Here is a 72,089-nt window from a genome sequence, read left to right as displayed (position 1 = left end):
CAGAATCAAGTTAAAGATTTACTTCCTCCCTCCTCCTCCAACACAGCCCTACTCTTGTAATACATTTGCTTTGGAGACATGGCTCCATTGTCATACATTCACTCAAGCCAGAAAGTTGGGGATTATTTTAGGCTCATCCACCCTTCTCCTGATCCCATCCATATCCAGGCCCTGCCCTCTCCACTCTCATCAGGCCTGTGTTTGTTCAACTCCTTTATTCGTCCCTCTACCTCTGCACTGGTTTGAACGTCCCAGCCAAAACTCATGTTGAAATTTAACCCCACTATGAGGTGCTAAGGTAGGACCTTTAGGAGGTAATTAAGTCACAAGTTTCTGCCCTTGTGAGTAGATTAATCCAGTCATGGATTAATGAGTTAATGGCTATGTCAAGGGCGGGTCTGTATAAAGCTAGTTTGGCTCTGTCTTTTATGTAGCCCTTTCACCAGGGGATGTCGAGCACCCCTTTGGGGCTCTACAAAGAGACCCCAATCAACCAGAAGGTCCTCACCAGGTGTACCCTTTCAATCTTGGACCTCTCAACCTCCAGAACCATGGGCTGAATAAATCTTTATTATTTATAAATTATCTGGTCTGTGGTATTCAGTTATAGCAGCAGAAACTAGACCAAGACCACCTCCATCTTGTCACCTGAGACCTTTCTACAATGCAAATATTACCATGCCATTCTCAAATTGAAGCCCTCTGTGACTTTTCAATGGACCACTATCACCATGTCTTTGCACTCATTTCTCCCCTGTCAGAAGTGGCTTGCAGTCCCTCTCCACCAGAAAATGGACACTTGTCCCTTACAGACTCTTCAAAAGAAAGAATGAGGCAGGAAGTCTGAACTCCAGACTCATAGATCACACTCCCCCTGCAGCTTCAAGACTCAGATGACTCATGGGTACTTCAGACTGAGCATGTACAAAACCAAACCTTTAATTCCCTCCATCCCTTCTATATGCGGTCCCGAGCCTGCTCCTCCTCTGGGCAAGTAGCATCCCCACCCAGGAAATCAAGCAAGAACCCTGCTTCCTCCCTTCCTCTCTTCACACCCCTGTGTCCAAAGCATCCTTCCCATCTCCTGTTTGCCCAATTTTCTTCATTTCCATTGCCCCTCCAGTGTCCAAGCCAACATCATCTCCAGCCTGGACACTAGGCTGGCTTGACTGTTGCCTGACTTCCATTTTCACTGACCTGGTTAAAGATCCTTTTATTTCCTTGCAGTTTTAATTTTATCTCTCTTTTAAGAAGGCACATCGATTAAAAGGCAAGTGGTTGCAAGGGTCTAGTGTACAAATTATATATATATATATTATATTATATATATATATAGATATATAAAAACTCAGACAAGTCAACAGCAAAAAGACAAACAACCCATTAAAAAATGGGCAAAAGAGTCGAACAGACCTTTCTCCAAAGAAGATACATAAATGTATGAAATGTATAATCATAGGATAAGATGCTCAACACCACAAATCATTACAGAAGTATAAAACAAAACTATAATGAGGTCCCACCTCCCACCCTTTAGGTCGGCTACTATAAAAAAAAAAAAGTAAGTATTGGCATCACTTTGGAAAATAAGTTTTGCATTCCTCAAAAAGTAAAGCATGAAATAATCACATGACCCAGCAACTCTACTCTGAGATTTATGCCCAAAATAATTTAAAATGTTTGAAATGAGTACTCAAACATATATAGAGCAACACTAAACACAACATCCAAAAGGTGGAAATAACCCAAATGCCCATTAACTGGCAAATGAATAAACAAATTGTGGCATATTCATAGAGTAGAATATTATTCAGCTGTAAAAAAGATCAATAAGCAGTACATACTACAACATGGATGAACCTTGAAAGCCTGATGCTAAATGATGCTAAGAAGGTGGACACAGAGGTCATATATTACATGATTCCATTTACAGGAAATATCCAGAATAGGAGGGAGGGCAACTGCAGGGCAATTGTTTAATGGGTACAGGGTTTCTTGTGGGGGTACTGAAAATATTTTGAAACTGGTTAGAGGTGTTGGTTTTGTGACTTTGTGAATGCACTGAATTAGAAGTAAAAATGGCACCAGAGTGTTTGCTAAAAAGTCTGCTTCTAGAAACTAAAGCAGATACCTTAAAAGCAACTGAGGCCAATAGGAGAAGGGGACCAGGAACTAGAGAAAAGGTGAGATCAGAAAGAATTAACCTAGAAGGTAACACACATGCACAGGAAATCAATGTGAGTCAACTCCCTGTATAGCTAACCTTATCTCAACCAGCAAAAACCCTTGTTCCTTCCTATTATTGCTTATACTCTCTCTTCAACAATAAGGGCAAAATAGTTTCTGCTGGGTATTGAGGGGGTGGGGGGAGAAATGACCCAAGCATTGTTGCACATATGAGTAATTAAAAAAATAAATAAATAATAAATAAATAAAACGTCTGCTTCTCACTTCCATGCTGTGCCCACCAAGTTTGTCTCTCCAGTGCCAGTATACAGCGTTGTCCTTGGCCTCCTTCCTGAGGTGTTCCATGCACATCCATCTGTGGCAGCAGCCTTGTGGTTCACAGCTCAGATTGCCTTCAAGAGACAGCCGACTGAGAGGACAGTTCTAGCTGACAGCCCCCCACTGCTGCATGGTAGGAACCTGTGCAGCAGTCACACTGAGGCCATGCTCTCCCCAGGGTGCCCCAAGCCAATGACAGGGCTCACTGGGGGAACCTAAGCAGGGCTGGTTCTGCCTAACACAAGGCTCCAGTCGCAGGTACTCTTGGGGCTGAAATGCTCAGAACTGTTCTGCCATCTAGAGCCCCTCCGCCCAATCCTCCTTCCTTCTCCCTCTGCTTTCCCAAGCTCTTCCTCCTCCCTTCTTCTCCCTCTCCCTTTGGTCCTCTATAATTGGTCCCCCAATAAGTCTTTTGCATTCCTAAACCTTCTTGGAATCTGCTTCCTGGAAGGTGAAAAGTGACATGAAAGAACACACACCCCCAACTTACACAGATAATATGTACGCTACACACATAGTACCTTGCTTTAAAAATTGTGGTATTCCCTACAGCCAGCATTATACTTAATGGAGAAAAACTGAAACCATTCTCTCTAAAATCAGGAATGAGACAAGGATGCCCACTATCTCCACTCCTATTCAACATAGTACTGGAATTCCTAGCCAGAGCAATTAGGCAAGAAGAAGGAATAAAAGGAATACAAATAGGTAGAGAAACTGTCAAAATATCCCTATTTGCAGACGATATGATCCTATACCTTAAAGACCCAAAAAACTCTACTCAGAAGCTTCTAGATACCATCAACAGCTATAGCAAGGTAGCAGGATATAAAATCAACGTAGAAAAATCATTAGCATTTCTATACACTAATAATGAACAAACTGAGAAAGAATATACGAAAACAATACCATTTACAATAGCCTCAAAAAAAAATCAAATACCTAAGTGTAAACTTAACAAAGGATGTGAAAGACCTCTACAAGGAAAACTATAAACTTCTGAAGAAAGAGATTGAGGAAGACTATAGAAAGTGGAGAGATCTTCCATGCTCATGGATTGGTAGACTCAACATAGTAAAAATGTTTATACTCCCAAAAGTAATCTACATGTTTAATGCAATTCCCATCAAAATCCCAATGACATTCATCAAAGAGATTGAAAACTCTTCCGTTAAATTTATATGGAAACATAAGAGGCCACGAATAGCCAAGGCAATACTCAGTCAAAAGAACAATGCAGGAGGTATCACAATACCTGACTTCAAACTATATTACAAAGCAATAGCAATAAAAACAGCATGGTACTGGCACAAAAACAGACATGAAGACCAGTGGAACAGAATAGAGGACCCCAGATATGAAGCCACACAACTATAACCAACTTATCTTTGACAAAGGTGCTAAAAATATACAATGGAGAAAAGACAGCCTCTTCAACAAAAACTGCTAGGAAAACTGGTTAGCAGTCTGCAAAAAACTGAAACTAGATCCATATTTATCACCCTATACCAATATTAACTCAAAATGGATCAAGGATTTTAATATTAGACCCCAAACTCTAAAGTTGGTACAGGAAAGAGTAGGAAATAGTTTGGAACTAATAGGTATAGGCAAAGACTTTCTAAGTGGAACCCCAGCAGCTCAGCAACTAAGAGATAGCATAGATAAATGGGACTTCATAAAACTAAAAAGCTTCTGCTCAACAAAAGAAATGGTCTCTAAACTGAAGAGTACACCCACAGAGTGGGAGAAAATATTTGCCAGCTACACATCAGACAAAGAACTGATAACCAGAATATATAGGGAACTTAAAAAACTAAATTCTCCCAAAATTAATGAACCAATGAAGAAATGGGCAAGTGCAAAAAACCAAAAATCGTATGTTCTCCCTCATATGTGGACATTAGATCAAGGGCAAACACAACAAGGGGATTGGACTTTGAGCACATGATAAAAGCAAGAGCACACAAGGGAGGTATGAGGATGGATAAGACACCTAAAAAATTAGCTAGCATTTGTTGCCCTCAATGCAGAGAAACTAAAGCAGATACCTTAAGAGCAACTGAGGCTAATAGGAGAAGGCGACCAGGAACTAGAGAAAAGGTGAGATCAAAAAGAATTAACCTAGAAGGTAACACACATGCACAGGAAATCAATGTGAGTCAACTCCCTGTATAGCTATCCTTATCTCAACCAGCAAAAACCCTTGTTCCTTCCTATTATTGCTTATACTCTCTCTTCAACAAAATTAGAGATAAGGGCAAAATAGTTTCTGCTGGGTATTGAGGGGGTGGGGAGGAGAGGGAGAGGGTGGAGTGGGTGGTAAGGGAGGAGGTGGGGGCAGGGGAGATAAATGACCCAAGCATTGTGCGCACATATGAATAATAAAAAATAAATAAATAAATAAAAATGGGCAAGTGAACTAAACAGAACTTTCTCAAAAGAAGAAATTCAAATGGCCAAAAAACACATGAAAAAATGCTCACCATCCCTAGCAATAAAGGAAATGCAAATTAAAACCACACTAAGATTCCACCTCACCCCTGTTAGAATAGCCATCATTAGCAACACCAACAACAACAGGTGTTGGCGAGGATGCGGGGAAAAAGGAACCCACTTACACTGCTGGTGGGAATGTAAACTAGTACAACCACTCTGGAAAAAAATTTGGAGGCTTCTTAAAAATCTAAACATAGATCTAGCATATGATCCAGCAATACCACTCTTGGGGATGTACCCAAAAGACTGTGACACAGGTTACTCCAGAGGCACTTGCACACCCATGTTTATTGCGGCACTATTCACAATAGCCAAGCTATGGAAACAGCCAAGATGCCCCACCACTGACGAATGGATTAAGAAAATGTGGTATCTATACACAATGGAATTCTATGCAGCCATGAAGAAGAATGAAATCTTATCATTCACAAGTAAATGGATGGAACTGGAGAACATCATTCTGAGTGAGGTTAGCCTGGCCCAAAAGACCAAAAATCATATGTTCTCCCTCATATTCGGACATTAGATCAAGGGCAAACACAACAATGGGATTGGACTTTGATCACATGATAAAGCAAGAGCACACAAGGGAGGGTTGAGGATAGGTAAGACACCCAAAAAACTAGCTAGCATTTGTTGTCCTCAATGAAGAGAAACTAAAACAGATACTTTAAAGCAACTGAGGCAAATAGGAGAAGGGGACCAGGAACTAGAGAAAAGGTTAGATCAAAAAGAATTAACCTAGAAGGTAACACCCACGCACAGGAAATCAATGTGAGTCAATGCCCTGTATAGCTATCCTTATCTCAACCAGCAAAAACCTTTGTTCCTTCCTATTATGGCTTATACTCTCTCTACAACAAAATTAGAGATAAAGGCAAGATACTTTCTGCTTGGTGGGAGGGGCAGGGGGGAGGGAGGGTGCGGGGGGGGGGGGGAGACCGGGGGGGGGGGGGGGGGGGAGAAATGACCCAAACATTGTATGCACATATGAATAAAAGAAAAAAAATTTGAGGTATCCTACGTAGATCTCAGAGCCTTATCTATGCTCCTGCATAAAGAACTTTCTCAATGGCTATGATTACAGTGTAGTACCTTGTAAGGACAGCCAACATTTACTTATCCAAACCCTTATTTCTTGACACTGTTGCATTTAATCTCTTATTGACATTTGGCTCTTTTTCAATGCTGGACAATGCTTCTATGAATAACTTACATATCAATTTTGAAACATATCTATAGGATAAACTCATGGAAGAAAAAGAAATGGGCCAAAGAGTTTGGGCAATTTTTAATTCTGATAAATATTGTCTCATTTCTCCTCTTCAGATTTTTAGTAATTTGTATTTCCATCGGAAATATGTGAATATTCTGATTCCCACACCTTTGCTAACCTCATGTGTTTTCAAACTTTAATCTTTGCCATGGGGAAGTGTAAGAGAACAATTGTTTTCAAAAAGAAATCAAATCATGTCTCTCTCCTGCTCAAAATTCTGCACTAGCTTTTCAAAGTACCTGTAGACAATCCCCACTGCCCCGTGCTGGCCTGCTGAACACTGGCCAGCACACAGTATCTGACTCATTCGTGATCCTCAGCCTCTTGCCCGGCCTTCCTCACTCAACATTTGCTTTTTTTTTAACCTTAAACATGCTCAGGACCTTTGCACAAGCTGTTCATCCTACCTGAAATGCCCCTGTCTGAATCATTCAGGTCTCAGCTCTACTGTGACCCCATTAGAGTGCTCCTCGACCACCTTTAATGCTACTACCCTTATCGTTCTTAATTATCACAGACTCTTGGATATCTTCAGATCATTGAAGTTAGAAATTGATAGTGTGTCTACTTTTCTTAAGTTTCATAGTGCCTGGTTCCTCTTGGGTGCTCAAAAAGAACTTTCTCAAAGAACGTAAGAATAAATCAATGACTGGAAACTTCTCCCGGGACTTCCAATGACATCAGGCTTTCCCTGTATTCTCTCAAATCCCACTGTCTGTCCATAAATACCTTGTGTTTCTAAAGCTGCAAGGTGCCTTACTCTCCCAGGTGGCTGTATTTTCCAGGTGTTTTGGTATCTTCTGAAGGCAAAAATGTGACTCACAGGTAGGTCACACCTGTTACAGGTGTGTCCAATGGAGCAGATTAGAGGCCCATCAAACGTTTGCTATGTTGCCAGATCAGATCTCTTTCCCTGCTGTCTCAGGGAAAGAGAGAGAGCTCCTCTGTCTTATCTGGGCTGGTAAGATTTTTCAAGCCGATTCATTGCATTTTGCAGAGTGGTAAGCCGAGAGTCAAAGCAAGATGCAAATTGAGGTAGCCCAAGGTAATGGTCCACGTGGGAAACACAAAGCATGAGAGCTCATCCCATCTGAGTTGAGCTCAACACGATTTCTAAGTTGAAGATCTAACTCCCAGTGCCTCAGAATATGACTCTATTTGTCACTGTGCACTACTTGTAGCTCACACCTGTAATCCCAGCTACTTAGGAGGCAGAGATCAGGAGGATCAAAGTTCAAAGCCAACCCAGGCAAATACTTCTCGAGACCCTATCTCAAAAAAAAAAAAAATCAAAAAAGAGGGTTAGGGAAGTGGTTCAAGATATAGGTCCTGAGTTCAAACCCTAGTACCAAAAGAAAAAAAAAAAAGACTCTATTTGGAAATACAATCCTTGCGCTGTAATTAGAAAGAGTGGGCCCTAATTCTAAATGGCTGATATCCTTACAAAAAGAATAATGAATCCAGACATACACAGGGACAGCAGACCATGTGACGATGGAGGCAAAGAGCCAAGGACACCAAAGATTACCAGCAAACACCAGAAGCTCGGAGGGCATGGATTCTGCTTTATCACGAACTTGTGAGACAAAACCTCTGTTGCTTAAGCCAGACAGTTTGTGACACTTTGCTTTGGCCAAAGCAAACAACTGAATTCTGCCTGTTAATGGCAACTTGTCTATTTGACCATCTACTAGCCTCCATGACAATTACTTTCTTGGTGGAGACGTGGAAAGAACGTGGGGCTTGAATTAAAATGCCTTGGATTAGAGTCCTGGCACTTTCCCCTCTCTTGGTCAGCAGGGTATAAAATGGCTTGGACAGATGGTCTCTCAGATCCCTCCCTCATGGACACCACGGCTCTGTGGGCGTGGTTCCCACCGAACAGTCTCTCCAGGGCTTCCCAAAACCAGGGCCAAAGAGGTCTCCCCAGCACTACAGGTTTCAGCAGTAGGACTGCGGAGACAGCTTGCAGTGGAACTTGTTTAATCGTTCATGCTTTCTCTTCCCATACCTTCCTGCTGACAGACCTTCTTTGTCTTCTCCATTTGTATATTTGGAATTCCGTTTTAAACCATCTTAGGGTGACTTTGTCCTACAGATCTCATTTGGGGATATTGTATTTAGGAATCATTTGGAAAAATGTGAGGACATTTTTAGTTAACACGCTGGTGTGGGGGAGGGCTATCAGATTCAGATTTGTAGGCAAGAACCAAGGATGCATAAGGCAGCTCCTGAAAATTAAATCTTCTCCACCCAAATTCTAGTAGTGTGTCCTCTGAGAAATATTTATAGGGTGATAGTGAGGAAAGAATACGGAGCTTGGAGTCGGATGATGTTCTGTTTATTTTTATTTGTTTCTTTTGAGACAGAATCTCACTAAATAACCCAGGCTGGCCTCAAACCCAAGATCCTCCTGCCTCCCCAGTGCTGACATTATAGGTGGCACCACTGTGCCTGACTTGTTCTGTTTATTTATTGCTATATTTAAACAAATCAAACTTAGTGGCTTTAAACAACTTATTATCTCTCACAGCTCTGTGGATTGATGCCTCAGATGGGTAGTTTCACCTGGGGTCTCTTGTGTAGCTGTAGTTGGAGAGTGACCAGGATAAATCAGCCAACAGCTCAACTGGGGCGGCGTCCAAGATGTCAGCTCCCTCATATGATGGTTCAGTTGGAATATTGATAGAAGTGCCTATCAATATAATAATAATAATGGAGTGGGTGGTAAGGGAGGGGGTGGGGGCAGGAGGGAGAAATGACCCAAGCCTTGTATGCACATATGAATAATAAAACAATAAAAAAAAAAGAAGTGCCTTTATGGCCTCTATTTATGGCTTAGTTTTCTTCCAGGATTGCAACTGGTTACCAAAAGAGAGTATTCTAGACAGACCTTTCCACAAGACCAAAGCAAAACCATTGCTAGTTGGTGTTTGTCTATTTCTCCTAAGGCTGTGCACATGGCAGCCACTTCATATTGGATGACATCATGACTGAGGGATTTGAAAAGCATACCATAGGTGTCCACTGGGGAGGTAAAGCCATTATTCAATCAATGCAGGTTCAATGCTCTTACTTTTATTGGATTTTAAATTATATACATATACGTAAATACACAATACATATACATAGAAATATATAAACATATATATATATATATACACACACATGCATTTTTTCATGTATGTGTTGGGGATTAAACTCAGGGCCTTGTGCACACTACGTACACACTCGACCACTCAGCTACACCTTCAGCCTGTTTTTATTTATATTTTTATCAAAATAGATGTAAAATTCCCTGATGACCTTACTACCTCATCTTGCTTTTGTTCCCCAGAAGCAACCTTTACAAATTCATATTTTTTGTATCTGTATTCATATATATACATATATTTTTGAGACAGGGTCCCACTATGTAACCAAGGCTTGTCCAGAACTCAGATCTTGCCTGAGCCTCCTGAGTGCTGGGATTACAAGTGTATACCACCATACCCAGATAGAAATAAATTTATAGTTAATTTTATTTGTTATTTTAATTAATTTGTGTGATGCTGAGGATCCAACCCAGGGTCTTTGTGCCAGGCAATCACTCTACCATTGAGCCACATCTCCAGCGTGTCTTACATTCATGTTTTCAGATAACAGGCATATACTGCTTTTTCTTGACTCATTTCAAATGTTCCACTAAAGTAAATGAATATTTTAGGTCATTCCCTATCCCTTTTCTGTGCTTTCTACCCTTCCAACATAATTATTCATCAATTTTTGGTTAAATCCATATACAGTACTTTCATTATGATTAGGTAAAATAAACATTGTTCACTGCTCAATCAAGAAGTACTAACAGTAGATTTCTTTTTCTCAACATATTCTTCCCAGAGTTGATGATTCTTCCATATTTTGCTTTGTTTTCTCTAAACATCTGAGTCTGTACATACTCCCAATAACTCTGCAAATCAACTTTATGTAAATTTTGACATCTTAGATCTGAGGATAGGTGTGCTGTTGTTTTTCTGGAGAAATACCTCCTGAATTCCCCAGTACTGTTCTACCCCACACAGCCAGAAACTAGGCCCACTCCATGCTGGTCATCCTGGCACTTCCCTCTGCCCTCCCCCTAGTTAGGGCAACAGTCTTTTGGGATGGAGTAAATCAGGGTTGGGGAAAACTGCCTTTTGTGGTCCCCTCAAATCAGCAAATGCTTGTGGATATCTCAGAGGACCCAGAAATCTGTAATGTAACAACTACATCAAGCATTTCTTTGCATACATTATCTTCACCACAACCTGAAAAGTAAGTTTTCTTACCCTCATTTTACAGATGAGCAAATTGAGGCTCAGCAACATTAAATACATAATTTATCCTGCTTTGTCCCTTTGATAAGTGGCAGAGGCAGTATATGAATACAGATCTATGTGACCTCAAGTTACCTGTGACAAACAAGGCCTTACAAGTCTACCTCAAGTCATCCAGTAGGTGGATTTTCCTCAAATCTTGGCTAAACAGTCAGCACACTATTAGTAGTGCTGTTAGAGCAGCCTTTCACAGTGTCAATGAGCCGTTTTGGTGCACCTGTCTTGGCTAGTGGCTGTCCTCTTGTTTGGTGAGGGGGAATGCTCAGGGAAGGGGAGAGGCCTAGAACCTGCAGCCATGAGCTGACTTCCAAAGAACCCAGTTCAATAGGAAAACTAATGAGACCAGCCTCCCTCCCCCTGCTCTGACTCCTGCTGATTATGGAACTTAAGCAGAAGCAGGCGTAGCCATGGTGATGGTGGCAGTCTGCTGACAGCTAGGGAGAGGGAGAGTGGGGGAGAGGGAAAGTGAGCCAGTAGAGGCAGTCTGCAGGGGATGGACAAAGGGATTTCTGTGAAGAAGCTCCTGAAGAGGGGTGTCTGGGGACCGGACTGCTCCCCCAACCCCCAGGAAGCTAGGTGCCCTGTCGTGCCACCCACCTACCTGCCCAGCCTCCTCCCCTGACTCACCACGCAGGTGGGTGACTCACCACACCTGTGGTATAGCAGGGCAGAGGTGGCACAGGGAAGCCTCCTGCTGGGGTGCCCTGCTTTGGCAGGTTCCCGAGGGGACACGGAGCGTCAGGGAGGCAGATGACATCAAGGGCCATCTTTCCTGCCTCTGTCCCTGTCCCGTCATACAGCTATACCATTTCCTTGCCCACATCCCCCCTTGACTGCTGAGCCTAGAGACCCTATCTATGGACACTGCTTGACAGAGAGGGCAGAAAGACCAGGGTCATCATTGTCATTGTGTAGGGTGCCTCATTGTGTATCTGGTGGCCCGGAAGGTCACTTCAGCTGCCATGCCTCCACTCACAACACAGAGAGATGACTGAACATGGCCCTTACTGTCATGTGCTCCTTCTGCCTCCGCTCCAGTTCTGTTTCTGCCTCAGTCTTCTCCCTCTCTACTCCATATGACCTGAGACCAGGATGGTGGTGAAAATACTATGAGGAGAAGGACCTTGGGCTCTTTAAACCAAATGATCATTAATTTATACTCAAAACTGTATTTCTTGAAGATGGAAGCAGCTAATAATTCTAGCATGCAAGTAGGTGTTCCTTGAACCCCTTGCCTTAGCATGGGGACCTGTCCTCTGGCTCATATTTCAGAGCATTTGCTTTCTTTCCTGCAGTCACCAGCACTGGCTCCTGTGTCTCCCCAGGAGTCATGTGCCACTAAAGCCACTATTAGGGAAAGGCCCTTGGATGCAAGTTCCTTTGAAGGCAGGTGGTTGAGCTTCTGGCTGGAGGAGCTGGGTAGAGTAGCCCTAACCCAAACCCTAGCCCACAAGGGGTGGAGAGAAAGTGGTCCTGCTCAGCCCTTGTAGCTACAGTCCTGGTCCTTACAAAGGCCTCTGGGAGTGAGTCACCCCTGATAAACCAGTCAGGATAAGCTAAGAGGAAGTTCGTGTACACACTGGTCTTTCAATACCAGGTGGGGCTCCTGCATGGAGGCCAAAGAACATCACTGGAAATGAGAAATTTTCTGAGAAATCCAGGGCAAGGCAGAGCACCCCAGCTGTCTTAGTTTACATTTCCTTGAGCTGATCTTAAAAGAGCTCCAAATCAATCCTATGAGCCAAATGAGTGAGAGGGTGAACTGTGTCTAAACGCATAATGCAAACCAAATGCATTCACTAGCTGTGGACCTGAGAAAATCATTTTCATTCTCGGCCTGATAAATCACCTAAAAGCAACTCTGATGATCTATTGAGGCCCTTTTAACTCTAATAAGTGTAGGTAGAATTAGTCAATGAGCTATCTTCTGTCCCATGAACTTGGGTCAGAGAGCTGAGTCTTGATTCTTGATTCCAGCACTTTCTGACTTTTCACTTCTGTAAGGTGGAGTCTACACATAGGGTCATGAAGTCATGCCCTATTCCTGGAAGGGGAGGTAGCAGGAAGATGGTCCCTTGTCCCACCCCATTCCCTACCTGCCAGTGGGCACTAGGCAGTTTGTTTGCAGTGCTTAGAGCCCACCTCACCTCACTTCTGATGGGAAACTCCTGGCTTGTTTGGACTCATCAGGGAAGATAGAGGACTTTGCTCCATTACTCAGTTTGGCTGAACCTTGAGTGCATCAGCCTTGAACCCACAGAATACTTCTGTGTGACACCCGGTTCAGATAAACCAGTACTAGTCAAGAAAAGGCAGAGAGATTGGGATCTATGTGAGCACAGGAAAAGGAAGAGAATGGGCCAGCCCTAGGAACAATGACAAAGTCTCAGAGAACTCCAGCATTGAGATTAGAAGGGACCTAGGGGTACTCTGCTCCAGGCTCTGGAGGTCAAGTGAATCTCCCTGGGTCAGGGCTGGGACCAGAGCCCAGATCTCCCTTCACCAGGAAGCTGTTGTCTTTGGACTTGACTCACCCATTGTATGCTCTTTTTGTGTCTTAGGTCACTGTTCCTGCCTGCCAAGGGTTAACAGAGAACCGAGGTGCAAAGGTCATTTCTAACTCTTAAGGTTCTGTTTTATTAGTTTGTTTCTTTGTTTTTCATGTCACCAGAGATAATCATTCATCTTTGAGACTCAGCCAAAGTGCCAAAGGTCTGGATGAGATTGCCAGGAGGTGATGTGATAGGAAGGAATGCCATAGGCCCCCTGGACGGAGCAAGTAGCATCTCACCTGTCTTCCCCACCTGAACCCCACAAAGAACAGAGGAGGGGCCATCTCACAAGACTACAGAGCCATGGCAAGTTTCGATTTCCCAGAAATGACCTGAAACCAAGCACTTCCAGTGAAACTGTGGGGGAAGTTGGGGAAGGCTTGGCAGCCTTTCTACTTTCTTATCAGAGACTGGGGAAGGACCCTAGGGTTAGAGTCCAGGGGATGCTTTTGAGTGGGCTCAGGACCTTCTGGGTTCTCCCAGCATCATGATCCAAGTTAATGGAAAAGATGCAACTTTGGGGTTCTAAACAATATGATATGCTGTCCCAGGAAGCAAGCTCTACAGCCCAGGGTAAGAGAAAGGGTGCCACCAACCCACCAGAGGTCCCAATAACCTCCTCCATGAGGAATATCAAGGGCAAGGTTGGGGGGAAGGAGGCAAGGAATAAGAGGCCTAGGTTCCTGAGGGCTGGGGCCACTGCTATGGGAAGGATGGAGCTACAAGTAGGTGGCACAGCCTGTGAAGCCACTGGGTGTACAGAAACAGACTGTTCACAAATTTTAAGAGGAATTCCCAAGCCTCTTTCCCACTTGGAGAGACCTTGGGGAGATATGACAAAACAGAGGGGCAGCAAGAGTGGACATAACTATAGCCTTCAAGAACTCCTTATATATACAACATCCAAGTTACAAGGACAGGTATGACTGCCTGGGTTTGAATCACAGCTCCTTCACTTACTAGTTATGGAATAGGTGTTAGGCATCTGCCTAATTTTCTCAATTGAAAATATTTGAGCCAGGAATAGTAGCATGCACCTATAATCCCAGTTACTCAGGACATGGACACAGGAAAATCAAGGTTCAAGCCCACTCTGGTCAAAAAAGTAGTGAGATCCCATTTTAACAAAGTCAGGAGTCACGATGCATGCCTGTGGTCTCAGATACCCAGGAGGGTGAAAGTAGGAGGATTTTGATCTGAGATCATCCAGGTTAATAGCACAAGACCTTATCTGAAAAGCAACAAAAATAAAAAGAGCTGTGGGTTTGACTCAGTGGTAGAGTACTTGCCTAGCATTTGAAGGTTCAATCCCCAGCACTGGAAGGGAGAGAAGGAGGGAGGAAGGGGTTACATACAGTGTGAAGACCAGATCATCTTAGCAAATATGCACATTAATTAATGTTGTGGAGAGCAGATTATGAAAAGGTTACGAGAACTGGACGTAAGCAAGATGAGATGCAGCTTAATTGAATTTACCTGTAGACCAAGATAGGCACAGCCCCGGTCACGAAACAGAAAAAGCAGAACAGCTGTGTCTCCTAAGCTTGGGTTCAGAGAAGCAGGAACGCAGGTTTCTCCTGTTACAATGTCACACCCCTCCCCAAGAACCTCTGCTCCACCCTGTTTGCCCCTGTTTCTAAAAGTCCCACTGAAGGAGGGCTTGGGGCTTTTGACTTTCTGCCTTGAGACTTTTTGCTTTGAAGGATTTTTTGGGCTTTGGTTTGGTTCTTTTGCTTTGGGCCTTTGGGTGTGGGAAGCTTTCGGAAGGGAAAAGAATTACTGAAGGGAAAAGAATTGCTAAAGGAAAATCGCTGAAGGGAAAAGTATGGCTAAAGGGGGTTGATAGAAAGTCTGCACCAAGAGTGTTAACATAGGCTTTCGAAGCTAAAGAGAAGCCAGAGAGAACATGGGACAGTGCAAGATAGAGGACTGAGACTTTGCAAGTCTGTGCACCAAGGCTTTAAGAAAGTTATAGAGAGAATGCTAAAGAAAAGCTGCAAGCCTGGGGGCAAAAGACTTTCAGTGCGATTAAGCTAAAGATAGGCTGAGAGCAAACATGGGACAGTGTGAGCCTAAGGAAAGAGGTTTGAAGCAAGGTTTTAAAGAACCTCAAGGAGTAAGGCCTTAAAGAATAAAGACAGAGAAAAGAAGCAATGAGGGTTGGGTGCCTCCACCCAAGCGCCCAACACACCTGACCCCACTTTCTTTCTGTCTATCCTATGTCCTTTCTGAATCTCCAGCCACCCCTAGTTAAGCCCAGTTAGTTTCAGTAATAACCAGGATTGAGTTTTCTCTAGCTCCAACAAGGGAGGGAGCGAAAAAACAGCACCCCCTGCAAATGTTGCCTATTTTTATTCCATTTTTCATAACCTAGCCCCAAATTATCCTTCATTAGTGTCTCTACAAGTTTTGCAGCTGTTGTTCCGGGTATTAATATTTTCCACTCCTAACCACCCTTGAAGGCCATATTCAAATACCACTTCCACAGAACCCTTTGCAAATCACCCCCTTATAGGAAGCAGTCATTTCCTTCTCTGGTATCCAAAGAAGGAAGAGCTGGCAAACAGGCCATTGGCTTTGGGCAATCCCAATCCATGAGACACCAGCTCTCCCATCTCTGATTGTGTTAGGCTGGCAGACCACCTCCCCGTGTGCTAATCCTTACGATGAGACCTCCTTCCCTAGGAAAGGTGGTGTGATCAAAAGTGAGGGCTCTTCTGAAGACTGAGCTCCAACTGCCCTATAAACACAGACAAGAGCTGTTTCCCAACACAGACATAAGCAAATCTAAACGAGTAGTTTGTTATTTTGCGAATTCTCTTGTGGGTTTGAAAATTCCATCTTCCAACAAAGCTCCCGTGGGCTTCAAGAGCATTATCCCACACCAGAATACTGTTCTGTGCTGAGGCTAGTTGTCCCAAAAATGAAGACTTATCATAGGAATCCATGGTATGGGAAACTAGGGATAAGACTAAATCAGACTGGTGGATGTAGATGTTGGGGTCTTGGTTCCAAATGAAGCCAGTTCAGCCACAGTTTTCAGCATAAGGGCATCAAATTAACTTAGGAGGAGGAAAAGCAAGTCAGGTGGGTTCTCCACCCACTGTGCGAGATCCTGAACTGGCCACTGAACATGACCTCATTGATTCTTCAGAAAGGCCCGACGAGGCAGGTGGTGGTGTCTGTATTTTCAGATGAAGAAACAGTCAGAGGGAAGCGGCTGCCCAGGTCATGCCACCGACAGAACCCAGGACTGCTTGGTGTCTGCATTCATTCCATGATCTCTCTCATAGTGACAAAGGGAAATGCAAGTTTTTGAGCTAGAGAAGTCTTCGTGGAGGAGAGGGCATTTGAACTGAGCCCTGAAGCATGGATGGGACACAGTGGGGCAGAGAAGGGGCATTCCAGGCAAATACAGCTGCAGCAGCAAAGACATGTTTTTCAAAAACAAAACAAAAACCCCCAGAAATTTCTCTCTTGCACTGCCAGATCCTTCAAAGAAAAGAAAACATCTTTCCAGAGATCAAACTGCTGGCACCTGGATTTGAGACATTGACATCTCAGCGAGGCAGGGCTCTCCTGACCCTTCCTCTCATCCTGTTCTCTGCACCAGCCTCTTCCTGCCTCTGTTCTCTCTCTCTCTCTCTCTCTCTCTCTCTCTCTCTCTCTCTCTCTAATAACAGCAAACACCCAAGACCCTCGCCTTTATTAACATGCCTTGTTTTGCACTTCTTTCTCCTCCTTGGATACCAGAAGCTTGGGAAGAAATGACCTAATCCTCGCAGCATGCAGGTCCCAATTGTAAAAACAGATACCTCATCACCAATTCTCCCTGCTCCACCAGCACTACAGCTCAGCGTCCAAGCAGGGAGGAAAGGGAGGAGGTTCCAATTTATACTTAATTGGTGGACAGAATCAAGGTAGGGGGAGGTGAGATGAGAAGTTCTTCATCTTTGGAAGGATTTGTGCAGTCAGAACTTAGTAGTCTCCATATTCATCGTGGGACCCCAGGCAAGACTCTTGTTTTTGCTGCTGTGAGCAGCGACCAGGCAAAGTAAAGGCACTAGAGGCTACAGGAGAAGAGCTTTCCAAGCCTGGGGTCCTTGCACACTGGAGAGGCAGGCTGCTCCCCAGCAGGCATGGAGCCAGCACAACAGGCGGGGTAGACAGCATGGAGCTCCTTTGTGGCCCCAGTGCAGACACAGGTGGCAGGAATGCACAGGACGTGCTCACTACAGAAAACTGAGCAACAGAGCAAGTGAAACCTCTGCTTGACTCTGTCAGATCTTTAATTATAAAATCCTTTCTATTCAGTTCTCTGCCTTTCTGTCCTATCTTTAAGTTTCAATCATTACCTTCAGTTCTGAGTGAGGACCTGTACCCTTGTTGGAGAGGCATTGTGCCAAGTTCTGGACACAGTACCAGGAGCATCATGGCAGGTCCTGCCTCCTCTCCATAGCTGTCTCCATGCTGGAGATTTCCTGTGGCCCTTTTGACTCCTCAGCTCACTTGCCAGCTTTCAGGCAATGGGCTGCTAGGAAGATGACCTGGCACAGTGTGAATCGGGGGCCCATCTGACACTTGCTTCACTTGGACTGGTCACTCAGGAGTCAAGGGGATAACACCCAATTTAGGAACCACAATTCTTCCTTGATGTCTATTCAATTATATAAAAAAAATAACAACAAAATCACAGAACCTCAGCCCTGGAAAGAATCTTAGAAGACATCTTGACCAAGCAAGGATTGGTGCAAGAATGATGCAAGAATCCTCATCCTCTATGTGCATCCCAAAATAATCAAATGAGTTCTCTGACAGAAGAACATACTCCTTCTGTGAGTGAAACTAAATACTAGAAAATTCTTTCTGATGGGCTCAGTGGTTCACACCTGTAATCCCAGCTGTGTAGGAGGATCATGATCTGAAGCCAGCCCCAGGAAAAATATGAGAACTGTCTGAAAAAATAACTAAAGCAAAAAGGGCTAGAGGTGTAGCTCAAGTGGCAAATATGGGGTCCTGAATTCAAACCTCAATATTGCAAAAAAAAAAAATTCTTTTTTAGACTAAATAAAAATAAAAACTAACTTACTTAATAACTTCTACCCAAAGATACCAATGCCTGCCATATGTGCCCATATTGTGTATGTTTGCTACCAACCTGGTAGAATGAATGAATAATTAAGCAGAGTAAATTAGTAAGAGACAAAAATGGAAGGAAAGGAAGTAGTTGCCGTGGTGGGAGATAGAGGGTAAGTGGGAAGTAAAAGGGGAAACCCACCATTTTTCTCCGGAGACGTTTTTCTTGTGTTTTGGAAGGGAAAATGAGGAGAGGGGCTGATGGTTCCAGCAAATGTTTTCATTCTTAACATCTCTTAAGCAAATCAACAAACAACAGCAAAAAGCCAATAATCTAATTTATAAGTAAATCAGATTTGACAAATAAAACCATTTGTGGCATGAATTAAATTATTTTTATTAGTATAAAGGCAGCTAAAGGTAAGAATTGCCTGTTTTTCAAGTTGCTTTCTCATTAGTCAGTCCTATTCACACACACACACACACACACACACGCATGCAGCACGTGCACACACACGTACACACTACAGAGCTTACAAACCATAGCCTTCTGAGTGAGTAAGCCAGATGAACCAGCTAACAATCACCCCTGCTTTGAGCTAAGCACCCTTTTGCTCTGCCTGTCACCCCAGCCCCCAGCCCACTAGAACCCAAAAGGTCCTCCCTTCAGCCCTTCCTCCCACTCCTACACACCCATCCACTGCTGCACACTGGCAGGGCTGCTTGGCGGGTGCAGGCACCTCCTCCCAGGCTGCAGACAGGCAGGCAAACATGCATTTCTTGCTGCGTGGGAGGGCTAAGGAGAATTCCCAGGGTGTGAGCAGCAAGCGCTCCCCTAAATCTCAAGATGAGAATGCAGATGATTCATGCCACCTTGAAGGGGCTTCACTTGGATTCCAGTAATCAGAGGTGTCCCTTTCCTCTTCTTCCCACCCCCCATACCCTAGGAATGCTCCCACAAGTAGGGGACCCACTCTGGCTCCTGTCCCAGTCTTCCCTGTGGGAGTCCATCCTCCAACTTGAGCAAAAGGCATAGAGAGTGCCACTAAGAATGTCACCTGTTCTGCGTCCTCCCTGGAGAGGTCAACATTCCTGCTGGCCCCCAACTCCATCTCCTCCCCTTAGGATCTGGGGTTGGGATGCATTGACTACAGCACCAATGAAATGGGTAGTAGGAAACTGTACACTGCTTTCAGACAGCAAGAACCACCAACCAGGACCTGCCAGACTTCACTGTTATAGGCTTTTGCCTTCCATTTTGCAGGTGACAGTAGCCATAACTCATCCAGCATCTATTGCATTTTCTCTGGGCAAAATTCTTAGGGTGAAAGAATGGCTCCTTGCTGCAGGTGGGTTTTAAGTCTGGTGACACACAGAGAGGAGAGACAACATGTGCTAGGTAGCCTCTCCTGGCTCCAAAGCCAGTGCTCTGCATCTTTGGGTCAGTTTCCATAAAATAAGGCTGGACTAGTGTCAGTGGTGAGCTGAAGCTGGATTTTACTTGCAATAGCCCAGAAATTTCCAGTAATTTTGTAAGCCAATTGACACCATGTTCTTAGCCTCAAGTCAGCCATGTTGGGAGTATTTACACCACAGAAATTGGTGAATAATACAAAATCAGGGCCTCTCTCCACCCAGAAAGCCAGTTGTTAAAAATTAAACACATATGTTTTAGAGGTGAACCTCAAAGTTCACCACTGGGTCCGAAGGGGATATCCTCAGTACCACTGTAGAATGAGTACATGTCCAGTGTCCCCCAGATGTCTGAGCCTGGCAATAGATGCCCCTGGAGAGTCGCAGCCTCTGAGGCTCCACATCTCTGCATGGAGCTTCCTACGGAAAAAACAAAGCGCGCTCCACTTTTGATCTTATCCAGGTCAGCAGCTCAAGACACAAGTGTGTGCTCCCCGTTTCACCTGGGAAGATAAAGAGGGGCTTTAGGTGGGCTGGAGCTCCATCACCCTCCATTGACTTATGGAGTCCCCACAAAGAAAGGAAGGTAGGAGTCTATTCCCACCGGATGGGTAGCAAGCCACGTGGTCATACCCATGAGCACATCTCTCTGGGCCTGTCCTCATCGCTTTTGGGCAGAGGCAGCTACAGTCTATAAACATACAATATTTTAGACATCAGATTTTGTGTTACAGTTGGCCAGGACCACTAAAAATAAGTCAAAGAAGGGCTTTCTCTCTCTCTCTCTCTCTCTCTCTCTCTCCTTACTTCTTCCTTCCTTTCTTTTCTTTTTTTTTTTTTTGGTGGTAGTGTTGCTGGGGATCAAATCCAGGGCCACACACTGCACTCTAACCACTGAGCAATCCTCCCAGCCCAGGGGCACGTTTTAAAAAATATTTATTTATTTATTTATTTTTGTTTATTTATTTACATATGCATACATTGTTTGGGTCATTTCTCCACCTGGCTCCCCTCTTCTCCCACCCTTCCCCCCTCCCTTCCTCCCCCACCCTTCCCCCCTCCCCTCCTCAGTTTCAGGCAGGTCCTGTTCTGTCCTTATCACTAATTTTGTTGAAGAAAAGACACAAGCATAATAAGAAAGACAAAGCGTTTTTGCTAGTTGAGCTAAGGATAGCTATACAGAGAGATTCCTAACATTGCTTTCAAGTACGAATGTGTTACAACCCATGTTGATTCATCTCTAACTGATCTTTACCCTGGTTCCTGATCCCCTTCTCATGTTGACCTCTGTTGCTTTGAGGTTTCTGGAGTTCCTCTGGAGTGGGGACATCAAACGCTTTCATGTTTTGGGTTTTCTACCTATTCCTATATCTCCCGTATGTGCTCTCCCCTTGTCATGTGACCCAAGTCCAACCACATTGCTGCATTTGCCCTAGATCTAATGTCCACGTATGAGGGAGAACATATGATTTTTGGTCTTCTGAGCCTGGCTGACCTCGCTCAGAATGATGTTCTCCAGTTCCATCCATTTACCTGCAAATGATAAGATTTCATTTTTCTTCATGGCTGAGTAAAATTCCAGGGGCACATTTTTAAGAAACAGATATTTCTTCACTCAAAGCAGCATAGAATATAGAAATCTAACCCCCACATGTGTGTTTTTGTTTGAGTTTTGTTTGTCATTTTGTTCCAGAATTGGGAGAGTGTTTCAGAAAAGCCAAGATAGAGACTTCTGTGGGCTTCATCCAGAAACCAGGACAAAAATCAAGCACTGAGGTCTTCGGGCCAAAGAGGAACCGAGGACTGAATTAACCTCTCCAGGCCACAGGGATCCTTGCATAAGGAGCAGTCTCCAAAACTGACATTTCCTCCAAGCGCCCGCCTGACAGTGTGGCCCACATCCAACTCAAAGCTGCATCTGAAAATTTTAAGGCAACAACTTAGATCATTTTACCTCAAACTGGAAATAAGTGACCTTGGACTCAACGTGTTCAGCCCATTGGAATGACTGAAGTGCATGTGTTATTGTTGATATTCAAGCTGCTACCAGAACCCAAGGGAGCAAAACAATTCCTCCTTGCAACCTTCCTTAGCCTTCTGCCCTCACAGAACCTTCCAGAGCTGAGCAACTTGAACTAAAAAATGATAATTTCTCTTGCTCACTGTTCCCCAGAAAGTGCTACTTTCCCAAGCCTCCTGCCCTCTGCTCTGTTCGCTGTAAATCACATCAATGTAGCAGGGACTCAGTAAACCTCTCACGTTGTTAGAAAAATTAAAATAAAATGAGCAGGCAACACTCTGCCTTTGACTCAGCTAGGAGAAGGGGAGCCAGGTGGACCCAGGCTGCAAACATCTCTGGGGGGCCAAATTTCCTCTCAAGCCCTGTCGGGTGTGTGAAAAGTCCCTTCAAAGGATGCTGCCTGGTGGTTCTGGGTCACACCTTGGCCACAGCTCCCAGGTTGAGGGGGGGACTCTCAAGACTGGGATTATAGAAGTGCACCAGCATACCTGGCTACTATCACATTTTTTGAGGGATATCATTGAAAACTTTTGGACGTTTGAATCAAAACCTCTTACCAAGATAAATTTTGTGTGAAAAACTACCCTGCTTCTCACTGGCAACTTGAATAAGTTTTTACTATAAGTTTGTACTCTATGCACAGTACATATGTCTTTTACTGTAAATATATGTTTCTAATTTAAGCCTTTAAAAATCAAATCAAGTTGTTTACTGTCTACAATGTGTCTGGGCTACATGCTAGAAGGGATATCAAAGAAAACAGAAACCATGTTATCTGGGCTTAAAGAATCTTGTTGAGAGAATTTTACCAAATAGTGTTGAATACAGTGTTAGATCAGAAAAATCCATATGCCCTCAGCCCAACAACTGGTTCACAACCCTAAGGTCTCCATACCAGCAGATTCCCACCACAGAACTGACCTGACACTGAGGATGGGTGGCACTGGATTCCTAACTAACAACTATTTCATAAGCAGGACTGGAATGACCTCCAGAGGGACAATTAAAAAACCATCTATAAAGAACCTTGTGGACAACGTTAACTGATCCTTTCACCAGGGCCTTTGCAAGGCCCTATTCTGTCTCCTGAATTTCCAGAATAAGGTGGAGGAAAGAGATCCGTCTAACTATGAAAATGCAGAAGTTTCACTCGTCTTGTGATGTGTCAAATTCCATGCCACTAAGGCTCTGGACATCTCTCTCCAGGTCAAAGTTCAGATGACCAAAGTTGGCATAAGTCACAAGAAAGTGTCAACCTCCCCTTCCCATCTCAACCCTGCATCTCCTGGTGGCTGACACACATTATCGAGAAAGGAAGAATAAGCTGATTCAACCTTGAGGGCTGTCTTCCCTAGAGGTCTCAGGACCTTTGCACACATGGTCCATCCAGAGATGTAAAGGTGGATCTGGGCTCACTTGATGTGTCCTTGTGGCTGCGAGAGTCTCCTCCTGTCATCAGATTCAATCAATCAGCTGAATTCCAATTACATAAATCCAGTTTGTACAAACTAGGAGAAAAGAAAAAGCAAAGCATTTTATGATAAAAGTAGGGACATGTTATCATCCCACTTCATAGACAATAAAATTTAAGGTAGCTGATGCTGCGGGAGGGGGAAATATTGACTGAATCTATACCTCCTCTTCTAAGTAACAGTCCAGAGGAAGTTCAAATTTCCAGTTGAAGCCAGCCTCAACTGATTGACTTATTCAATGTCTTGGTTAATTACCTACTCAAGCATCTAGTAGCTCTGCCTGTAAGCTAAGTGATATCTGCCAAATTATATTTCCATATTGCTTCCTTTACCTTTAAAATGAAGCTATGATTTTAAGAGTCTCTTGCAACCATCAAAATACAAAATTCAGAGATTATAATGCACAGAGATAGCTTTGCTCTTAAATAAGTGTTCTTTAGTTAGGAAATCATTTCTGCAGGTATTAACCTTCAGTGTCCCAAGAAATGCACACAATCACACACAGCAGGCTGGGACAGAATTCTTCTCTGGGAAACCCAAAGGGAATCAGCTCCTACAAGCCTTTTGGGTCACACTTGACAGAGATGACCTTTGCAGAGATGAATAGTTCTGAAAAACAGGGCAATGGAAACCACAGGACTTTTAGACACCGTTGGTTGGGATTTCAAGAAACAGACTGGAATGACAAGCGACACTATACATCCATGCTGTCTGCACGTTATTCTGGCAGTGATTGGGTACCTGGACTCCAGCGTTTGTTCAAACCTAGACTTGCCCCTGTTCCAGTTGAAGATATGGTTAGGAGAAAAGTCAGCATGAGGGCAAGGTGAGGTGCATCAGAGTTGAGCAAGTGACAAGCCACCTCTGCACTTCCCTAAGCCCCTGCAGGAGGCATTGTTTGTACAACTGGTAATTGGAGGTTCTCTCATGTGTCATGTAGAGTATCTCCCTCGCCCTGCCTGCTGGGCCTTGGGGTGTGTTGGATGTGTTGAGACAACTCTAGGCTCCAGAAAATGGCTCACTATCAACAGTAGTGACTCACTGCCCTGGGCCTCCAGCACTTTGTGAGCTCTGCTGCGTCAGGACCCAGCCCTGCCCTCTTTTTCTTTTCCAAATGAGAAGTGGCAAGCAGTTTGGGCGACTCCAGAGGAGTATGGACTGGGGAATGGTAGGCGGCATGTGTTTTTGTCCGTATCCCTGACAGATGAGAGCAAAGGATTCTGGCAAGTCGGTGAGCTCTGCCTTAGTGACCTGGTGTCACAGGGCCTGTCATCATTTGCTCTGGGTACATTTTCTGTTGCAGAAAGCAATTCATTCCCCTTTGTATGAACACTGCACACCTTTGTGGCGATTCTGTCCCGTGCCGTACAGTACAGGACCGTGCACCTAGGGGATCTCACACATGTAGGTAGAAACACACGTGTGCATTTCCAACCAACCTTAATTGTGACTGTGGAGCCCCAGGCACCTGCGTGAAAAAGATCTCTGCTCCCTCTTTGCCAGCGGCAAAGATGGGTGGAACCAGATGGATGAACTGCCGGAGCCAGGTGGCTGTATGGTATTGAATTTGCTGCTGGTAGACATTCAGGGAAATGCTACCCTGGGATTTAATTCCTAGCAAGGTCTCTGGAACTGGGTCCCCAGTAACTCTGCACCTCACACATTCCTGAAGGGGAACAAACCTCATGCCTGTCCCTGGGCTGCAGTCAGCCCTGCACCTAAGACGGGCTGGGTAGGGCACCATCCCCAAGTCTCACCAAAGAACACCTGTTCTGAGAAATGTGCTAGTGACTCACACATGCCACTCAGCCCTGACTCTGTGCCCGCCTGCTGGCGGGGGCTCAGAGCACTTGCAGGGGTGGCTCCTGGGTGAGTCATAAATAAAGAGGCTGACTATTTGCACTCCTGGGAGACTCAAGGCTTTCTCAGAAAAAAAAAAGCAGGTGGAACCAGCTTCTATTCACTCTCCTTCCTTTTGGCCTCCACTTGCCTGTGGTGATCATGGAAAGTGCTAATATGTGTTTTCACTGCTTCTAAAACTGCTGCTGGAAGATTCTGGGTTCTTTGGGGCGGGGGGTGTTAGGAACTGAACCCAGGGCCTCACATATGGTAGGCAAGTGCTCCACCACTTGAGCCAAGCCCCTAGCCCAGTATCTGTGCCTTCTGAAATAAGAACTAGCTTAAGAACATTACAAAATTTATCAATGTAGATAATCAAATTATAAAGCCACTACTCTCAATCTACACCACTCAATATCATAGTCACATAGGATCATTTAACAAAATGAAAATAAAAAATGTCATTCAGTTCCACTAGCCACATTTCAAGTGCGCAGGAGTCCCATGTACCCAGCGGCTGCCACACTGGACAGCTGCAGTATTAAACAGCACAACTACACCTCCATCATCACAGGCATTTCCATAGGACAGGGGTGATCTCATTTTTACATAAGTGTTAGAGTTTATTCCACCATTCATTCCATAAGTAAAGGGTCAGCTGTGTGTTAGTGACTGTGGGACTAGAGGTCCCTGCACTCTCTAGGAGTTTATTGCTGGTTGAGAGGACATGTGTGTGATCACAGATAAAGACCTCTTTCATCCTGAGAATGAAGCATGCTACACCCAAATGAACAGAACTCTCCAAAAGATCAGCTTTAAGGAAGAGGACAGGTAGGAGTGCGACAATCTAGTTGGAGCTTAACAACCTCCATCTGAGATGAAGTGTAAGCAGTAAATGAGCTTACCTGAGGCACAGGTGTCTCCCACAGAGCAATGAAGCCCAAATTAGGTAATCCTGAACCCAAAGGCCTCCTGGGTCTTCGGGTGTCTTCTAAAGAAGGCTATTTAGGAGCCCAGATGATAGAGGACAGGGCCGCTGTCTGAGGCCAAAGAGCTTGTGGAGGTGAAGGCTGCTATTGGCCTCCTGGAACTCTCACTCTTCCCACCATACTCCTGAGAAAGCGGTGAGCAATGGACTGGTGTGCTCTCCAGCACAGCTGCTCCTTGTTTGAAGGATTTCCACTGAGTAATTTGAAATGTTTTTACAAGGTGTTCAAATTGGGCAACCACATTTGTTATGCATAATGTACAGAGCCTGGAGAAGTGGCTATGAAGTATAAGGGAAAGATGGGATCTCACAGAACTTCTTGGCCAGGCCATCTTGGGGAGCCAAAGGAAGAAAGATGCCAGAATAAAGGGAAGGTGCTGACTTTTTTTAACAGAGACACCACCTGAAAATGACAACTGTTGTGGGAAAGAAGCACATGGTAAAAGGCAGAAACCTAAATCAGAGTCCCCAAAGCATGAGGAGGTCTTTTCAATCTTGCAGGAGTTGTAATGACTTACAGTTGGGTGATAGATCGCCACCACCCTCCAAAGACATTCATGAGTTTGTTTAGGTGCAATATTTTTTTTAACACTCAAGGATCACTGGAGTTGGTTTGTGAGTCATAAAACCTGATGCTGGGCTCCTCTGGACAGTCGGGCAATAGAAGAACTATTCTGAAAATGACTACAGGAATGAGAGTTCGTTTTTTAATTCATGTTTAGAATATGGTACACATAGCCACATGATCACAGTCTAAGGAAATAAGCAGGGCGTAGTGACACACAGCTGTAATCTCAGCACTTGAGGGGCAGAGGCAGGAGGATTGAGGGCTTGGGGCCATTCTGAGCAACTTAGGAAGATCCTATCTCAAAAAAAAATCTAAGGAAATATGAAAAGGTTCACAATGGAACATCTCCTCCCTACTGTATGACTGGTTCCCACTCTCCTCTCACTTTCACCTGTGCAAACACTCAGGCTCTTCCATGCCCAACCCTTTGTACTTTTACAAGAAAATTCATGTACTTATTCTTATTTCTTCCACCTTGCTTTGGACAAAATGGAGCATACCATACACCTGTTCTTCATGTTGTTGAATCATTTAATGATAAGTCAAGGGAAGCCTGGAACTCTTTGTCAATACATCTTCATTCTTTTTCACAGTTGCATGGTATTCCATTGCATAGTTGATCTATTTAATGGTACCCTATAGAGGGACACTTAGCTGCTGCCTCTGTGCACCATGATATCAATGCTATAATTAATAGCCCTGGATATACATTATTTAACATGTGCACAGTTAAATCTCAGAAGCAAAACAGTATGATTGTTGTTCAAAGGGTAAAAGCCTTTATACTTTGGGCTTTACAATTTGGCAATATTGCCAAATTGCTCTCCAGTGGAGTTGTGCTAATTTTCACGTCTAATGTTTGAGAGTGCCAACAGAATGTGCTATTGAATTCTTGGAATTTTGCCAATTTAAGAGGTGAAAATGACAGCTCCAATAGAGAATTAATTTGCATTTCTCTTATTGAGGGAAGTCAGACATTTTGTACATATGTCAGAGTCCTTGTATTTCCTCTCCTAGGAGCTGCTGATCATAATATCGCTTGCTCATTTTCCTATAGAGTTATTGGCTATTTTAAAGAATCAGTTTCTTATTCATTTTTCTCCAACTTTCTTATCCATTTCAAGATTAGCCCTTTGTAAGGTCTGAGAAGTAACTGATCTAAATTCAGCACTAATGAGTAACTCTTCCACCTCATTTTGATGATTTGCTTCACAATTCTTTTCAAGGCAAGCCCCACCCTCCATGTCCTCACCCCATCCCTGACCCAGGTTGTGCTCAGGTTTCTGGCTGTCTCTTTGTGTTAGTTGCTTCCTCTTCCTGGAATAAGATTTTCCCTTTGTCTTCCTCCTAAGTGCTTGGTTTCTGAAGGCCCAGGATACCTTCTCATTAGAAAGATCTAGTGGGGAAAAAGAAAAGTTGGAACCATGAGACCCTTCCTCCAAGTCACAGTGAACTGAAGGAGACCCAGGCTGGGCAAATGATAGAGAAGCAGCACTTGTTCAGGGGAGTTTCGGTTGAAGGCAGAGCTTATGTAAGGCCCAGGTGAGGGTGTGGCTAGTGAGGAGGAAGAGCCCCCTGCAGGGCAGGGATTGTGGAGGGTGGGAGCTATGAGGCCCGGACACATGTGCTCATTGGGTAGAGATTCCAGAGAACAGGAAGCTGGGGAAGACTCAGAGCCTGAATACTAGATGCCTGGGACAGGACCACACAAAATGAGGAATTTCAACTGCAAAGCCAGAGCCTTGGCCAAAAAGTGCCCTGCTCTCCTAAGAAGCCAGAAAGGAGAGCAGGAGTGAGAGATGTCTCAGTCTTCAGCAAAGAAAATAAGTCTAAGAAAGTATGAAGAAAGACAAAAAACCAAAAATAACCCAAAAACTTGGGCTTAGAGTAATCCAAGACAGTGAGAGAAATTGAAAAGGTAGAGAAGAGGGCTGGCAGAGTGGCTCAGGTGGTAGAGCACCTGCTTAGAAAGCGTGAGGCCCAGCGTTCAAACCCCAGTACCACAAAAAAAGAAAGAAAAGTTAGAGAAGAGACTCATGAAATGCTTTCACCTTAAACCACACAGCAGAAATCACAGTCAGCTGTGTGCCTACCACTCACTTCAAAAGACTGTGTAGCAGATTTTACCACACTGTGAGGAACAGTTTCATGTCTTTGAAGCTGGCCTCCTGTATGTGCTGTGCTCCAGGGCAGACAAGTTGGAGGATTGCTGGGCATCACTAAGAAAGAAAAGGGGGACAGGGATAAGAAAACCCAGGGCTTCACCTTCCTTTGCAAGAGGAGCACCCAATCTAAGCAAATAGCATGGAGAAGTCAGTACAAGAGCTCAGAGGACAGCGGACATGTCTCAGAGGATAGGGGTTGGAGCTCAGCAGCACACAAGGCCCTGTGTTCCATCCCCAGTTCTCTCCACCCCCCCAAAAAAAAGAACTCAGAGGAAACTTCTGGTCAGAAGGATGCCCCAGGAGCAACTGTTCACCATGGCCCACTCCAAGGATCCCTGTACATTTCTTCATGTGTTCATTCAATACATGCTTTCTACATACTTATCTCATCCTGCGCAATGTACAAAGGACTGAAGATAGGTAGGAAAGGGACTAAGCCTGTCCTACCCACTTTAGTTCAGTGCGAGAGATGGATGCATCCAAGACAGTGCTATATGTGCTGGGATGGAGGTAGACATGGGGTCTGTGGGGGTGTAGAGAGAGGGTTCTGGCTCAGATTTGGGGTGCCAGGGAAGGCTTTCTAGTAAAAAAAAAAAAATGATTCCTACTGGGAAGAAGCCCACGGGGTCCATTGGAAAATGGCCTACCTCTGAAAGGCCCTGCTAGCATTTGCCCAAGGATTGGGACGGAGAACCCTCCCACAGCGTTGAGGCTGAGGCACAATCCCAGGGCTCAGGTTCACATGCTGTGCTTTGAGATAAACAAGAAAGTCAAATCAGGAGATGAGTGCTTTCTTCCTGCTAGAGGATCTGAGCCAATCAAATTCTTCCTCAACATATATCTTTCGATCAATGCCTGTGCAAATTCCAAGCCACGAATAAAAGCCGTGCCTGATAGGATCCATGCTCATTCTTTTGTGGCTGACTTTCATCTGAGCTCTTAGCTGAGGGTCAGCATTTTCTGGTACCATCTTCTGCATGGAGCTCCTCCTCTCCACAACTTCTTTAAGAGTTTCTAATCTTCCCAGCAGCCCGATTCAATATTTATGTGATGTGGACACGGCCAGCCTGCTTTGATCAGCAATAAAAGCTAGAGATCATAAGAGATGGGCTCCAGCAACTGTCTCTGCACTCCTGTTCCCCAAGTGGGCCCACTGCCAGGGCCCTTAGGAGCCTGAAGGGTGAAGGCCCACCTCTTTGTGCAGAGACTTTGTTTCCACTGGGCATGGTAGAGACCTGCCACCTCCCCACCCCCAATCTCTGGGCAAGGGGAAGAACTCTGCTGCATACTTTAGCAAATTCTTTTTCAAATCCCACAGATTCTGCCTGGCTTTTTTCTTGTGACCAGTTAGCAGAAGCAAGATGTCAGCAATCCCTCATTGGAAAGCCTGCCCTAGCAGGGCCAGCACAGGGAACAGGAAAGTGAATATGAGTTGAGACTGCTCTTTTTCCGTTTGCAATTTTAAGTTCCCAAGGCCAGGCCGCCTGTCTCCTTTCATCAGAGAAGCAATAAGATGGCAGGACATGTGTGGCTCATTCTTTCCACAAGTGCACACCTCAATCAGGATGCTAAATAATGAAGACAACCTTGGACTTGCTGCCAAGACTGTCAATGAGAAGTGAAGGCCAGTTCAGACACCTGTATTGATTAGCCTCCAGCACTAAGGGGCTGCAGGACTACTGGGCCAATTTCTATGCTGTGCTCTATCTTCTCAGCCCAGCTGCTAGAAGAATGCCACCATCATGCTGCATCCAGGTGGAATCTCACGAGGTCAGCTAGCTGCGGCACACAAGCAGAAACTGGGCCTCCTAAGAGGGCAGGAAGACTTTTTGCCACACAAGGACTTGCTTCTGTAACATATTGGAGAAGTAATATGATAGCATCAAAGGCATAGGTCAAGTTTGTAAATACACAGGATTATATTTACTCTCAGGCTCTTTATCCATCCTTCATACAAATATCGCTAATCAATCATAATCCTTTTTTTTCTGCTGAAAATATGTACCATCCCAGGAACCATGGCAACAAGGGTCCCTGGGCTGCTGAGGAAGTATATTTCCTTTGTGACAAGCTAAGTCTTACGGTTGACAGAGTTTAAAAGAGTCCTTTACTTAGCAGTCTAAGTGAATTCACTTCTTCATGGGAAAAAATGCAATAAGCTGCTAGATTATTGGATGAATGATTGCAGACCAGGGCGGGGATGGGCCTGGACAGAGAAACTTTCACAATCTAGGAAGGGCCTATGAGACTGCATTGAGCAACAGTGGAGGTGGGAATGCAAGTTGCCTTCCTTGCCCCGGGGCTCACATCTATCTCTTTCTCCCCCAGCAACTGGAGACCAAAGGAACAGGAAAAACACCGATGAGCAGTTGGCCAGGTATTCATTCATGGCTCCAAGTAGAGAGTGACATCACTGAAAGGAAGTCATAATACTCCTGATTCCAAAGCCAGGCTGCTCATTCTATTTGCTAAAGCCTAGTGTATGAATATCAAAAATCGAGGACCTAGGAGTGACTTTTTGGGTTGACGGAACAGTTCTACATCTTCATTGTGTTTTGCTGTATGTATTTTATTACCTCAAATTGAGGAAAATAAACATAATATGGGGTGGGAAAAAGTGACAACTCAGTATGTACAATATGATACAATTATGTAAAACTTTTAAAATATATATAACAATAGAATGTGTCTTTTTTAAATGCATAAACAATTAACAACAGAACAAGGAACACCAGCTTCCACACATTCATTATTTCCAGGGAGCCAAAGAGAGGGAAGTATTTGGCACCATCTATAGTAATTAATTTTATTTTTTAAAAGACAGGGTTCTAGAGAAAATATGGCAAAATGTCAACATTGCTTCCTCTTGAGAGTGGGTACAAAAAAAATTTTTTTTCTGTATGTTAAAATATTGTATAATTCTGAATTGGGCAAGGTGGTGAAAGTGTATGATTCCAGCATGTAAGAGGCTGAGGCAGGAAGCTCATGAGTTGAAGCCAACCTGAATTACATAGCAAAAACCTGTCTCAAACAACCACAAAAAGTTTTATAATCAAAAAGTAGTTTACACACACACACACACACACACACATACACACACTCCTCAGGGCCCCAAATGTCTCTGCTTCTAAACCAGATATGTTAGAGGCAAACAACTAGTAAGGTGAAAATAAGAGTGTGGGCCACTGGGGTAAGCCCAAAGGTTGCTGGGTTGAAGGTGATTTGAGTGCTCTTTCCAGGGAAGAGGGTTGGATGTGGTAAGCCTTATAGAGTCCCAGCAGGTCTGGGAATGCCTGCTAGAATTAATCCACATCCCCTTGCATGCAGAGGCAACTAAATGTTTCCCTTGGCCCAAGGCATGGAAGAAGCTGAGAGAAACAGGATCTAAGAGGTAAAAGGCCCCAGAATTGACTACTTCTGCCACCCTCAGAGATACCCCAAATAGGACTCAAGTAGTAGAGTGCCTGCCTAGCAAATGCAAAGCCCTGAGTTCAAACCCTAGTATCAGTACCACCAAATTATTTATACACACACACACACACACACACACACACACACATACACATATCCTTAGAACTTGAATAAACTATGAGTAAGTCACAACTCGTGTTCTCAGGGACCATGTGATTACCTAGGAAGCAGAGAAATAAGCCATTAGAATGTAATACCTCTGAAGAAAGGGGTACTAAATGACGTGAAAGCTCCTTGTACAGAAAACCATTTTGTGAGACCATCTTACCTTAGGTAGTTTTTTCTTCACTGTGATAAAAAATACCTGAAAAAAAACCTTAAGGGAGGAAGGATGTGTTTTGGCTCAGCATTTCAGAGGTTTCAATCCATGTTCAGCTGGCTCTGTTGCTTCTGGGCCACGGTGAGGTAGAACACAGCAGAAGGACATGGAGGGTGAAAGGTGTTTACTTCATGGTAACCAGAAAACAAGGAGTAGTGATAGGAAGGGGCCAGGAACAAGATACACCCTTCAAAAACCCACCCCCAGTGACCTACTTCCCCCAATGAGGCCCCCCTTTTCACAGTTCCATCAACTCCCAATAGTCTATTCAAATTTTGAGTCCACCAATGGATTAAACCATTGGTTAGTTCAGAGCCTTTATAATCTCAGGAAACACCTTCACTAACACACCAGAGATGGGCTTTACTAATATCCTAGTTGTCTCCCAATCCAATCAAGTTGACAATCAAAATTAACCATTACAGGGCTGATGGTGTGCTCAAATGGTAGAGTGACTGCCTAGTATGCACAAGGCCCCAAATTCAAATCCCAGTACCACCAAAAAGAAGAAAAAAATAGTACCATCCCTCTCTAGGCTCTTATCTTTGGGATGTATATTATTTATCTGTTGCTGTATAACAAATGACCTTATAAAACTTAGTAGCTTAAAACAATACCCATTTATTATCTTATGAAGTTGGAGTTTGGAAAGCAGCTTGGCTGGGTGGCTCTGGCTCAGGGTGCCTCATCAGGAGTACTCAAAATGTTGGCTGGGGCTCCAGTCATCTGGAGGATTGACAGGTGTGAGGTATTGCTCTAAGGCAATTCACTCATATGTCTGCCCAGGCCCAGCTACTGGCAGGAAGCCTTAATTCCTCACCACAAAGACCTCTTGAGTATCTTCACAGGATGGCAACTGGTTTCCTCACAGTCAATAATCCAAGAGAAGGCAAGAAACAACACCCAACCTGTTCATAAGAAGTGTCTCACTAAGCCAGATGTAGTGGTACACATCTGTAACCCTAGCTATTTAGGAGGCTGAGGCAACCTGGGCTACATAGCAAGACACTGTCTTGGAAAAAACTCCACTGAAGAAACAACTTACTAAATCCCCCATACTTTAGGGAAGGAGAATTAAGTTCCATCTCTTAAAAGGAGGAGTATCAAATAATGTGTGGACTTCTTTTAAAACCGCCAAAAGGCATGAAGGAAGCCAGATTTCCTGAGCTTCCTCCACTGCCTGACCTTCCAAAGGTGATGGATTGTTATGAATCCGGTTACAATAGCATGAGGGGGCCCATTTGGCAAGACTAGAATTGGGATTCAAACACAGTCAGGAAAGATTAAACACAAAACAGGCAAAACAGCATCACTTCTGGGATGAGGTGCTTAAGTGAAGCCAGAAAGTTCCACCAAATTCAGGGAACCAGTGTGGCAGAGAAAGTAGAAGCCAGTCAAGCTCTGAAAGCCAAGGTGTAAATAGTGCCCTCAAGCAGTATGACACAATGGAGGTGGAATGCGCAGAGCTAGGAGGCAGACAGTAACAGGGAGACTTAGCCACAGATGCTTACAGGTGCAGGAAGCAGCCATGGACCCTCCGTGCAAAGTTGGACTGCCCAATGGGTACCCAAATACTGGTTTAGAGACCCAACTAAGCAGGTGCCTGCCACAAAACTAAAAACTGTCCAACTCCAGTAAGAATTGCACCAAAAAATGCAATCTAAACATCTCAAGTAAAATTGTTTTAATTTCAGCATTTGTATAAGTTTTGTGTTTTAAGAGTCACTATCACCAGTCATGGTAGCACACGACTGTAATCCCAGCACTCAGGAGGAGGAGGCAGAAGGATGAAGAGTTTAAGATATCGAGACCTTGTCTCAAAGAAGAAAAAAAAAAAAGAGTTAATATCATTTTTATTTTGAGTAACATAATGGCAGGGTGGGGAAGATTGCAAAAGAGTCTCTAAAGCCTAACTTACCAACTGATATATCACACCACACTGGTGGACTGTTCAGGGCAGGGCCTCCAACTTCAGCTGAGCCACTGGTGCCTAGAACAAAGAAGCCAGGAAAAGGGACAGGTGGGAGATGAAATCCAGTCTGTGTCCTGCCCACAAAGCCTGGCATCTGATGCAGGGCTGCCCCCTGCCCAGCATAAGAGGACCCATTTGTTATCTTGATTTCTGCTAACTGGTGCCTCTGCTGATGGGTCAGAGAAGAGTTGGGCTGTGGAGCCTTTTGGTCCTGGGGGAGGCCAGGCAGCTGGAGCACCCAAGCCAGACTCCTCTGCTGGGAGCAACCTTGCCCAGTATCCCACTCTACACAGGCCTGAATTCAGCCCTAACCAAGCAGTTGGCCATTCCACGAACATCATTACGCAACCTCAGCAGGGTAGACTGGGTTGTAGGTGCCTGATCAAGGTCCCTTACAGGTTTTCTGCTTATTAATTGACCTCAAGTCTGAATAGGATGGGCTCCAAGGAGGCAAAAGGCAGGGCCGAGGGCAACAAGGAGACAAACAGCCTACACATAGGAATGGTCTTCCAGGCTGGTTGGAAAATGTGACTTCACTGGTCGATCCAGAGCCCAGGGCTTTGACAGTTGGCTGCTAGCAGAGCCCCAGCAACTCCTTTACCCCCACCTGGCAGCTCCACCCCAGCCCCCCAGCCTCAGCTATCCTTGTGGTCCTCCTCTGAAACACCTCTCCTGAAAGGAGCTCCATCTTCCCTCACAAATACAGCCTGGATCCAGTAGTAGCAGCTTGTGCTGGACAGCTTTATTTGCCCACAGGATTTGTAGTTAAGAGACCCAGGGACTGGATTACTCAGAAGGAAGTGACATATGCAAATGAGTCACATGCCTGCCTGCAGAGACCAGACTGACAGCTTTATTGTGTGGTCCTCGTGTGTCTCAGGACCAGTTTGCAAAGAGGTCTGGAGTCTTCTCTTGTCTTTTGGCAAAGCTCCAGCTTGCCCAGGCATGACTTAAAACCGAAATGGGGTTTGACTTTTAGAATGCTCCTTGTGACTGTAACTCTGCAGCCAAGACAGAGCTCCACGCTGGGTTACTGAACGGCAAGATGCCTCCCTCGGTCACAGTCTTTCCTCTCCGTAGCTCCTTCCCCTGGCAGTCATCTTAAATATGCAGCAGCGCCAGGCTCTGCTCACCCGACCTCATGCTGAGCCAGATTCCAGTCATGCTTGAACAGCGGCCAAGGCACCGGGGCACTGGGCCTGGCTCCAGGGTCATGGGGAGCGCATATTCGGGCACATGGATAGTTTGATGACCTCCCAGATATTGGTCTGAAGATATCAAACCTTAAGGCCTACAACTAAAATCTTTAATTAATTCCCAGCAGCTTCTTCACGTTTTCTTAATTTTTACTGCTGTTGCTGCCAGAGCGCCCTGCCTTGGTTACCCTTAACTCTCAGTGTGAGCAGTCCCCAGGGTTTGTCCACTGTGCTTCTGAAATAGTTCTCAAATACATTCAGCCCTCCCTACCTATTCTCACTACTCCTGACTCACTGGGGACTGTTATCCACTAGATTTCCTTTTCCGGTGCTGGGGACTGGAGCCAATACCTCATGTATGTGAAGACAGACCACTACCACTGAGCGACACCCTCAGCAAGTTACTCATTTTCAAATTTTACCCTCCCTAGCATGACTTTAGTGGTCCCATCTTGGCATTTTCTCTTGTTTTGGCAGTACAGGGACTTGTGCTTGCTAGGCAGGCATGTTACCACTTGAGCCACGCTGCCAGCCCTTTTTGCTTTGTTTTGTTTTTGTTTTTTTGTCATACTGGGGTTTGAACTGGGGGCCTCACACTTGCTAGGCAGGCACTCTACCACTTGAGCCACTCCACCAGCCCTGCTTTGGTTATTTTTAAGATAAGGTCTTAGCTGGGTGCAGGCAGCTCATGCCTATAATCCTAGCTACGCAGGAGGCAGAGGTCAGGAGGATCGTGGTTCGAAGTCAGCCAAGGTAAATAGTTCTATGAGACCCTATCTAGAAAAAACTCACCACACACACACACACACACACACACACACACACACATACACACACAAAAGCTGGTGTAGTGGCACAAGGTGTAAGTCCTGAGTTCAAACCCCAGTACCATAAAAGAAAAAAGATATTACGTTTATGCACAGGCCAGTCTAGACTGAAATCCTCCTATTTATGTTTCCCAGTTAGGTGGGATGATAGGTACATACCACCACACACACATTTTATTGATTGAGATGGGTTCTTGTGAACTTTTGAGGCTGGCCTCAAATCTGGACCCTCCTAATCTTAGCCTCCAAAGTAACTAGGATTACAAGCATGAGTCACCATGCCTTGCTCCATCTTTGCATTCATATTCTTTGTATATAACTCTGTCATAACTGTTTCTTTGAAATATTTATTCTCATGTGTACTGCCTTATCATACAGTGAGCACCCCAAGAGCAGAAAAAGTATATCCATTCAAAAAATCATTTAGCAAACAAGCATGTGGTAACTATTATGACTTAGACTTTGTGCTGGGCACTGCGAACACCAGTGAGCTAGGCACCGTCAGTTAATCAGGGTGCTTAGCTGCAGACAATAGCTTCTCCATAACCAGTTTCAACAAGGTTTGGTTTGGTTTGGTTTATGGTGAGGAGAATCAAACCCAGGGCTTTGTGAATGCTACGTAAGCACTCAACCATTAAACTACATCCCCAGCCCAAAGAATTTTATTTTTTAAAAAATGTGTAGCTCACAGAATCTTGGGAAGTGTCTACACAGGCAACAACAATGCAGCTGATACCTATATGAACTAAGAAAAATGACCATCCACACCAAGAAGATGTTCTAGTGGACACACCATTGCCTGTGGTAGAGATAAGTCATTCTGAGCTGTATGCTGGACCCTAGACTCTCCATTGTACCTGCCCCCAGAAGAACCAATTATTAACATCAATCTCGCCAGAAGATTCTGTCTTCATGGTTAGCATTCATTTGAAGTCTCATACAGGCATATTTGCTTGAAGGAACCTATATCACAATCCTACATCCCAGCCACAAGGAAGTCTCATAAATGCAATTTTAGCTTTTCAGCTCACACAGAAGAGCAAGCTATGCAGGGTTGGGAATGAAACTCCAGCTCATGGACAGAGCTAGGCACATGAACAAACCTTCCAGTGTTATCAGAGTAGGCCGGGCGAAATGTGAAAACCAGAGGAACAATCCCCAAGTCAGGTGAGGGGACTTCATAAAAAAGAAAAACCTCCATATGCCAAGTTTGAAAAGCTTTCACTTTATCCAGAAGGCACTGGGTAGTCATTAAATGGTCATATTTTAGTAATAGAAAGATGAACCTGGATTTGAGAAGGGGGATAAGACAGCTGGCAGACCATCGTGGTTTTCTTGGAAGAGATACCCATGATCTAAACCAAGAAGGTAGCAGTAAGGTGAGAGAAGAAGAACAGAGATAAGTAATGTTTCAGATTGATGACAGGTTGACCATGGAAGAGAAAAGATTTGAGGACTCCAAGTCATTGAGTGGTCAGGGATTATGGTATGCTTTACCAAGGTGATATATGTGGAACAATGTGAATGTGTGTGGGAGGTGGGGTCCAGATTTCAACATGGTAACTTGGAAAGTCATGTGGGGCATCCAAGCAGGGTGTTGAGTGAGCAACTAGATAATCCAGGTCTAGAACACATGAGGGACGTCTGGGTTGTATCCTAGCCACCTGCTGCCTTATTTTTTCCCCATTCTATCTATCTTGTTTTAAGGGCACACTACCCTTTTGGGAAAACATGTAGTTATGAGAAACCAACCCTGGATCCTCTACGAATAGGCATGTAACCAAGGCACGTTCATGGAGATCACCAACCCCCAGCTGTAGAGATAGAATCAAGAATGCTCCCATGACCCAAATGGCACAGCCAAGCTTTTTCTAGACCCATTAGAGAGAAGGTAGTCTGACTCCTTGAGACTGACAAGTGACAAATGAAAGCCTAGTGTCCAGTGGCCATGCTTCCATCAGGTGACTCTGGTCCAATATCAAGGCGCAAGCGTGAGCAGAGTCTGAATGGCTTAAGCTGAGAAGTGAGTCTCTCAGAAGGAAGTAACTTCGCATCTCCTGTCACAACAGGCATTCATTGTATGTGAAGTGAGCAAGTGAGTGATGGCTTTAAAGTGCAATGTGATGTGGTACTGTAACTAATCACATCACCAAGAAAGTCATACTTTTAGATTTAAAACAAAGACCATCAGAATGGGGCTAGTGGATATTCAGAAATTTCAAAAGAGGCAGATTCCAGATTATCTCGAGGTGAAGGGTGTGAGGGATACCACACTGGGCACACTGTGCTGCTTTGCGTGGCCATTTCTCTCGAATGTTAGAAGACATTAGATGAGTGATATTAAGGGCATCACACTACCAAACCAAATACTGTACCTGACTAGATCACCAATTCCTTTCCTTTGAATGGTTGATGCCATAGAAATAACCTCGGTGTAGGACTCACTTCCATATCTCAGAAGTTTGTTTTCAAGTGGCTGGTGGAACAAGGCAGCCAGGCCGATTAAGTTACAAAAACAACAAAGGCAGCAAAAATCTCGCCTCTTCAATCAAGTAAGGATTCAAATATAAAAAGATATGTACTCCATTTTGCTTAATAGAGTGCACTGAGGGAATCCACAACTTTTGCATGCATGCTGCTGAGTGGAGCTAATCACCCAGCCCGGACTCTCCATCTCACTCCTTTCTTTGACTAACAAAGGATTCATGGAATCAGGAGAGCTTTCGGATCTGGCCATGGGTAATTCCTTCACCTGACCTCTCATTTTCTTCCCACTTCTCCATCTATACCAGGAGCTAACATATGTCCTGAGTTTTAATTAAACAGATTACCCAGAGGGTATTAGCAATGCTCTTCTCTCATGCTGAGAATAAAAGGGTACTGCTGGTAGTTGAAGTTTGTCTTGGATTGTTAGGGGATTAAAGGTGAGGAAAGCTGAAGAAAAAGGGAAAATTGAGCAGACCTGGTTTCTGCCATCACAGAATGCTTTGTACATTGTTCCTTCCTAAGTTTTAAAAAATAAACAAGCCAGGCAGGAAGGCACCAGCAACTCTCTCCTCCTATTTGCCCTTTCCCAGCGCCTCCCAGATACTGCCCTGGACTCTACGATTATGCCCTTTGTGACAGTGCTACATCTCTCCAGAGTCCCCTGAGCCCAGGCTAGGAATTGTTTGTAGAAAGGGAGTCTGAGAGTAGGCAGGCTAAATGGATGCATTTCTTCTATGAAAGAAACATTGCAATCTCTCTCTCTCTCTCTCTCTCTCTCTCTCTCTCTCTCTCTCTCTCTCACACACACACACACACACACATATACCCCAAGCGAGTTTCTAACCCATTGGAAAATAATTCTGGCTAGGGTTACTCAGCTATACTCCCACCTTAGACTCCCACCAGCAGCATTTTTGCTCAACAGACACCAGCCCTCTCTATTTTCACATCTTCTTTCTGAACCTCTTAGCAAACTTCTTTGTTCACACTACCCTCTAGGTACCCCACACGGCCCTCCCTCATCTTAGGGAAAATAGTGTATCACATCACAGTGACCCTCCTACAGCAGAGGCAGAAAGGAAGCAGGCATATCTATGAAAGGAAGGCCTGAAAAGTCACAGAGCAGTGCATGGTTGACATCTGTTGAGTGACTGATAGACAGAAAAGTATCCAGTTCACTCACATAGAATCAAAAGAGCTCTGAATACAATATAGAAAAAAAAACTAGATTGTTCTCTCCCCGATTCTGCATTCTACCCTCTCTCTGGCTTCTCTGTACACTGCCTTCCCCTAAGGAATTATGGATCTAAAAACACTGCTGTAATTTGGTTAAGTCTCAAAATGATTAAACAGCCTACATACCTGGTGAGACGAAGGCTTGTTTTGTAGGTGAGAACCCCAGACAAGGAGCAAATTGAGGTCTGAAAAGCTCTGTGAAGTCTGCTATCACCAAAGCCATACCTTCTAAAACTAAAAATGAAATTCCACAATTGCCTGACCCTCTTTGGCCAAACTCAAGCTGAAGACAGCTATTCATACTAAATTAAAAAATATCCTGCCATCTTGGAGCACGTGTTAGGCCCTCCTGTAAAATACCTCATGTGATTGTCCAATAGCTCTGATTCTGTCACCATCCTCCATAGCTGGGCACCCCGAAGCTCAGGGAGCACAGAGGACATATCCAGCAGAGCCAGGATTTGAACCCAGATCTGTCTAGTTCCCAACTGGAGGCTGGGTACCTTGGAGGAAGAAAAAAGTGGCTTCATTTGTATTTGCTTTTAACAAAGGGTACAAACTACTCAACGAGCACATCTTAGAACTCGAGTCTGAACATTTTTCCGCAGGCCAGCTTTTCTCTTAAGAAAGTCCTATTTGCCTGTTACAGAGACAACCATCCCCACAGAAAACCCTGGTGACCCATTAAAATGTTCTTATGTAAACTGCCTCTGGCCAGACCAATAGGAACAAAGTTGAGGATACAAGCTACAGCCTCTGATGATTTGGCTTTGTAGCCTAGCAGTGTTGGGACAGGTACAAATGTTATTAGGCAAAGCCACAGAATAACAAGCTGAATTAAACTTTAATTTCCAAAGCATTGTGAAGATAATGAGTGTACTTTATAATAATTGCCAGAAGTGAGAGCCGGGGAGAAACACTGGAAAAGGCCTGGGCTTTGGTACCTTCATTTGCAAACCAGGGATTATAGTGCCAGTCAAGCCCACAGAGGGCTGGAATAAAAATGTTTCACAATTAATGAGCTGAGAACAGATTTAGAAATAGGCCTGCTTTGCAGTGGGCCTGCCAGCCTTGGACTCATTACTGGCAGTGACCAGAATGGCCTCAAGAACCACACCCCACCCCAAGGCAGGTGCTCAGGCACACTTTTGCCTGAGGCTAGAAAGCCAGCTGGCTTATATAGCAAGCTTCTAGGCACAGCAATAGAATCAGAGCTATTGTATGATCGCATGAAATATTTTATGGCAGGGCCTAACACATGCTCAAAGATGGGGGTGGTATTTTTTACCTAATATGAATAGCTGTCTTCAGTCTGAGTTTGACCAAAGAGGATCAGGCAATTGTAGGATTTTATTTTTAGCTTTAGAAGATGTGGTATTTGTGACATCAGATCTAAGCTGAGGGACTCTGGTCCAGTCCCATGTCATTGGCTTCCATAGCGGGTACACCCAGCTTCCTGTGAATTCTGTGAATCCTTTCAAGGTGCCCCAAGATGTGGGTATATTTGGGTCATTGTCATCAATACCCCCTGTGGAAAGTGGTCACCCATTACAGGATTTGTTGCCATCAGTGAGAATAAGTCCAGTGAGGGCTACTGGGCACTTCTCCTGTCTTCCTGCTGTCCCCGTCTTTGCTTTGGCTGAAGGAAGATCAGTCTGTAGAAGGAAGCATACAGACGGACAAGACCCGGGAACACTTAATAGCTATGGCTGCTGTGAACATTGATGTACAAGTATCAGTTTGAATACCCGGTTTTAATTCTTGTGGGAGGGGAATTGCTAGATCATTCGATATGATTCCATTGACATGAACTATCCAGAATAGGTAAATAAGCACACAAAGACAGCAGGTTGGTGGGCTACAGGGGAGGGTGGAATGGGGAGTGACTGCTTCATGGGTCTTCCTTTGGGGGCAATGAAAAAATTTTGGAGCTCGGTAGAGACAGTGGTCACACAATATTGGGAATGTAGTAAACACTGCTAAATTAGTACATTTCTAAGTGACTAATTTTATGCTGTGTGAATTTCACCTTAACAATAGCTCAAAAAAAAAAAAAAAGTAAGGCCTCAGTCTCCTGAGACCTGCCTTCCCAGGGAAAGTTAATGTGAATTAAAATACCTGACAGCATAAGAAGTCCAGGTCCTTGTCCCTGAGCGCCTTTAGAGTGCCGGCAGGTTGGGAGGGGAAGTGACCTGGTGGTTTCAGAATGATGGAAGGCAAAAATCTTTATATAGTCAGCATTACCAAAGTCCTTTCTTAAAATACTGTAAGTCCTTTAAATCACTTTCATGAGCCGCGTTCACAACCTTCATATGCAATACTTTTTACCACTGAGATGGACTGAATGAAGGGGAAAGCGAGTTTCTGTGCATGAGTTTGGATCTTCTCAAAATTCTGCCTCTAAGATAAAGGAAGGGAAGAAATTATGAAAATATTTCTAACAGTTTGCCAGGTCTATTCCCATTCTGTGCACATATTAAACCTCAGCTGTATAATTTTAATACGTGTTCACGTATTTGTTGTGGATGAAATGAAATGAGATGAATTCCTCTCATTTTTAAAGTTTTTGGGCTCAAAAGATATTTTTTTTTCTTTTTTGGCAGTACTGGTGTTTGAACTCAGGGCCTCATGCTTGCTAGGCAGGCTCTCCACCTTGAGTCACTCCACCAGCTCTAAAAAGATAATTTCCCAAAATAAGGTAAAATTGGGCTGGGAGTGTGGTTTAAGTGGTAGTGTACTTGCCTGCTAAGTGCAAGGCCCTGAGTTCAAACCCCAGTAACACAAAATAAACACAGAAATGAATAAATAAGGTAAGAGCATTACTCTCAAGTCACATTTTGAAGACTTTTATTTAGCTCATTAGTTAATAAGAGTTCAAAAGAGAACTCGAGCTGGCAGAGTGGCTCATGCAGTAAGAGCACCTGCCTAAGTAAGCACATGCCCTGAGTTCAAACCCCAGCGCTTCCAAAAAAGAAACATCCAAAAGAGAAGTCAAAATTACACACAGTTATAAGCAGGTTTAGGAATGCTGCTGTGAACAGATGCTAAACTGGAAAGGCCACAGGGTGATGATGATCTCTGCGTTCCATAGGACACAGTTCACGTTCCTATGGACAGGCACTGTTCTCCAGAGTTTCCTATAAGCAAACATCTTTCTCTCCAGACTCATAAAATAGCCTAGTCAGAGATAAAGGCAGATGGTTGAGCCAGCCAAGACACCCACTGAATTTCAAAATCGGTCATATTTTCTTCCTCCATTTCTGAAGTCTGGGTGAGCTCTAAATACCAGACGTGTGCCTCTGCGGACCGCAGCGTCTCCTTCTAGTCGTGCAGGATGCTGCAATGTTCCTCCAGGATCATAGATCATAGATGGACAATTCTTGGCCATCCTGCAGCCTAGAAAGACAGTCTTCCCATTTTGTGCTGGGTCCTCAAAGGGCTTTCCTCCCAGCCCTGATGACAGTTTCCTGCCACCATAGGAACTCAAGGGTTTGGACTGAGCTTCTACACTAGGCCAGCAGACCAAACTAAAATGGAATCACTCATGGTAAAGTTCCATGTCACTAAGTCGAAACCAAGTTGCTTATCTGACTGTCCAAGAAATAAGAAGAGAGAGAGAGAAAATAGCCAAGTTTCCCAAGCCAGAATGATACTGGAGTTCTCTTGGCTTTAACCATTGCAAGGAAAAGTATAGGGACTTTGAACAACCAGCCTGCCTTTTCTTCTTTATTTCCAATTTCCTTGGGTCCTGTTCTGTCAATGAAGTCAGCTTCCTCTGCTGAGCTCACCAAACAGGTTCATTTCACAGAATGAGGTGTTGCCTGATTCTAGAATTACAAATGAAAGCCCATTATAGTCTTTTGTTGTAATTTTTGTCTTTTGACACTTCACTGTGACAAACTTTACTTTATCAGATGGCAAGAACAGGATTCAAAGGCAGCTGAAATAATTCCCCATGCCAGTAAAATTGGTCAGGCCTACTCCTCTCTCTTCATACCTATGGTTCATGACTTCTTCCTGGTTATTGCCAGTCTGGTCTTTACCCACATGAACCTGCATTCCTGGGCCCCTCTGCCCCTGCCTCAGTGGAGAGTGTGATTAGCTGTGGCCCTCAGCTTTAGTCTCTGCATTCACTCATACTGGTGCTGTCTTCTGCCTGTCTCAGCCTGCTGACCCCTGGGGACCCCAGTTGGGCCCATATGTGACTCAGTCCCCCTGACATTTCTTCTCTGTCAAATGTTTCCTCTCCATGAATCCTATTGATCTGGTGGTGTGTCTCCTGGCTGGGGGGAAACTGTTAACAGCTGTTTGAAACAGAACAGTATACTATAGGGCCCAAGTGTCTTCCTTATCCATGTTCAAAGATAGCTAGAATAGATAGATAGAGCTAGAAACTATGGGGTTTGAAAGGAGACCAGAGGGAGAGAGGGCTGAATACAGAGCTAGGAAGAGGCCATGTCCCCTTCTTGAGAAGGTTGCTGCCGATGCTAGGAAGGCAGACTCTGAGAGTGTCAAAGTTATCCAGAGAAAGAGGGCCAATAGCAAGTGGACATAGAGAAAAATATCTAGCTTAAGGAACTAGCTCACAAGATTACAAATTCCTGCAGGATGGACCAGCAGGCTGGAGACAAGAGAGAGAGAAAGAGATGATGATGACAATGATGTTGCAGTTAAGTCAACTCCTTCTCCCTCTGGGAGAACCAGCCTTTTGTTCTCTTCAAGACTTCAACCAGTTGGAAGGCCCACTCATAATTAGGAGGACAATCTGCTTTTCTCAAAGTCCACAGATTTGAATGTAAAACTCATCCTAAAATATCCCTATAGGAACGTCCAGAATAATGTTCCAACTGGTCATGTTTCCCCAGTCAAGGTAACATAAAAAATTAATCATTACACGTTCCCAGGACCAGGCCTGAGTCCTATGCTGAAGTCTCCCAATTCGAAAGGTCAGTGGATCAGATGTCCAGAGCCTTCAGCTGAAAACTTCTGAAGAACAAAGCTGGTGCTGGGAGAAGCCCAGTGGCCAAACAGAAAGGCATCCAAGCCTAGCCTGTTGCTCCCCTGTCCAGCTCTTCTAACTTCCCTACCCCACTGTCTAGAGAAGACTGGTTACCTGTCCTACCTCCTATCTTACAAGAAGTTTTTAGTGGGTTCCTAAAATGAGCCAAGACAGTTCAGTCTGACCATGTGGACAGATTGCCTTCAAAGTGACCCAGTCATCAGCTCAGAGAGCCTGGACCTCCTTCTTTTGATTTCTAGGTACACATCTCTATGAAGTTGCAGGGGAAGTACTGGAACCAAGCAGCCCCTCTGTGGAGACAATGAGTGACGAGCCTGTTATGAGGCTGTTGGGAGGCATTGAACGAAGGGGGACTTCAGCCATGAATTACAACTCATGGCTCCTCTTCACCTCTGTGGAGGCTTCAAGCCCTGTGTAGGAGGCTGAACAGTGTCCCAAAAACAACAACAATAAAAAAAGCACACATCCACATCCAATCCCTGGAACTTGTGAATATGACCTTGTGTGGAAAAAGGAGGTGCAATGAAATTGAAGATGTCAAGCTGAGATGATCCAGATGATCTGAGTGGGCCCAAATCCAGCCACAAGCTTCCTCAGCAGAGACAGCAGAGGACACTGAGGAAGAGAAGGAGCACGTGAAGAGGGAGGTAGACGTGGAGTTCTGTACTACACACCCAGGAACACTGGAACCAGAAAAGGTGGAAGAAGCAAGGGAAGACTCTTTCAGAGACTTGGCACCTTTGATGTCAGACTTCTGATCTGCAGAACTGGGAGAGAGTAGATTTCTATGGTTTTGAACCACCACATTTGTGGTAATTTGTTGTCACAGCCTCAAAACTCTAATACCCACTGTTGGTGGCACTTCAAAGTTCACAGAGGTACCACAAATCCAGGCTCTCAAGAGTAACAAGATAAACACAAACAACCTGAGCCTGAGGGGTGGTGAGGTAATGTTCTTGTCATATAGAAACTCTATGCAGAGAGCGCTATGAATTTAAAGCTGTGTGTGTTTATTCTTCCCATGGACAAGTCTTAACTGAAGGCCAACCATGTGCCGTGTTGGCGCATACTGGGTGCTGCTTATACAATGATGATCCAAACATCAAAGCCCATGTCCCTGGCATCCCTTGATCCAGGCCATTCCTTATCATCAAATGAACCATCCAGTGGTGAGATGTGCCACGCACAGTGCTCCATGCTTAAAAGACCAAGACTATTCGTTCCTGAATCCCTGACAGGCCTGGTTCAGCATTGTGTTCCAGGTCACGCTGTTCAGATCCAGGCTGCACCTCGCTCTCCTGGCTCCCTGAATCCTCCTCCAGCATCATCCATCCGGTCCCCAGAACCTATCCCCAGCCAAAACCCTTTTTTCCCTGGCCCAGCTTGTGGTGGATCCCTTCTGGGAGCTGGGACTGAGTGCCCCGGATAAAGTCACACAGCCTGAGTTTAATCCCTGACCTCACCATTTACTGGCTCAGTAAACTTAAGAAAATATCTACTGTTTCTTAGCCTCAATTTCCTTAGCTATCAAAGGGAGACAATAGTGCCTGCCTCATAGGGTTGATCAACAGATTAAAGGCGAGTATCTTATTTCCAGTCAGTGCTCAATAAATGGCTGTTCTTACATTTTTTCAGAACTGTTGCTATTCTTAGTTGTCCTCTGTCTCCCATCAGGAAACCTGGGGAGACTTCTACTCTACCTGAGAAGTTATGTTTTTCCAGTATGAGCCAGGGAGGCTTCTTGGAGCATGTGTAGGTACAATTGACCTTGAACCAACTGATAGAGCAGCACCAAAAAGAACAACGAGATAGAGAGGGCACAACAGAGAGAGGGGGGCTCCTGGCCTGGCTCAACAGCAGGTTTGCCTGGATTTTCAGAGCAAGGAAATGGCAACAGCAAGGAGGGAATTAGGACCTATGACTCTGCTACCCCAGTGCTCAGAAATACTGTCATACAACTGTGGTGGACCACGAGAGCTGGTCACATGCAATATGTGCCCTTTGGGTGGCCTGCTTCTCCTGCATACTGGAAGACAATGAGAACTGGGGCTTTTAGATGTTCCTGATTCTCCCCTCCCTGACTCCTGAGTTGAAAATTAACAAAAATGACACTCAAATACTTTGCATGTTCATAGCAACACTACTCACGATAGCCACAAAAAGGGACAAGTACCTATCGACTTATGGGTGAATAAATGAAATGTGATACATACAGAAAATGGAATATTATCCAGCAATAAAAAGAAATGAAGTAAACCCAGAGCAGTAGCTCAAGCCTGTAATCCAAGCTATTTGGGAGTCAAAGATTGGGAAGATTGTAGTTCAGGGACAACCCCAGCAAAAAAGTTCACAGGACCCCATCTCAACCAATGACTGGCATGGTGGCATACACCTGTCATCCCAGCTCTGAGGGAAGTACAAAGAGAAGCATCATGGTCCTGGCCAGCCTGGGCATCAAGTGAGCTCCTACTTCAAAAATAACCAATGCAAAAAGTGCTGGAGGAGCGACTCAAGTAGTAGAGCGCCTGCCTGGCAAGTGCGAGACCCTGAGTTCAAATCCCAGTGCCACCCAGACAAACAGGAATGAAGTATCAACACTGCTACAACTTCAATGAACCTCAAAAGCATTATGTGAAGAGAAAGAAGCCACACATCTAAGGTCATAACTTGCGTGATTCCATTTCTATGAAAATAAGTAAATCCACAGTGATGAAAAGCAGGTTGGCAGTTGCGGAAGGATGCAGGGAGGGACTAAGAGGGGTGACTGCCTAATGGATACAGGGTTTCCTTTTGGGGTGATGGAATAGTTTAGAACTAGAGAGAGGTTGTAGTTACATTTAGACTACTAAATACCACTGGGTTGTTTAGCTTAAAATGATTAATTTTACCTGATTTTCACCTTAAAGTTTTTTGTTTTTTTTTTTAAATGACACTTACAACCCTACCAATTAAAGAACCCAGATCTTGAAAGCCATCAATTTTACTTTCATCTCTCCAGGCCTGTTTCTATGATTTTTGCTTATTGCCCAGGGAAAAGATAAAACTGCAAATTTAGAGCCAGTGCAATGATTCATTCCTTAATAAGGATTATTTTGAAAACAGCCAACCAAAAGCCAGGTCACGCCATCTGCAAAAGATGTATTTGGTTTCTGAAGCAATTTGTTCTAAGTTATGGTATCTTTCTTGCATTCAATTCAAGCCTCCATTCCAGAAATATTAGTGTTTTTAATACCTCCCCCACACCAACTGTAAGAGCTCACAGCAGCTTTCTGGGTTTGCAGCAAGTCCCTGATTCCTTCAGAACATGGTTGGCCAAAATCTTGAGTATCTCTGCCTGACATATGGAGAAAAAATTGCTCCTCCCACTGCTGTACCCATTCTCTAAAAGGTCTTCCCAAATGACACTCCTTGTTGCAATTATGCAAATATGTGGATAAGGTAAGGTTACATTTGAAGGATCTGTTTCTATGGAACAAATGCCAGACTCCTTAGTCATCTGCCTGAGAACAAATGACTCCCCTGTGCTCTCAGATGGAACCTTCCTTGCACTTCTCTCTCAGTGTAGCAGTCCAGAGCTGACAGGGCAGTTTGTCAGTGTTGGAATCCAGGTTTCTAGATTGTTTCTCTGCTCACCCTGGAATGCTGTCCTTATCCACACAGCCTAAGATGGCTCAACCACACACTGATACACAGGCTTGCAGAAAAAGGGAAAGAGAAGCAGCTAAGGAAAAATTTACTTCCTTTTAAATTATGTGGACATGGAGATTTCACACATCACTTTTGCTGATAACCCATTAACCAGAATAGTTACACTGTCACAACTAGCTGCAAGGGAGTCTGGCTGTGTGCCCAGTTTAAACTTCTATGACTATGAAACTGCGAAGAATGGATACTAAAAAACACAACTGGTACTCTTAGCCCCACTAACCAACTTAATATTACTTGTCTCACCACTGCTCCCATTTCCTTAGCGTCATTCAAAGCTGGCAGGTGAATACCTCACTCTGAGCCTTTACTCAATGATTAATATGTTGATATTAAGGAAAGCACCATGAAAAATTAGCTTTCCAACACCAAAGCTTACACCACCAAGGGAAAATTCAAGTCTCGTAATGTGGGCAACAAAGGGAAAACAAAAAGGAAACACCAACATCTGTCACAGCATCTGTTCTTTTGCCTACTCTTACCTCTTCCCGTCCATTGTTCAGTGTAGACTGACCTAATTTGAAGAAAACCTCAGACCATGGACTGCTTCAGCCCATGCCTCTCTCATTCATTCCCCATAACAATGTTTCAAGATCCAAATCAGAAGCCTACAAGGAATCCATAAACATTGAAAGAGTCTTTGTTTTCCCAAGAGAACCAAGGTACTAGGTTATCATGAAATCCTGCCCTCTACAATGATCATTTTACCACATAATACATAGTCTAATGGGCTTCTGAATCCCATCTCAACTGAGAAACCCATGATGGCCAGTAAAGTACAAGGAAAAAGGCAGAACCTGGGAGGAGTTAGGATAACATGCTAGGTGACTGAAAAACAACAATATCGACTTTATTATTTGAACAAGTAAATCAGAGTTTATACATCCAAAGGTACTCCTTTTTTTTTAAACCATGCTACCATGGCTCACATCACTGAAAAATCATCCCCAGAGCACATGTCACAGATTTTTAAAAAATTCTCCATGACCTTAAATCTTCCTCTATGAATGTATTTGATTATTTGGAAATAGGGAAAATCATTTGAAGATAAATCTGATGGCCAAGTATGTGATAAAACTGAGAAACACCATTATTTGGCAAAGTTGGGGTAGAACCAGGAATAAACTAGCTGTTAACTCAGTTTTCAAAGAAGAATTACAAACATTTAGGTAATGTTTGGAATAAGGGATAGTCTTCCAAAACGACTATTTTAAAGGAAAGCTTTCATTCTGCATGAATAGATCAAATATATGTGTTTTAAAAATCAGTGTAACTTTTATGTTATATTCACAGAAATTATTATTTCTGTACATATGAACCCACTTATCCAGAGTATTTTTCTTTGCCTTTTCATGTCTGAAAAAGCATGAATTAAAAAAAAAAATTGGTAGGTGACTCTGTGCCTCATCTACTTATTTGCTCTCCAATGTTGAGCAAGTTGCTTTAGCTCACTGTACTTTGCTTTTTTAGTACAATGAGCACATAATACAGTCATACATCTCTTAATAATGGGGAGACACTATGAGAAATGCATTACTTGGTGATTTCATTGTTGCATGAATGGCATTGGAGGATAGAGTTTCTGCATTTCAGGTAACAGAAGTTATCCTTTCAAGAACTTTTCCCCAAAACTATAATCATGGGGGGAAAGGGGAAGTCACTCTAAAACAAACATTCACCTCTCTACTTTTTAAAGTGATAGATATGGTTAAGCTTTTTCATCGTAAGCCAAGACTGTCCTTATGAGCAGCTAGTGCAGCACAGAAAGGTGGCCAGACTGGACTCAGCTTTTGGGTTTTCTGTCTTCTCATTTCTTGAGATGCAATGTGTTCCATTCAACCTTGGAAACAACTAGACATTCAAAACCCACCAATGTTCATGACAGTGATCATATTCTAGTTAGGAATACAGACTCTTTAGTGGGCAGCCCTGGAATAAGACTCTACTTCTGTCATGTAACTGTACTGAACGTCAGTCTCCTTGTCAGTTGAGTGGGGATAAACATAATAACTACCTTGCAAGGAAGTCCTGAGTCTCAACTGGCAAAATAGATGTCAAGTTCTCAGCCTGACTCTGGCAAAAGAGTAAATGCTCAATAAACATCTGATGTTATTGTTATTGTCACTAGCAAGCAAAGTCTCCAAGATATTTTGACTTCATCACAATACCATAGACACCCCCTCTTAGTGGGTCATTTACTTCTATCTGCTAAATAGGCTGATAGAAAGTCTTCTATTGTTTCCCCCAGCATCTGGAGTCTCAGATAAAAGAGAATTTGAGCCAAAGGAGAATTTGTAATGTCCTGCCAAAAGCCAAGTCAATCACTTTCATGAAGGTCCAGTTTCTTATACAACCCAAATGGCCACCCAGACTGGCGACATCTGCACCTCTGTGAGTGGGGCAAGTAGAGACACCGAGAGCAGGTGTGGTGATGCAAGCCTGTAATTCCAGCTGCTCAGGAGCCAGAGAGAAGAGGATCATGGTCTGAGGCTGGCCCAGGCAAATGAGACCCTATCTACAAAGCAAAAGCACTAGGGGAAAGGCTTCCCCAGTAGAGACCTGAGTTCAATCCCCAGTATTGCCCCCCCAAAAAAGGAGAAAGCATTCCAGAGATCAAGTGTCTCTGTGAGATCTTGTTGTCAGGCCCTGACTTGTGATCCTTGGTGGCTGGTCCTGAAAGCCCCCAGAGCCTCTCGTCTGGCACCATTCATGGCAGTAAATAGAAACATGCTGCAGAAGATGGTGAATCGGATGGGAATACCAAAGCCTGTGCAGCTTTTGAAGTGGTTATCTTCTGTGTATCCTGTAGGGGGTTAATTAACATCCTCAATGGTATACTATTCTGGCTGTGTCACCGTTAGGGGATATAATTTAAGGTCACTCTGAAATTAAGTGAAGACAACAACAATAGCTGCAGTCTTTGTTGCATCCAGATTGGGAGCCGAGAGCAGGTCCGGTCCTGCCCTTCACTGTGTGCAAGCACCATTAATAGACAGCAACAGCCCCTTGAATCAGTAGACAAGTGTATCCACTGAACATGTGCTGCTGAGTTACGGCTCACGTCTTTGTGTCATCTTCATGGCTAACACATGCTTCTGCCAAGGACTCACTGCATCCAAAATGGAATTTCCAAGTCCCAAGACGAGTGACAGGCAGGGTTATGACAATTCTTTTTTTTGGTGGTACTGGGTTTTGAACTCAGGACCTCACGCTTGCTAAGCAGGCATTCTACCACTTGAGCCACTCCACCAGCCCTGTGTGTGCTGTGTGTATGTTGGGTATTTTTGAGATAGGGTCTCACTTTTTGCCTGGGCTGACCTCCAACCACAATCCTCCTGATCCCTGCCTTGTAAGTAGTTAGGTTATAGGTGAGAGCCACTGGCACCAGGCAACTATGACAATTTTTAATTGTTTGTGTCTCTAGACCAGTTCTCCCTACACCAAATTTTCATTTACAATCAGAAGTTGTAATCCACTTTATTCTGTGGTGCTTTCCCATAAAGCTGGGAATGTATCAAATCTTTGTAAATCATGTCATACTTTAAAATTATAATTTGAGAGACTACCGCCCTGTCCTCTGCGTCACGTGAAGGTTGTAATCTCTCCTCATTGCATCTTTAGCATTCAAATAGCGTGGACTCTAGGTTTCTCTGTAGTTTAAAGGAAACCAGGCCTAAATTTTTAGGTTCCCTTATTTCACCACCATTTATTGGAGTTTGGAGTTTTAGGGTTTTTCAGAACTACATTTTTTTTTTCTGGCCTGTTCTGGAGTAATTTTTCCTCAGCACACCACCAATGGAGCCCTCGCAAACGTTTAACCCAACCTTGACAGCAGAATCTTTTCAGATGGCCTACGAAGAAAATTCCCCAAGAGATTCAGCAGGCTCTCATCCAGAAACCTTGATAAGGGACCTTCACAACTTGACCCTCAACCCTCCTCCCAGGTTCCCTTCCCCTCTCCCAGAAGGTCCAGCCCAAGTGTCAGACAGAAGCGAAAGGGTCCTACAGGAGACCAGAGGTGATACTCCCTATAGGCAGAGAGGAGTCCGGACCTTGTTATCCGCAAGGAGAGAACGCCTGGCCAAGATGAGAGCTCTCCTAAGCAACAGATACTCCCGGGCTCGAAGAGAAAAGCTAAGAGATGGGATTAAAGGAGTTCAGAGTGAACCATTCAGTGTGCCGTTCCAATGCACCTGCAGTTACTGCCTGTACCATAGCTGGGATCCTTCTGAGAATGCTAGACTAGGGAGTGATTATGACAGAGTAGAATCAATTTAGGCTTAAATCTCTCTCTCTCTCTCTGTCTCGGTGGGACTTGGGAGTTTGAATTTAGGCATAAATCTAAATTTATCAGTTTTCCTGCTGGTAATTTAGTGAGCATGTTGAGAGCTACATACCACTAATTTTGAATAACTGATGTATATGATATGACCTTCTTATCTTGTATTTTCACTCCCTCTATGATTAATTTATGAGGGAATTGTGTAATTTGTATATGAATGACTTTAAAATACTTTAGTTCTACATTTTGATTTGAACCAAGAAACACCAATAGGTCTCAAGTTTTTGTTTTAGAAGCCTAAAGTCTGTGAAATGAAATATAACCCGAAGGGGTGTGAGGAGAACATGGGGTGGTCTGGTTAGAGTGTAATAATTTGGGTAGGTAACTATATTTTCTCATTTTCCAATATTCGGGTTGCCATAAAAGGAATTCTGATGTTATTTTAATTTCCAGTACCAAATAAATGTGTATATAAAGGAACTTGTTAAAATTGAAAAAAAAAATAAATAAAATAAAATAAAATAAAATTATAATTTGAATTGTATTAGTTTCTATAGCTATCGTAGACTAGCACAGTGCTAAATATTTATTGTTCTCACAGTGTCTATGGGTCAGGAATCAGGAGTGTCATAGATGGCCAGTGCTGGTTTGGGGAACTTTAATGAGGTTACAGTCAAGATGTCAACTAGGGCTGTCATTTGGAAGAACTTCTTCCAAAATGGCTCACCCATGTGGTAGGCAGGTAATGCATCCCCTGTGGTTCTGTTGGGCCACGTGAATGCCTTATAGCCAAACCAAGGTGGTTGATATCCTCCCAGGGTGAACAATCCATGAGAAAGCAAGGTAAAAGCTGTTCCTTTTATGACCAGAAGTCACATAGGGTCACTTCTGCCATACTCTATTCACTAGAAGGGAATCAGCCATTCAATTCAGCTCACACTGAGGAGGGGGGAGGAAATTAGCTCATGTGCATGTGTGTGAATGCATGTGTGCGCATGCATGCATGCATGCGTGTGTGTGTGTGTGTATGTAGTGCTGAGGACTGAACCCAAGTCTCACTCATGCTAGGCAAGTGCTCTACTGCTGAGCTACATTCCCAGCTCAATTACCTCAACTTTAAAAGAAAGCAGTGTCTCACAGCTTGTAACCATATCTCAAAACCACAACAGACAAATATTTGCTAAGTACCTACCATGTGCCTATACTGTTCTAGATTCTTGGAATACATCCTAGACCAGGCAGACAAAATTTCCTGCCTGTTCCCGTGGAGTTAAATTCTAGTAGAGAGAGACAGAAAATAAACAATAAGCATAATAAATACATTTTACAATGAGTTGTAGGTTTAGGTGCTCTGGGGAAGGGAGGATCAGGAAAGGAGGCTCAGGAGCCCTAGAGTCAGGTGACATTTAAATAGATAAGGCCATCAGACTTGTCCTCCCTAAAGGAGGTGTGAGAGCAGGAGAAGCAGCAATGGAGCCATGCTGTATACTGCCTGCTCTCATAGGACATTGAATGGCCTCTGAACGTGAAAAGAATAACCAGGGAGCCCAGTGTTTCCTGCTGAATGCAGATGGGGAGAAAAATTTCTCTACTTTCATTGAGAACCGCCAGCATGCTCCACCTAGATGAACCTGAGGAAAAGGTACCCTGTGGCCACCCCAGCTGCAATGGTCTGATGACTGGGTGGCATAAGGTCTGCTAAGAGGTCACTGCTGTGCACACTCCAGATGGGCCTACCCCAAGGCAGAAGGCCAAGCAATTCATTTACCCTTAAAGAGATCACATTTGGAGGAACAGCATTTTTGTAATGTTGGATATATAATCTAGTATTTAAAGTTGAGCATGCTGTTTATACAACTGGAGGTGAGTTCCAGACCACACTCCAGCAGGAGATGCCCAGTCTAGAGAATGGCAGAATTTAAAGATCTCTGAATCAGGAAAGGGAGGAAGGTGGAAGAAGAAGGCCCAGGCTTGGGCATGACCCACAAGAGTCAGCACATTGCAGGATGTGTAGAATGTTTCAGGAACCCCTTGATGACGCTGATGGGTAAACCAGGGATAAAGCAGTGTAATGTAGAGTGGGTTCCGGAGTAAGGATTAGAAATGGCACCTAGTTCTAATTCAGGCACCTGGGCACAGCTGGAGAAGCCCAAGGAATATGCATATGTGAACAAAGGGGCAGAACTGACCTAGAGAAGATGCTCCCTGAGACTTCCAGGGCAAAGGCCATCTTCAGTCTCCAATGTGGTGCACCTGATGGTAAGGAGCCCATGACAAGGCACAAGAGAGTAGAGGTGCACAGGATGTCCAGGCACTGGCTGAGTGTCTGAAGGAGGTCTGTGTATCTAGCAAGAGACAGTGCCCGGCTGTGGTCATCCTGCCAAGGCCAGAGGCTCTTTGCCAAAAGATGGCAGAAGTGAAAGAATGAATGAGAAGACTTTACCCTGTGAGGTGCTATGGACACCATGGGCTGCCATCAGAGTGAGCAAAACTCATCAGACTGACTGACGGGGAAGAGAAGAAGCACCCTGGATGCCAAAGCCAGCATTCAGCTGTGTGTTAAGTCAGAGGAGAATGAAGCGCTCAGAAACTCAGTTTCCTCTTTAGAGGTCAACACCACCTGATGGTTACCAGATGGTGGCAAGGTTGAGGGGACACATCCAGGCCTATATCCTCTGATGCCACTGACTAGTTGTGTCTCAAAGAAGTCTCTTGTCTTCTCTTCAGCCTCAGTTTCTTCACCTGTCAGAGAGAAGACCAACACCCACCTCACAGAGCTGGTAAGAAGGTAACCGAAATGAAATACTTAACAGTCCCTGGCCTCTAGGAAATAGTTGCTATTTTTATTGTTACTATTTTTACAAATGTTGTAGACAGCTGCTGCCAGGTTTTGTTTGGTTTTGTTGCCCAGCATTTCTTCCTTGGAGAAATTAGACCCCCCCCACACACCCCCGTCTACATGGTTCTGGTGTTCAGCTAATCCAAGGACCTGGACAGCTGCTGACAGGGAACAGGCAAGTGACCAAGTCAGGCCAATCAACTTCTCTCCCAGGGATTGGAAACCTAAACACAGACACACAGGAAGTTAGTTCAAGCTGAGTCATCCTGTGACAGGGAATTCCACACTGAGTTCCCAGAGCTGCTCCTGCTGTCACCCCTCCCAGGGTCTGGTATCTAACTCACCTCTCCAGTCACTGAGTGGGACCAGTGTCCCCTGACTGAGACCCTCATAAGCTTCAGTCAGTCAAGTCATTTCTTCATTGCTTGCAGTCAAGTATCCCTGCCTGACAAAATAGGCCATGACACCTCTAAAGGGAAGGCCATCTAAGTGGTAGCCTGGGGACACAGAGGCTGGGAAGAAGCATGTGACCTTCCCACTTCCTTCCTTCTCCCATTACCTCAGGCCATCGGGAGGGCTTCCCTGACACATTTTTTATTTAATTTTTTTTATCATAGTAATGTATGTATTGTGTCAAATAGTGAATAAATTAAGCTGGGACAAATGAGTAGTCATCTGGAAAAGATGAAACTGGGCCAATATATGAGGATCTATTCTCAATTGATCAAAGATTTAAATACAGAAAATGGGGGCTGGGGATGTAGCTAGTGGTAGAGCACTTGCTTAGCATGCAGGACGCCCTGGATTCTAGTCCCAGCACCATAAAAATGAATAAATACATAAAAGTAGAAAATGAAATCTTAAAGTTACTAGAAGAAAGTATGAAAACATAGATGAATTACTTTATAAACTTTGAATAGAAGGATCTTCCTAATTATGGCCCAGAATTAATAAGAGAAAATATTTATAAATATCAGTACATATGATCAAAAACATAGCAGAAAATAATAGCAAAGACAAATGACAAACTGAAAACAATTACAACACAAAGAACTAATTTTCCTAAAATATAAAGAGCTTCTAAAAATCAACAAGAAAAAGCTAAAAAATCATTAACAATGTGGGCAAAGGACAGAAAAATACAGAGAAAAGAAATATACATGGCTCCTAAGGGCTAGAGGAGTGGCTCAAGTGATAGAGCACCTGCCTGGCAAGCATGAGATCCTGAGTTCAAACCCCAGTATTGCCACATTAAAAAATAACTAAATAAAAAATAAATGACTCTTAAACATGTAAGAGATTTTTGACCTCATAATAAGAACAGAAAGATACCTTTATTTCCCCATCAGCTTGACAAAAACTAAAAATTGTGACAATACATTCTTTTGATGGCTGTGGGAAAATAATCACTCTCACACAATTCTGGTGGGAGAATAATATGGTTTAATGCTGATGGAGAACAGTGAAGCAATGTCTATCAAAAGTACAAATGCATCTGCCCTGTGACCTCCGGAAATTTGTTATTACTGTATCCGCACACAAATGAAATAACCTGTGTAGAAACAAGGGTATTCACATCAGGATCGTTGGTGTTAGTAAAACATTGGAAACACCCCCAAGAGACTGGTTTTCTTTCAAAAAATTTCTATTCTCAAGAATTCTTGATTTCTGGTAGTCTCAAATTTCATTATAATGCCCTTTTTATTTTCGCTAACCCCTAGCCCTAACCCTAACCCTATTTATTGTGTTTCAGAAGTCCATAGGATCTTTTCATGTTGACCTTTATACCCTTCAATTTTGGAACTATTTCTTGAATTATTTATTGGGTAATTTCTTGCCCTCGGTTTTCTTTATTCTTTACTGCTGAATATCCTATGAGTTGAATGTGGAATTCCTGAGTCAATCCTCTCAATTCCACATTGTTTCACTCCTATTTTCCAAACATTTGTCTTTATTCACTTTTTTTTTCAGTATTGGGGTTTGAACTCAAGAACTCACACTTGCTAGGCAAGTGCTCTATCACTTGAGTCATGCCCACAACCCTATTTACTACTTTCTATGAGATTTCACCAACTTGAACAACCAACCTTTCAATGCTATTGTTTCTATTATTGTACTTTTAATTTATCTCTTTCTTGTTCCCTGATTTTCATAGGATTCTGTTCATATTTCATAAATTAATAGTCCTCTTGAACTTTTTCTGCCTCCTCCAAGTTCTTTTTCTCCTTTCTCTGTCTTCTTTTTATCTTCTGTCTTGCATGGAATCAATTTGTCAACCTCCAACCATCCTCAAATGTTGGAGTCTTCCAATTACTAAATCCAGTCTCTTTTGGGTTTTTAGACTGCTGATTTTCTAAAATTACTACAAAAGTGATACAGAAATGTGTTCTCATTGCCAAAGATTTAGACAATAGAAAAGTATACTGAGAAAAATGTACAAGTCCCCACTCACTCCCACTCCTGTTCCCAGAAGTAACCACTGACATCAATTTGGTGTGCCCAGACAACTCTTTACCACACAGACCAACCCCTCCTGAGTTAATGCAGATGTACAGCACTGCTTTTCACATGTGCATATGAGTCTGTGTGTGAGTTTTAACTTGCTTATTTGACATCTAAGAGGTATTCAATGCTTGAATTGATTGCCCAATATTTGACTATTAGGAGATCACATTCAAATTCAGACTCCCAAACTCTTTTTTAAAAAAGGGGGAAATGTGGCACTATGATAGGATCTATATACACATATTATGAAAAGACATCTTTTCTCCAGCTCTCCTGGTCCCCACTTGGCCTGTGCTTACTTACATTAATTGTCTGTCTCCTGAAAGCACTGGAGTGGGTGGCCTCTAAATTGGTGGTATGTTCTCTGGAAATCATAACACATCCATCACCAATAACAGACTTGTCTATGAGATCTAGGCAGCCTTCACAGAGGGAAGCCCCCTTTCAGAACAACATAGAAAAATCTGGGTCAGTTAGATGGCTGAATCTAGAAGATTGGATCAGAATGAAACTGATCCCTGTCTTTCCAGGGAAACACTTCTAGTGATCTTTCACTGGTTCATTCCTTATGAATCTTATAGATTTCATAACGTCAAAGCACACTTTTTTGACTTCTGAGAGGAAGACTAAGTCAAAGGACAGGTGAAATAGGAAGCAGCAAAGATGCTGACTCGCTGCAGGGAGAGGACACTCAGTGTGAGCAGTCTGTCACCATGGCCACACATCGTATATGGCTGCTGTTGGCTCTCACATAACTAACTACCAAGGCTGACTCATCATCATTTTCTCCAGTCAGGGACAGGACCCAGCGTGGCCATTTGTGTCTAACCAGCATCCCTTTGTGCACCAAACACAAATGGGTTTTTGGTAAATGTCACTTTTATCTCTCCATTCAAGTGTTCTATCTTTTTAACCTGGTAAATGGCCACAAACACACTCATCCAAGGCACATCGTGATTTAATCACAGACGAATACTCAAAAATACAGATTTTATGAACTTTAATAACATTTCTGGCTTATTTTAATCCATTAATATACAGATAAATTTTAGTGTTCCTTTAAAAAAAAAAATCTTCCTTCTAGTGCAAAGAGAGAAAGCAGTCAGCCGCAACTCACCATTTATTCAAGTAGAGCCCAGAGCAAAGGGCCTGCATCCCTGCCAGCCTTTAGTCACACGAAACTCTCCTGGGACACTTTTCACAGAAGAGCAGTGTGACTCCTGTTTGAACCACTGTCTTCTCCTTACCCCACTTCCAACCTTTCTCTCCCTTTCCTGCCAGACTGACTCCCAAGGGTCCCATAGCTAGTGCCCAGTTGGCCCTCAGCTTTGGAAGTTGTACAGGGATCATAGAAATAATACTGTGGTCACTGTTAATGTTTATTTTGCTCCCAACAACACAACAGCCTTCCCCCCACTAAATTGCTTCACTAAAAGTGAGAAGGTTGTCTTTGGTCACACTTTCATCCCGAGCAGAAATAAGTGAGTATTTAGTGAGGAACACAGGGAAGGATGCAAGCTCCCTCCATGGATGCTATTTTAGGAGGTAGCCAAGGAGAAAAGAAAGGAGGGGAGTAAGGAAGTGCACTGTATGATGCTTCTCTTTCTTCTAAGATTTATGCTTGCCTTTATTTTTATCTAGCATTGCTATCATAACTTCTCATGTTTACTTCCAATCATTGCATAGAAAAATGGAATTCTGCACCATGATTGAATCTAAATCCTAAAATCATTTAAGATATACTACTCCTGGGACAGCCAGCAAAATGTAATAAGTTTCTCCAAATGTGACCTAATTATAACTGTCCTTTTAAGTTGTATTTCTCACTGGGACCAAATGTCTGAAGTTAAAAATAATTCTTGAAACAGGTCCATGTTACCACAAAACTTTTCAGAGCCACTTAAATGTTATCCATCTTCCCAATGTATTTTCCTCTTCTGTTCCTGTGTGATAAAAGCCAGAGAGCCAGGAGAAACAGGAAGCCAAGCCACACTTCAGCAGGAGGAGGCCAGCCAGGATTCTCACTCTAGGCCACACCTCCCATCTAAATAGGCAAAGGGTTAGGTTACCACTTGTTCCCTGAAGTTTGGCACCAATGATCCCAGTATAATCCTTCAGACTCTAGTTAAACTTTGGATGCTCCAAATGTGCCCTGCAATCCTTCACACCCCTCAAGAACACCAGGCTCCAGTGGTTAGGCTGGATGCCATGAAAACCTTGGTGCTGCCCCAAATGGGTTGACATGGTGAGACTCCAATCCCATGGTTCAGAGTGTCCGCTCTCTCTTCTAATGGCCCTTGCTGTAAATCTCCTTTTAAAGGCACTCCTGGTTTTCTGAACAGAAAAGGCCCACTCAATGGCCAGCCAGCAGCCCTTGTTTAAACTGCACTAACTTAGCCGGACCTGCCTCCTAACTTTGTGACTCTCTAAGGACACTTTCGACTTCTCCATTTAACTCTTGCTTTAAAAGAGCAAAAGACAAGGGTCCTTCTGATCTAAAGCCACATGCCCTGAAGGTTACAGAATGCCTGCATGTGTTAGCAAGTCAAACGACCTAGGTTTGAATCCCAGCTCCACACATGTATCTCTACCAAGTGCTTCTCAAATCTCCCCATCTGTAAAAAATGGAACCATAAAGGAATAACTTTATGAGGTCATCATAAAGATAAAAATGGAGATAAAGAGTGCCAGGCACTTAGTGCAGAGCCTGGTGTGAGGAAAGCACTCAATAGCAGTGAACTATTATTATTAGAGAATTTAAAGAAAGGACTTCTTCCAGCTAAGATAGTGCCATTAGTACAGATAGAGGATGCTATTTATGCCTGTCCAGGGATGCCAGAAGGATTCAAGCCAAAAATGGCTGGAAACTAAATTACCTTAGTCCTCTGGATGCTCTTCCCTCCTGGTTCCAACTCATAAGAGAAGAAAACAGCTAAGAAAAGAGGGAGGCTATTGTCAGCATCATACCCAGGAGGCCCTGACGGGAACCTGCAAGCAGAAACATGTCATTTCTAGGACTTTTTCCAACCTAGAGAGCCGAAGCTGAGTTTTAAAATGAACAGATATATTTTAAATTTAGTTCCACATCTGCACATTTGTTCAGTGCTCAATGGTACCAGTAAGCCCACACGGAGGGTGGGTATGAACCAGTTAACCTGTGTTCAAAAATGGATTGGAAATGCTGAGTCTGATTTGAGAGCTTTGTAAAATGATATAGACAGTCGCTGAGAGCTCCCTACCCAGCCATGCCAAAAAGCACTGCGGGCTTCTGCCCAAAGAGACCAGAAGAAGGGAGACAAGAAAAGAACGTTGCTAGCTGGGAGCAACAAAGAACAGACTAGCAAAAACGAAAGCTGCAGGGGCCCTGCTTGGCAATGACCATGATGGAGACTGGGGGCTGGAAGGAGAGGCCAGGAAGGGGAGGGATAAACCTAGCAGCACATCTTTATTCTGCACCTGCTGTTTTCTTACCTTGTGCTAGATGCTGCGAGGTCCAGAGTCGGAGGCAATCCAGTCTCCACACAGAGCATCTGGCAGCATTTCTAGCATATTCTACAAGAAGATGGTTGATTTAATGCATCATTATACTGCTTGGGTTTAAGCTGAATATAACAGGAATGTAAGAAACTCCCACTAACATTAAACAGAAAGTCAGCAAATACATTCTCAAAGAACCCCTGGAAAAATTATATTCCAACTGATAATATCCCAAAGAAAGAAGGTTAATATTTCTTTTATTTTTGCCTCTACTTCTCCTAATAGTTCCATGTTGTGCAGAAGAAGAGGAGTCACCTGTCACACTCCTGCCAAGGGCAAGACTTATATCTGAGTCAATCAAATCTTGGAATTGGACAGTCTAACCAGAGTCCACTGGTTTAGTCATTTGCTTTGGACGTCAAAGTGGGTTAGTCTCTGTCCTCATTTTTCTTCTCATATCTATGAAGCCAAGGAACAAGAGAGTACATGCAGTCCACTCTGCCCTGTCCAGAGCCCCTCCACCCACCCCAGATCTCTCCTACAGCTTCCTCTACCTCTGCAGCATGCTCTGCAGGGGGCCCCTGGCCATTTATGGCACAGGAGTGATCCTCAACCAGTGAGGATGGAGCTGGGGGACACCCCTGCTTTCTTGCCCCTTCCTCAGTCTCTCAGAAGGTCCCCATGGCAGACACTACTCCTTTACCTTTTTTCACTGGTTTGCCTCCCTCTGAATCTTGCTTGCTCCCTCGCCATGCCTCCTGGGGTTCCCTGCTGCATTCTTCTCCTAGTGTCACCAGAACAAACAACTTGGCAACTTAAACCAATAGAAATTCATTTTCTCCCAATTCTATAGAGCAGAAGTTCATAATCACAGTGTCAGCAAGCCTGTGCTCGCTCTGCAGGCTCCAGGGAGCAACCTTTCCTTTCCTCTGCCAGCTTCTAGTAGCTCCAGCTGTCCCTTGGCTTGTGGTTGCCTCCTTCTAGGCTCTGCTTCTAGGTTCACACAGTCTTCTCTGATTCATGTCTCCTCCTCTTCTGTCTCTCCTAGGTCACTTGTCATTGGATTTAGGGTCCACATGTGTAATTCTTGAGGATCTCATCTGGAGAGCTTTAGCTTAATTATGTCTGAAGAGACTATTTTTCCAAATAATGTAACATTCACAGGTTGTGGGGGTTAGGACCACAGACATTTTTTTTTGGTGGGGGGACACCATCCAACCCTCTACACCTGCCAAATAACAACTTCTTCCCAAATTTAGGTCCCAGGATGTGCTGTTAGTAGAACCTATACAGAGCTGGTGGCCCATGCAATTCAGGTTACGCAGTATATGCCTTACCACCCACCTCTCACTCCTAGAACACATCAAACTCCAGTGCCTGTGTGATTCAGCACTGTGTCCCGAGGAGTGAGCACACAGTGACCGGGACACCGTAAAAGCTCAAAAAAAAATTGTTGAATGAAGCTTCACTATCAGATTCCTAAGTGGAGGAATAAACCTTAATTTTTTTTTCTTTCTCAGCTATTCTTCCCTCTTTCTTCCTCCTGCCCTCCACCCCCTCCATGGGAATTGAACCCAGGGCCTTGTGCACACCAGGCAAGTGCTCCACCACTTGAGCCACAACCTCAGTCCTTTTGTTTTGTGTTTTGTTTGTGAGATGGGGCTCACTGACTTTGCTCAGGCTGGCCTTAAACTTGAGATCCTCCAGCTTTTCCCTCTTCAGTAGCTGGGATTATAGATGTGCACCACCATACCTGGATTTTTTTTTTTTTGCAGGTTTATTGAGCCTTAACCTGCATATAATAAAATTCACCCATCATAAGTGTTGAATGCAATGATTTTTAGTAAATTTACAGAGTTGTGTAGTCATCATCATAATTTAGTTTAGAATATTATTTTCATATGCCAAAAAGTTCTTTTATACCCATTTGCAAATTCCTACTTTCACCCAGCCCTGGGGCAACCACTGATCTGATTTCTGTTCCTATAGATTTTCCCTTTCTAGGCCTTTCACATAAATGAAATCATGTAGCACGTAATCCTTGCTTCTCATTCTTTTCATGTAGCACATTGCACAGATGTTCCTTTTTGTGGGGTTATGTTCTATTGTATGCACACGCTGCGTTTTGCTTATCCATGAACAATCTATGGGTATCTGGATTGATCCCATGTAGGAGCTACTGGAAATAAAGGTGCTAGAAACATTCACTCACACAGTCGTCTAGTTTCATTACTCTTGAGTACATACTCAAGAGTAGAATCCAACTTTTTACCTTGAAGAATTTTAAATCTATAGAAAAACCGAAGTAACAATACACTATAAATCCTGACCTCCATTCCTCAATTGGTAACATACTGCTATATTTGTTTCATTTCTCTGTATCAATAAAATAATTTTCTGAACTATTTAAAAGAAGGGCTAGGGCCTTGACTCAAGTGGTAGAGCACCTGCGGAGCAAGCATAATGCCCTGAAGTCAATTCCCAGTACCATTAAAAAAAAAAAAAAAAAAAAAGCCAAGTAAGAACTATTTTAAAAAAAAGTTGCAAGCTGGGAGCTGGTGGCTCATGCCTGTAATCCTAGCTACTCAGGAGGCAGAGATCAGGAGATTGCAGTTTGAAGTCAACCCCAGGCAAATAGTTCTCAAGATCCTATCTCAAAAAACTTATCACAAAAAAAGCCTGGTAGAGTGGCTTGAGTGGTAAGATTGCCTGCCTAGCAAGTGTGAGGCCCTGAGTTCAAGCCCCAGTGCCACCAAAAAAGAAAATTGCAGCACATATTATCCCCAAATGTTTCATCTCTTAGGAAGAAGGCTATTCTCCTTCATACCACAACACCATTGTCATAACAAAGAGTCTTTTTCTGATTTTATTCTGAAATGTTTCAAATCTACACAGAAGTTGAAAGCATAATACACTGAAATGAACCTTGATTTGCCATGGTTTCTCATATTGCTGACCACCCTTTCTCAGATCCTCCCACCACCACTGCTCCTAGAACATTTGTGTTGGGTGGATAGCCATGGGAGATTCCTGCTTGTCCTGCTCTCACTCCTCCATGGTTTATTCCAGAAGTTTCAGCACTGGTTTTGCAGGACTGCAAGGAGCCTCTAGAGTCTTTTTTTCTTTTTTTTTTTTGGTGGTGGTACTGGGGTTTGAACTCAGGGCCTCACACTTGCTAGGCAGGCGCTATACTGCTTGAGCCACTCCACCAGCCCCGCCTCTACAGTCTTGTCCTGAGGGTTATTACAAAATTCTCAGAACTTCCCTCCCCTCCATCAGGGTTGGACTCAGATGTCAATTTCTCAATAATACTTGCCCTCTCCATACTATTAAAACTGTATGCACCTCCTTTTCCTCACCCATATTTCCTACCCCTCATTCTGTTGTGTTATCTCTCCCAAAGCACTCACCATCATTTAATGTAAGGTATAATTTACATATTTGTTGTATTTGTCAGTGCCTCCCTCCAATACATCAGCTTTAACATTCTGAACACCAAGTGAAAAATTGGAAAACCACTGACTCTTTAAAAACTGAAAAATAACCCCTCCTCCACTTCAGTAAAACGGACCAGAAATTTCCACATAGGAACTCACCCAACACTTTTCTGAAGAAAGTTGGGTTTTTTTTGCCTCAGAGAGCAAGCAAGATCAAGTAACTCTCCAAGGACCACAGGACCCCGGGACTTAGCCAGCCCTAGATTTCCTGGAGGAGGAAAAGACCACGCCCCCTTTAGCCTTAAAAGGCCCTTCCGGGAAGCGCATCCTGCCCTGAAGGATCCAGGAGTGTGGGAAGGTGGGGCACACCTGTTGGTTCAGGGGGCGCCTGGGTGATGTGTTCTGCCTACGGTTGAGAGCTTGAATGAGGAACTACATAGTCCTGCCTTTACAAGGAGATGCTAACAGGAAGCAAAGGCAGAGAAAGGTGCTCAAAGAAGCTGAGAGTCCACAGAAGTTATGAGGCCGCGTGAGAAGTTATGGGGTAGTGAAAACTAGAAGGAAGAACAAAGTCTGAAGGAAGCAAGATTGTGAAGAATGACACACATGAATCCTCACCCTTGAGGTGTGTTGGGCTGTCCTGGATTCAGGATGACATCTACTTCCAGTCCCTTAGAGGCGGAACTAGGCCACAGATTCTGTTTTCTGGAAATTTCTGTCATCCTTACTGCTTCGTAATTTCTTTACCACAAACCTCATCACTTGAGCTAGGTTGAGTGATCCCTTCATGCCTAGTAACTCAAAGAAAGTAGAAGTAAGTGTTTATTGTGTACAAGGGCTTGTAGCGAAAGACAAAATTCCTGAAGGTGGTCTCTATCTCTATGGCATCCTGCCCAACATGTGGTCCAAAATCTGCCTGTATGGACATCACCCACGAGACTGTTTAAAAGCAGAATCTGCAGCCCTACCTCAGACCTACTTAACCCAAAGAAATCATAAGAACATTAAAGTTTGAGGACCACTGCTCCCCGCCTCAGCTCATAGTCACCAGCCTTTCATCCCAGTTGCCTTTCCACTCCCAGGTGCCCATCCTCCTCAGATGTGGTGACTCACATCAGTAATTCTATGGGTACCAGAGAAATTGGCAGAGCCTTTGCCTGTACAATTCAGGTTTCTTAACCTTCTCCCTTCACCTGTACCTTTCAGATGTATCTCATTAGATTTCGTTTGCTGTGGTATTGTTAAATGCTTATCTTTTTTTTCAGAGGTTCATCTTGTTTTGGTAAAATCCTGTCGAGTAAACCCAAGGATTAAGAGACTCTGTTCCCTTACCCTGTTCTTAACAATGGGAGATGATCCCTAATGAGCATTCTAACTGCATTCTTTCAACATACCGTCATCCTGGAGAATTGCGCTTTCAGGTTACAGCTTGTTTTCTTCTCAAACACAGGAGAAAGAAAGAAAAAAAAAAACCAAGAGATGAAACACCAAGAAGTAAAATGCAGCTGTTTTTCCAGGAGGGTTTCATGTTTCAGGCTCTGAAATCATATGTCCTCAAGTGTCCACCACGTGAGTCAGTCACTGGTGTGGTCAAGATCAGTCACACCCACCTGCGTTGACAAGCCTGCCTGGATGTCCTCAGAAAAGAATCTGGAAGAAGAGGAAGCCTTTATATGCCTCCCTCTGGTTTTTCTGTCCAATCCTTTTCTCCCGCCTTATACTTTAGTGCTCTGTATTTAACTTTTCTTCCTCCAACTAGGACACATTAAATGTTGACATTGGACCACGCACAGTGATGGGTCCAGGGGATACAGCCCTAAAGAAAGTACACGCAGGATCACACGAGAAGTCAGACACAGCGCCCAGCTCAGGAGTTTATGTTCTAGCAAGCAGGACTGCAGTTGAGTTCCTTCAGTTGCAAGTCTATGTAGGAGGAGTGCAGGATGATAAGCGAGCCTATAACAGTGGCTTCCTTGACAAAATGATGTCAAGGCCCAAAGGAGGAGTAACGGTGAGCCAAGCAAAGATGGGAGTGTCTCCTTGTTGGCCTCTTCCCTGGCCCTGCCAGCTCGGCTCTTGGATTGCCCATGAGTGCCCTGCTCTGACCTGGCACTTTGCAACTGTTGACTCCATCCTGACTTTGCCTGCTGACTGCAGTGCTGACAGCTCCACAGCTCAAGCTTGGAGACTTGCCTCTGTTCTTGTCTCTGGCTGACCTTGGCCTGGGCCATTTTCCACCCCACTTCTCCCATATTGGTGCTGACAGCCCACAGGATCCCCACCCAGCTGGGTGGCAAGAGATGCAATAGCATCACTTTCTTCTTTGCTAGAAGACATTTTCTTTCCCGACAGAATTAGGTCTGCTCTCAGGACCAGCACAATCGCTCAGGCTCCATGCAAGGCTTATGCTCATGGCATGCAGAGCTTGTTCAGGAGACCATTCATTTCCAACACCGTTGCCTCTTCTCATTGCCAAGGACCCATCAGGTCCCAGTGGTGAGGCCTGCAGAACCATGCTTGCTGGCCAGGGCAGGTTGCATCTTGCTGATGCCCTGGTCCTGACTGGCAGAGTCTGACTGAGTGATGTTTCCTCAGTCTTAGGTCCAGATTAATTACTCTCCTACTCCAAATAAAGTCAGCCGTTTTGCTAACTGGACTATAGCTTCTTTATTAGAGCATCCCAGGCATATTTTGGGGATTCTGCTTATGAACAGGTGCTGCAGGAAGCACGAGTCATCTGTTTATTAGGATGTTAGCCTGTGTTTTGAAAAAATAGTTTGGAAAGGAAAAATGGCCTGGGCAAAGCCTGTTACACTTCCCGTCAGACCCTGTGCTATGAACAACTGCTCTTACCTTTAGTTTACAGACTCCCCATATGGTTAGGTACTTTGATTTATGTTGGCTGTAATCCAGAAGGGCTGATTTGATTTATTTTAAGGAGTTTTATTTTAAGAAACTTTTGACATTTAAGAATTTAATTGGAACAATCTGTACCCAGAAAATTTTTTAATGCAGTCTAGGATTAAAAGATGTTCCTTAGAATATGTAAGGTTTTAGAAAAAAAGAGAGAGAGGGAGAGAGAGAGGGGCAGAAAAGAGGGCTTTCCATCCCCAGCTAGTCTTTGTGCTTACAAAGTTTGTTCAAGACGTGGTACCAGAATCCTCAGGCTGGGACTTCTGTCTTTGATGAGAAAGGACCGAGAGATTGTTTCTAAGATGGACTATTCTTAACCTTCCAACCTATTCCTCGTGCTCTGCTCTGCTGGGTGGACTGTCTACCGCAGGCCAGTCACAGGAAGATGAAGGGTTTGTTCTCATACCATTCAGCTGCCTCCACTGGGATGGATTACAAAAATCAGCCTCATTCCCTGACCATGGGTCAAGCTTTCCTGTTCCTGAGAGTCAGGAAGAGACCAGATTGGTTTAGAGTTTTCCAACCTAAGAATGGAAGTCATAACCAAACGTTCAAGAGCCTGGGAGGTTTAAGAATATCCCCAACATCTAGAGACTGGCCTAAATTCCTAGACATTCTGCACAGTCCGTAAAATCCTTAGTACTTAGTATTTAATCCTTAATACTCAGCTGGAGCTGAGCCAGGATCCCTAAGTTTGAACTAAAGAGCTCCCCAGTCTCTGAGAGGGGAAGAAAGAGGGAGGAAGCCAGGGGCCTATAGCCCAATGGATTGTTAAGAAATGGAAGAGGCTCGTGCTTACCTGGGTACTGACTTGCAAACCATACCTCTATCCCCAGCTTCTGTCCCAAATTCCACCTTTGCTGTCACATATGCCACACGTGCATACAACCAGCATTCAGGCTCAGTTAAGTCTGCCCTGACTGCTTCTACTCTCCATTTCTGCAGATAGCATTACCATTCTCCTTTCTCCAAGTCACCATCTTGGAATCATTAGTCACTTCACCTTACTGCCATAAAACTCAATAATTGAGTGTTTTCAATCAAACTTCTTAATGTCTCTGATACTGTCTTATACTCTTTGTTCATTTGTTTGTTTTTGCTTTTTTAATTTTTGCTTTTTTGAAGACAGGGTCTCATTATGTAGCCCAGGCTATCCCCAAACTCAGGATCCTCCTGCCTCAGCCTCCCAAGTGCTGAGATTATAGTTATGTGCTACCACACCCGGCTCATCATCTATTTTATTAAAAATGCCTACCTTACAGAACTTTTATACAGAGCCCTACATGTCAAGAGTTTGAACTTTGAGAAGTGACTTGAAGAGAAAGAGGATATTAACTTTTTTAAAGCACTTAGTATGTGTCAAGATCTTTTAGACTTTATGTTGGAGGTTTAGACTTAACATAGCCCTTCCTCAGCTTTGCAGTTGTAACTATTATTTTCCCACTTATATCTTACTCCAGGCAAACTAGACTATATATTCTTACTTGGTATTTCCCATTCCAATATCTCTTTGGGATTGCACATAACTTGTAGGACCCATCAGTGGTGCTTTGGTTAATGTTTAACCATAGCTCTCCAACAGAGAGGATTCTGCCTTGTAGTGTTTCACAATACTCATTGTATAAATGCTCCACTGCCAAATTAATAATCTGACATCAACTGGCTCACAAAATTTCTGGAAATTTAACTAGCATTTCTCAGAGACCAGTATAAGGTGACTATGGCACACCACTGAGACTCAAAGGTCACCTTTGTAAATATTTCCAATGTATGGTGTGCCTTTCCTCCTTTGAACTTTGTTAGTAATTTATTCTTTCTCACAAAAATATTCTGCATTATATTCTGGGTCTAATGAATCCTTGTTATCATGCCATCTTAGATTATTAACTTTCCAAGGGCATGAACTGTGTTACTCATCTATGAATTCAGCAGTGCTCAGCACAGTACTGGTGTAGGTAATATTTGCTGCTTTAGACCGATGGTGAAGATTATCACCAGGGCTTGACACACAGTTGTGGTGAGGATACAATGACGTCATGTATGTAAAGCACTTTGGCCAACAAGTACTTAATTAGTGACAGCTAATTGTACTATCATCTGTGGTTCTGGGAATGGAGGGAGCACAATTCTAACAGTGGCTCTCAACAACCCACCCACCCCAGCCTACACGCTCATTGTGATCACCCGGAGAACTTTGAGGAAGCCCAAAGCCCAAGCCAGTCAACTTTGAAATTTCCCCAAGTGATTCCATTGTATACCAGGTTTGAGAACCACTGTCCTATAAAGCTTCCTACTCAATCCGTGGCTGACCAGCCAAAAATGTCAAAAAGGAAATGACATCCAAATAAAACCCGCTACCCCTTTAAAAGTCCTTCTTTTCATAAACAATTCCAGTAAATAGGAAAAAGCTCACTTTCAGGATTGCCTTATTTGGCGATCATACTGGGTGGAGTCACCTGGGAGGGGAAGGCTGGGAATGAGTAATGCAGCCGTTGGTAGGGGCAAGAGACAAATACCTCGTTGTCAGCAAACTCCTATAAGTGAAGTTCTTCAAGTTGGCAGAATTTCTAAGACATCTCATTTAAATTAAATTTGCCCCTTGTGATGATTTGACACAGATTAAACATAAGGAAGTTTTCTCTCAATGAACATCAGTACATTTGCCCCTGTTCTTTTGTTCCACCAGAAATTTGGTGGATCAAAATGACTGAGCTATCAAGACTTAAACTGATTCTTAACCTCATAAAGTATTTCCAGCCATGAGAATAAACTTCCTTTAAGTCAAGAAAATAACCAATGGTTGTCCTTCATTTATTTATTTATTTATTTTTGTGGTACTGGGGTTTGAACTCATGGCCTACACCTTGGGCCACTCCACCAACCCCTTTTTGTGCTGGGTTTTTTTGCGATAGGGTCTTGCAAACTATTTGCTCTTGCTGACTTCGAAACACTATCCTCCTAATCTCTGCCTACTAAGTAGCTAGAATTATAGGCATGAGCCACCAGCACCCACCAAATTGCTGTCTTTGAGAATCACAAGTTGCTTTCCATTAGATTTGGTGAAACTGGAGTGATATGAGATCTGATTGGTCCAAAGTGACACAAGATGATGTCAACTATGAAGTAAAAGATTCCTGCTCTCACCCCTTGACATACCTCATCTTTCATGGATATCAGCAATTGTGGTTTTTCATGCATCTCTCTTGTTAAAGACATTCACTGAAAAGAAACGCTTCTGAAAGGATTAGATCTGAAAAATAAAGCAATTCCGGTTTACTGGTCTATGTTTTTTCTCATGAGAATCCTAAATTGATAGTTTGTTTTAAAGAAGAAAAGGTAAGGGCTGAGGGATGTTGCTCAGTGATAGAGCCCTTGCCTAGCCTACATGAGCTGCATAGGAAAGAAAAGAGGCGTGGAAGGAGGGAAGAAGAGAGGAAAAAAGAAGGAAGGATAGAAGAAAGGGAGGAAGGGAAGGGAGAAAGAAGGTTGGGGGTGATGGTACATTCCTGCAATCCCAGCACTCAAGAAACTGAGACATGAGAATTGCGAGTTTGAGAGTCCAGCCTGGAGTACATAATGAGACCCTGTCTGAAAGAAAGATTGAAAAGGAGGGAAAAAAGGGAGGAAGGAAGGGAAATAAAGGGAGCAAGACAGAGAGGAACATGTGTGTTCTAG

General features: G+C 43.8%; 1 long non-coding RNA gene across 6 annotated transcripts; it reads right to left on the bottom strand.

The window, feature by feature from the left end:
• Positions 1-20,740: 20,740 nt before the first annotated feature.
• Positions 20,741-67,099, bottom strand: LOC141421700 (uncharacterized). 6 transcript variants are annotated; one of them, XR_012446373.1, is made up of 9 exons: positions 66,896-67,099; positions 66,120-66,292; positions 62,768-62,848; positions 62,059-62,139; positions 61,464-61,575; positions 34,437-34,508; positions 23,637-23,777; positions 23,031-23,204; positions 20,741-21,594 (listed from the first exon to the last, which is right to left on the bottom strand). It is a non-coding gene; the product is annotated as an uncharacterized lncRNA (long non-coding RNA). The 6 variants fall into 6 exon arrangements; XR_012446374.1 differs by having other exon boundaries at positions 61,464-61,519; XR_012446376.1 differs by lacking the exon at positions 61,464-61,575.
• Positions 67,100-72,089: the final 4,990 nt, after the last annotated feature.

Source organism: Castor canadensis, chromosome 3 (assembly GCF_047511655.1).
Source record: "Castor canadensis chromosome 3, mCasCan1.hap1v2, whole genome shotgun sequence".
NCBI lineage: Eukaryota > Metazoa > Chordata > Mammalia > Rodentia > Castoridae > Castor > Castor canadensis.
The sequence above is the reverse complement of the archived record's forward strand: the minus strand, read 5'-3'. Positions and strand labels throughout refer to the sequence as shown.